Here is a 72089-nt window from a genome sequence, read left to right on the forward strand (position 1 = left end):
CACCCCCCCCCCCCCCAAATCAATTGTTCAAGCTCCGCCCCTGCTTCCTGAGACCCGAGGTAGACTGCTACGTTTATTATGTGAGCCTTTGCTGAGTACACTCCTAACTAGTAAGATCACTCGCCAACCTCCCCCTCTCCATGACATCATCTTATTTACTTAGAAAATCAACATTTGATATAGTCTGATGCTGATGAAATGGCTAACCTATATGGCTTGTTGACAAGCATATGCCAATCCTAGCATGGTTCATTCTCGAAAACATAGACAATTACAGTATAAAAAGAGCATATTTAAGTCCATTACAAATAAAAAACAACCATGGAAAACCCCAATTCTCAACATTGGTGCACTTGAGAAAATCCGAGCATTTAACTTTACATTGTATCATTATAAATAAAAAAATCCTTATCTACAAAATGACCTTTTAAACCGGACAAATTTACATTGTATCATCATAAATTGGTGTGTACACATATTTTTATCATATTAAAAAAAACAAAACATTTTATTTATTATCGTACAACGAATGAGAATGCAATCGGGAAACAAAACATTTTAGTTGTCATTATAAATTAAAAAAAAATGAACAATAAAAACATTTTAAAATAAATGGGATAAACTAACATTAACCCTGTGTAGAAAAGCAAAGATATATAGTATGTTAATACAGCCAACTCATTGAGTTTTACCCTCTTACACATTCAATCCTTTTTCATCAAGTCCAACATTTCACGATGTAGATCTAGCACCCAAGAGCTGGAAGTCACGTAAAGTTACCAACTTTACATTCATGCATGTGCTAAAGAGGCTCTGACTCTCAAGGAAAGATTAATAACGAATCTTAAGCATGAAAGAGGCCTAAAACTCAATAAAGTTTGCTACTTTAAGCCAAAAGAGGCCATCAAATGTCCAGATCTAAAGTGATAACTCCATGAAATGCTCAACCCCATGAACAATCCAAAAATGAGTCAAATATGACAATAAACTTCCAAGGAAGAAATCTAAGAAAATAGATGAGCAAGTTTTCGACTTTTTACCTCAAAAGAGTAGCTAAAGTCAAGGAGATTCTAGATCTATAGCTTTCCCTTTCAAGCTAGGCACCACCAACTTCAAGCTCTTTCAAAATGAGACCAAAAGAAGCAACTTTTAAGCTCACACACTCAAATTGGGGTAAGATGCATGAATTCTAGAGTTTCTGGACATAGGAGGCGATTAGGGAGGCCATCAATGGGACTTAAGGCTGTTAAATAGGGTGCAACACCCTAAAAATTAAGGTTTCATATTCAGCCACCAACTCATTAAGTTTTCCTCTCGAACCCATCGAGTTGGCCCAAAAAGATCCGCGACCCAAAAACTTTCAACACGTCGAGGTGAGGCCATCAACTCAACGAGTTCCAAGGTAAATTTGCTTTTTTAATAAAAATTCTCATACCTGGGAATCAGGTTGTTACAAATTCGGTGTAAAAATTAGTTTCTCAAGCTTGCTTTAGCTTATTAAATATGAATTTTGAATCCACAATATAAAGATATTGAGACTATTGTCTAGGTAGTGTTATCATTGGAGCTTCCTCGTTGTGAAGTATGATCATGTTAACAAAAGAGTGAAGTATTTTTATTTTCCTTTAGTTTATTCTAAATTCGTTTTAGGTCATCTACATCTTTCCATTTGTTTATAATGTTTAATTCTTTTTCTTACTTAAGGGCAAGTAAGGTTCAAGCTTAGGGAGATTTGATAGATGTCATTTTATGCATCTTTTAGGATAGTTTTTATTACCATTTAGCATCATAATTTGTATATTTTCATGTCATTTGTTTAAATATTGTTCATATCATGTATTTGATTAGAATTCCTGTATTGCTAACATTTTTTGTGTCAATTTCAGAATGTTTGAGTAGGGCAGTACTTTGGGAGCAACTGGATGCATTTTTGGAGCCTAAATGGAGTTGTAACTGAAGGAGGATGTTGAGGAATTCTTGGAAGAAGATTTGGTCAAGAAACATTCGATCGCATTGATCACACAAAGATAGATTCTACAATTTGAAGCTAAAGGATGTTGCTGGCAACTTTGAACCCCTGTCAGTATTTTAACCATATCTCATGAACCGTAACTCTGATTAACGAGATTCAAGATGTTCCGGAAACTAGACACAATTTCAGAAAACTTTCATGTTTGTGAAAAAGGCCAAATATGCGATTACATAGGCCAAAAACGCGATCGCAAGTGTGATTGCATGTTTTTCCTACGATCACATGTTTGCCACGAAGTTTCGCAGGGTCAGTTTAAGTCGTCTGGAAGTCATCTGAAGTAAAAAAACTTAAAATTTGTGATCTCATATACCTATACCTGCGATCGCATGTTTGTCCAAAAAGCCTAGCAAAAGCAATGTATGCCATTAAATCGGCCCAATACGTGTTTTTAAAAAACCTGCGATCGCATAGGACCAACTTGCGATCACATGTTATTATTTTCTTTCTCCAGAAGTTTCCTTTTCGCCTATAAATAGAATCCTCATTATCAGATGCGAAGAGGAGACGATTCCAGACGACGAAAATCACTTCTAAAGACGATTTATGATACCTTTCAACGATTTTTGAAGATCTGAAGCTACGAATCATCTCATACATTTAGTTTATCTAGATTATTCAGTAAATGTTTCTTTTTACTAGTTTACTTTCGTTTTTTGCTATGTCTGGCTAAATCTTAGTTTTCAGTTCTGCATAGACTAGTATTTTTTATGTGATTAGTTTTCAAATCTGGTTTTAGTTTCGTGTTTCTATCTAGATTTTTCTATTTTGAGCTTAAAGAACGTTTGATTTTTAATTCTTGTTAATTTGTTCACCTAGCTAGGATTTTGTCGTTCCAGTAAATCAGTTAATATAATCCGTAATTGTTCTTGTGAACCGGTAAAAGTAAGAAGTATCAGATTAGTTCCGTGTTTGGGATTTAACTCTAATATAAACTATAAAAATCATACATTTATACTTCCAAGCTTGTGAGAAGTATTGAGTATTGCTGAGAATTTTACACAGATCATAAAGCTGGTTTTCTGATTTAATTAAGAGCTTGTTTAATTGAACAGTAAAAAGTTAAGGTTAATTCAAAAAGTTTGTTTTGGTTAACTAAATAAGGTAAAAGAGATTATACAAGAGCTTATTAATTTTTCTCGGTGCCAACTTAGATAAAAATGCATCTCAAATAACCAGATCTGAACTAATTGCAAGATTAGGAAAGTCGTAGTAGAGCTAAAATCGTTTTCATTATTGATTTTTGTTTAATTTAATATGATTGCAAATTTTAGTTTTTAGTTAATTCAAAAACTCCTTTTTATATTTCTGTTTTGACTAGACTGTGCCGGATGCAAAAAAAACATTGAACATTAGGCTGTGTCCCTGAGGATTCGACCTTGCTTCCCTATGCTATATTTTTAGTGCAACCAACAGTGATAAATTTATTTGTTTAAATCGGGTGTGACAATTGGTTTAACAGATTGCTAATAACTACTATATCGATCTGTTTGAGAACTTACGTCACTATTGCCACTTACCTTAAGCTCATATTTGCCACCGAAAACTAAGCTCATATCTTTTGTTTTCCGCAAATACTTAAGAATGTTTTTCACTGCAGTCCAATGAGCTAAACTAGGATTACCTTTATATCTGCTAACCATGATCAAAACATAAGCCACATCAGGTTGAGTATATGTTATAACATACATGATTGATCATATAGAAGAAGCATATGAAACATGACTCATCGTATATATTTCTTTATCACTAATGGGACGTTGAGCCTTGCTCAATTTGATGCATGGGTAAGTCTTCTATTATAACCTTTCTAGGATCTTTTGGAGACATAAAAATATGTAAGCAAGTTAGTTTGTCCATGTTCTATGTAAACTTTTATGACTTTGTTCCGAGTAATATATTTTGAGAGATCACACATCATCATCATCGTTACTTAATGCTCGTAGTCCACAATCGAATCCTTCATTAGGAAAATGGAAGCGGTAATACATGATTTGAGTACCATCATACCCTAACTCTCCCATCATCAAGTCTAGTTCATGCATAGTGAATTCATTAATGTCGTGTAACACCGTAAATTTCAAAACAATTTTTCGCATTTTATAAAAACATAATTCATTCATTATTCATAAAAATATCATTGTTTAAAACTCAATTCATAACATATATCAATCCTAAGATCTCATAACATAAAAATCCCGTGTGTGTACTGATCAAGTCGACGCCTTCCCGCGATCCTCACTCGTACCTGAAACACATAACACAAAACACTGTAAGCACGAAGCTTAGTGAGTTCCCCAAAATACCATATATAACACATATTAGCCACTCGAGGCTATAACTCTGTGGGTCCGTACACCCAAACTCTGTGAACCCTTAGGTTCTATCTCTATGAACCCTCAGGTTTTAACTCTGTAAACATGCACAACATAAATCACATAGAATAATGTAGTGCAACACATAACACATATATAGCATACAAACACTGTATCACATAACTCTGATTACCTACTCAAGGTAAAGTATAGTGAGAAGACTCACCTCGGATATCTCAGTAAATCTCTAACTCGGTAAACTCTAGTCTAGCCCCTGCCTAATCACATGAAATAAATACTCTAATTAATACAACCCTCAGGGCTGGGCTAATCTCTCTCTCTATATACATCCTCTAGGAAGGGTAAAAGACTATCCTACCCTTCCGATGACTCTAAGCTCCAAACATTGACTAACCCTAATAGTCAACGAAGTCAACGGTCAACCTTGACCAAACTCGCCGAGTGCACAACTGTGACTTGGCGAGTCCCCACGTGTTTTTTCACTCTCCTAGTCCTCATTCGACTCACTGAGTCAACCTCAACTCTGCAAATCATCACTGATCACAATCTGTGAAATGCCCCGATCCAACTCGCCGAGTCCGGCTCCTGACTCGGCGAGTACCATCGTCCACTCTGTCCTCTAGATTCCCTCTGACTCACTGAGTCACTTCCCCAACTCAGTGAGTCACCAACTGTGTGATTATCGAGAAAACCCTCATCCTACTCATCGAGTCGGCTATTAGACTCGGCGAGTTCATGCCATGCTCGAGCTGAACTGACCTCCTGAGATCAGATCCGCTCCTCCAAACCATAGATTCAGCTTCCCAAAGCATTATAATCACGTAAAGCTAACATCTTGGTGCACATGCAAAGGCTCACAGGCCTTATTTGAAGATATGACCTCTAAAATGACATCCTAAGCTCATAACCCCCATTAACACCCATAAAGCTCAAGGGAAAAGGGTCTCTGGACCGCTTTAGGTCCAGATCTACAGCACCAACACGAGAAGGGACCAATTACTCCATATAACCATCCTCTAAAGGGGCTAAAAAGCTCTAACTCTAAGAATTACACCATAAACTAAAGAAGGGTCGAATGAATACCTCAAAATGAAGCCTCTGAGCCTTGGAATCACTAGATTAGCACCCTCTTCAGCCTCCTCTTGACTTTGTCCTCTTCTATTTGCAAAAACACTAACAAATGATCAAGAAATGACTCCTTTCCTCTCACAAACGCTGTAGCTCACTTAGGGGTTCTATCTGGGGTCTGGTAGCCGCAAATGACGGCCATAAGGCCCTTTAAATAGGCTCCAAACCCGAGGAATTAGGGTTTCATTAAACAGCGTGGACTTGCCGAGTCCTCGGGGCGACTCGCCGAGTCCAGCCATCCACCCGGATAATGATTCGCGTCACTACTCGGCGAGTCTACGCATCAACTCGCCGAGTTCTTCCACAAAACTTGAAATTCAATGAATAAATATAATACCTGAAATTCCGGATGTTACAATTCTCCCCCACTTGAATCAGACTTCGCCCTCGAAGTCTCATCCCTGAAATAGCTCCGGATGCTGCTCACGCATCTCCCGCTCTGGCTCCAAAGTCAACTCGGATCCTCTCCGATGTTGCCACTGAACCTGTACTAGAGGCACCTCCTTGTTCCTCAGGACCTTGATCTTCCGATCCACAATCGCAACTGGTCTCTCCACGTAGTTCAGGCTCGCATCCACCTGAATGTCCTCTAACGGCACTACCGCCGACTCGTCGGCTATACACTTCCTCAACTGAGACACGTGGAAGGTATTATGAATCTGCTGCAACTCCGCAGGTAGCTCCAAGCGATATGCTACCCTGCCCACCCTCGCGGTCACTCTGAACGGCCCAATATACCGGGGTCCTAGCTTGCCCCTCTTCCTGAATCGAATTACTCCTTTCCAAGGAGATACCTTCAGGAGAACATAATCACCGACCTGGAACTCAAGCTCGGATCGTCGCCTATCCGCATAACTGTTCTGGCGACACTGAGCGGTCAACAATCTCTGCCTGACCTGCTGTATCTGCTCTGTCGTCTGAAGCACAATCTCCGTGCTACCCATCACTCGTTGCCCTACCTCTCCCCAAAAAATGGGAGTCGGACACCTCCCCCCATACAACAGCTCAAAGGGCGGCATACCAATGCTTGAATGATGGCTGTTGTTATAGGAAAACTCTGCTAAGGGCAAATACGTGTCCCAACTTCCGCCAAAATCCAACACACATGCTCGGAGCATGTCCTCGAGCGTCTGAATCGTCCGCTCGCTCTGACCGTTAGTCTGTGGGTGGTATGCGGTACTAAAATGCAGCCTCGTACCCAACTCCTCATGGAATTTCTTCCAAAATCTGGAAGTGAAACGCACATCTCGATCTGACACAATCGAGATCGGCACCCCATGCCGCGATACCACCTCTCTCACATATATCTCTGCTAACTTCTCCGCAGAAGAACTCTCACTAATGGCGAGAAAGTGAGCGCTCTTTGTCAAGCGGTCTACTATCACCCAAATTGCATCGACACCCCTCGCCGTTCTCGGCAATTTGGTGATAAAATCCATGAATATCTGCTCCCATTTCCACTCTGGGACTTCCAGTGGCTGCAACTTACCATGCGGTCTCTGATGTTCAGCCTTAACCCTACGATAATTTAGGCACCTTTCAACAAACCACGCTACATCTCTCTTCATACAGGGCCACCAATACTCCCTTTTAAGATCCAGAAACATCTTAGTGGCCCCGGGATGGATTGAGAATCTCGATCTATGCGCCTCCTCCATCAAGATGGTACGCGTTCCTCCAACAAACGATACCCAAATCCGACCCTGGAAGGTCATAAGACCTCTGCTATCGGTCACGAACTCCGACACCTGTCTGATAACTCGCTCTCTCTTATGGTTCTCCGGTCTCACTGCCTTAGTTTGAGCCCCTCTGATGGTGTCCAACACAGGAGTCATCACCGTCAATCTCATACAAATATCCCGAATCGGGGCACTCTCTACCCTACGACTCATGGCGTCGGCTACCACATTAGCCTTGCCCGGGTGGTATAGGATCTCGCAATCATAATCCTTTACTACATCCAACCATCTCCTCTGACGCATTTTTAGGTTTGGCTGATCCATCAAATACTTCAAACTCTTGTGGTCCGTGTATATCGTACACCGAACCCCATACAGATAATGACGCCAAATCTTGAGGGCGAACACCACAGCCCCCAACTCTAGATCATGGGTGGGATACCTTGCCTCATGGGGCTTCAGTTGCCTCGATGCGTACGCGATCACATGCCCCATCTACATCAACACCATGCCCAACCCAGATATCGATGCATCACAATACACCACGAAGTCCTCCATCCCCTCTGGAAGAGCCAACATCAGGGCTTCGCACAATCTCTGGCGAAGAGTCTCAAATGAGGCCTACTGCTCTGGGCCCCAGTTGAACACCACACCCTTCCGGGTCAACCTGGTGAGAGGAACAGCAATCTTGGAGAAATCCTTGATGAACCTCCGATAATAGTTGGCCAACCCTAGAAAACTCCTGATCTCAGAAGGAGATTTCGGCACTTCCCAACTCATCACCGCCTCGATCTTGGCTGGATCAACCAAAATCCCCTTTTGGTTAATGAGGTGACCAAGGAACTGCACCTCTCATAACCAAAAATCACACTTTGAGAATTTGGCGTAAAGCCTCTCCGATCTCAGCATACTGAGGATTTCTCGCAAATGCTCCTCATGCTGCTCCCTTGATCTCGAATATACCAAAATGTCGTCAATGAACACAATCACTGATCGATCCAGCATCAGTCTGCATACCCTGTTCATGAGATCCATGAACGCTGCAGGCGCATTGGTGAGCTCGAATGGCATCACCACGAACTCGTAATGCCCATAACGAGTCCTGAATGCGGTCTTCTAGATATCCTCCTCACGCACCCTCATCTGATGATATCCAGATCTCAGATCAATCTTGGAAAACCAAGATGCTCCCTGCAGCTGATCGAACAAATCGTCGATCCTCGGCAAAGGATAACGGTTCTTGACCGTTAACTTATTCAGCTCTCGATAATCTATGCACATTCGGTGCGAACCATCCTTATTCTTCACAAAAAGGATCGGTGCTCCCCACGGTGAGCTGCTCGGCCGTATAAACCTCTTCCCCAGCAGCTCCTGAAGCTGCGAGGATAACTCCTACACATCTGGAGGTGCAAGGCGATAGGGTGCCTTGGCAATAGGTGCTGCCCCTGGAATCAAATCATTGCGAAACTTAATCTGCCTCTCGGGAGGCACACCCGGTAACTCCTCGGGAAAGACATCCGGGAATTCACACACTATCGGAACCCCCTCAACCGTACTCGGTCTCTCTGCATCAACTCTCGTATCCATCACATACGCTACAAAACCACTACAGCCCTGCTGTAGACTCTGCCTCGCTCTAGCAGCCGAACAAAACGCTGAATCGGGACGGGTACCCTCGCCGTACACCGTAAGAACTCCCCCACTTGGGTCTCGTATAGTCAATAACTGCCGCTCGCAATCGATAATTGCTCTAAATCTGCTCAACCAATCCATGCCTACGATGACACAGACGTCCCTCATCGCAATCGGGACCAAATCAATAGGAAACTCTACACCGAAAATCTCGAGTACACATCCTCGAATCGCCTCCGAGGAATACACTGCTCTCTCATCGGCGATGGAGACTCTCAGAGGTCGACTCAACGCCTCTCGACTAATACTGATGTGCTGACTAAAAGCCAACGATATAAAAGATCGACTCGCTCCCGAGTCAAATAACACCAAAGCAGGTACATAACTCACAAGAAAAAGTACCTACGCATATCATAATATAAACACAAAATCTCAAACATTAAAATAAATACATGAAAGAATACATACCAGCCACGACATCGGGCGCTGCACGGACCTCTTCCGCAGTCAACTGGAAGGCTCTCCCCCAAGCCTTCGGTGTCTCGGTCTTCACCGGCCGACTATCAGAAGCTCTAACAGCAGCAGGGGCAGACCCTTGACAAGCTCCCTGTGCTGACCCTCGCAGTAGCGGACACTCGACCTTCCGGTGTCCTGTCTGGTTGCAGTGAAAACACACTGCAAACCCCTTGGGGCAGTCCTTGGCCATATGCCCTTCCTTGCCACACTTGTAGCAAGATCCAGCTCTACAAACTCCATCATGACCCTTGCCGCACTTTCCACAAGTGCGGCCCTTCTGGCTCCCTGCTCTGGAATCAGCAGGCTTGACCTGCTTGGCTGCCGGCTGGGACTGTGCCGGCCGCCAATCCCTCCCTTGAGACTCAGCCTCCTCCCAAGCCTGAGTCTCTAGCTCGATCTCCTTCTTTCGGGCATTTGCCTGAAGCTCGACAAATGTCCGGTACGAGGAGTTCACCATGAACTCCCGAATATCTCTCCTCAAAATACTCAGATAACGGCTCATACGTGCCTGCTCAGTAGACACATGTTCAGGGCAGAACGTCGCCCTCTCATGAAACATCCTAGTAATAACCGTAACAGACTCCGTACCCTGCTTGAGGGTCAAAAACTCTTGTGCCAACCGATCCCGTTCCACCGAGGGAACGTACTCATCACAAAACAAGGTGGTGAACCTCTCCCAGGTCACCGCAGCAAGCTCTGCTGGAGAATAGTGTGCTGTCGCGAACTTCCACCAGTCCTTCGCCCCCAGGCGAAGCTGGTTCAGCGCAAACCGAACCCTCAAGTGCTCCGGGCACAAGCATGTATAAAAACACCCCTCAATGTCAGATACCCATCTCATCACTGCAATCGGATCCTGTGTCCCATCAAACTTTGGTGGCTTCGTGTTGCTGAACTCCCTGAACAACAACGAGTCACCCCCCTGCGACCTAGCAGCAGTAACGGCTGCAGTGGCCGCTGCAACAGTAGCCTCAGAAAGAGCGGCATAACGCTCGTCAAAAGTCTCAATCAGCGTGGCCTTAATAGACCCGAACATCTCTGGTATCTTTGCCCTGATGGCCGCAGCCACCTCCTCATGGATGATCCGGCGGATCTCCTCATCACTAGTCCCGCTGCTCTCCGGCGTATGACGTGTCCTCACCATGATCTACCTCTGAAATACAACATACAATATATTTGAACTTACTCGAGCATACTCGTACTCGATAAATCATCTCTCCTTGTTCCCTGGCATCCCGAAGATTCTTACTTGAACTGTACACCGACCCGGTGTTTTTAGTAGTACGGGCCCAATACTACCGTCCACACTGTATCAGTACACACCCCAAGTCCTCCACCTAGGATCCCAAGTCCCAAGTACTCTATTATGCATAATCCACTCTCTAACAGATCTCTCATAAGCTCATCACTGCTACCTACTCACTCTCAAGCATCTCATAGCAGCTCACCCTCCCCTAGGCTAAGGCATCACAAATCAGGCCACTCTAGTCCTAATAGGAATACTTAGCCCACTCTAGCATGAGAATACATCATATCAATCTCATAAACATATAACATAAGGGTATTTTGGGAAATCACCGTTCGGGCGCTGACTGATCGTACACACAACTCTGCTCTGTGTTTTCCAAAAATCTTTTACTCTTTTTAGGAAACTTGGTTCTCTTTTGAAAATATTTCTCAAATCCTCAGTTTCAGTTCAAATACGCCCGAAGGTGTACTCGAATCTCTCAAACCATGGCTCTGATACCAACTTGTAACACCGTAAATTTCAAAACAATTTTTCGCATTTTATAAAATCATAATTCATTCATTATTCATAAAAACATCATTGTTTAAAACTCAATTCATAACATATATCAATCCCAAGATCTCATAACATAAAAATCCTGTGTGTGTACTGATCAAGTCGACGCCTTCCCGCGATCCTCACTCGTACCTGAAACACATAACACAAAACACCGTAAGCACAAAGCTTAGTGAGTTCCCCAAAATACCATATATAACGCATATTAGCCACTCGAGGCTATAACTCTGTGGGTCCGTACACCCAAACTCTGTGAACCCTTAGGTTCTATCTCTATGAACCCTCAGGTTTTAACTCTGTAAACATGCACAACATAAATCACATAGAATAATGTAGTGCAACACATAACACATATATAGCATACAAACACTGTATCACATAACTCTGATTACCTACTCAAGGTAAAGTATAGTGAGAAGACTCACCTCGGATATCTCAGTAAATCTCTAACTCGGTAAACTCTAGTCTAGCCCCTGCCTAATCACATGAAATAAATACTCTAATTAATACAACCCTCAGGGCTAGGCTAATCTCTCTCTCTCTCTCTATACATCCTCTAGGAAGGGTAAACGACTATCCTACCCTTCCGATGACTCTAAGCTCCAAACATTGACTAACCCTAAAAGTCAATGAAGTCAACGGTCAACCTTAACCAAACTCGCCAAGTGCACAATTGTGGCTCGGCGAGTCCCCACGTGTTCTTCACTCTCCTAGTCCTCATTCGACTCACTGAGTCAACCTCAACTCTGTAAATCATCACTAATCACAATCTGTGAAATGTCCCGACCCAACTCGCCGAGTCCGGTTCCTGACTCGGCGAGTACCATCGTGCACTCTGTCCTCTAGATTCCCTTTGACTCACCGAGTCACTTCCCCAACTCAGTGAGTCACCAACTATGTGATTATCGAGAAAACCCTCATCCTACTCGTCGAGTCGGCTATTGGACTCGACGAGTTCATGCCATGCTCGAGCTGAACTGACCTCCTGAGATCAGATCCGCTCCTCCAAACCGTAGATCCAGCTTCCTAAAGCATTATAATCACGTAAAGCTAACATCTTGGTGCACATGCAAAGGCTCAAAGGCCTTATTTGAAGATATGACCTCTAAAATGACATCCTAAGCTCATAACCCCCATTAACACCCATAAAGCTCAAAGGGAAATGGGTCTTTGGACCTCTTTGGGTCCAGATCTACAACACCAACACGAGAAGGGACCAATTACTCCATATAACCATCCTCTAAAGGGGCTAAAAAGCTCTAACTCTAAGAATTACACCATAAACTGAAGAAGGGTCGAATGAATACCTCAAAATGAAGTCTCTGAGCCCTGGAATCACTGGATTAGCACCCTCTTCAGCCTCCTCTTGACTTGGTCCTCTTCTATTTGCAAAAACACTAACAAATGATCAAGAAATGACTCCTTTCCTCTCACAAACGCTCTAGATCACTTAGGGTTTCTCTCTGGGGTCTAGTAGCCGCAAATGACGACCATAAGGCCCTTTAAATAGACCCCAAACCCAAGGAATTAGGGTTTCATTAAACAGCGTGGACTCACCGAGTCCTCAGGGCGACTCGCCGAGTCCAGCCATCCACCCGGATAATGATTCGCGTCACTACTCGGCGAGTCTACGCATCAACTCGCCGAGTTCTTCCACAAAACTTGAAATTCAACGAATAAATATAATACCTGAAATTCCGGATGTTACATGTCGACCACATCAAAATACCTAACAACCCCATTAATGTACCTGGTATTTGGAGAACAGTTTGTGTATCCATCTTCAAGAGAGAAAGAAAAGAATGTTAGCATTTTTCAAACTTTAAAACTTAAACATCAAATATAGAGTATCTTACCATATAGTTCATAAGCGTCAAAATTTTCGTCAACAGCCCTGAGTCCCCACATTTTCAACAATATGGATGAAGTTCAAATTTCACATGGCTTGTGGTTGGTGTTTTTTTTTTTTGTGTCTAGAGTGGTGAAGGAGGTGTGAGAAAGATGAAAGAGTGAAATGCTATTTAGGAATCATTATTGTTAATACCATATAATTAATTCAAATGACGACAACGATAGACCAAAAATATGAAAATATTTTCACATGGAGGGAACATGATGGGCCAAACAACTCTAAATGGACAGGAAAATTCTTGGACATTCCAAGCAAGTTGGAAACTTTTTGGACCTTATCCACAATTTTAAATACACATTGTCCAATTTTGTAATTTTTTCATATTTAATTTCTATTTTTACAATTACGAACTTTAGTATCTCAAACACTCTTTACTAATCTCTAACATATACACTTTATACTTTTAAACTCTTTCTGATACCTTCCTAAGACCCGAGGTAGACTACTACGTTTATTGTGTGAGCCTTTGCTCACTACACTCCTAACTAGTAAGATCACTACCCAACCTCCCCCTCTCCATGGCATCATCTTATTTACTTAGAAAATCAAACATTTGATATAGTCTGATGCCAATGAAATGGCTAATCTATATGGCTCGTTGACAAGCATATGTCAATCCTAGCATGGTTCATTCTCGAAAACATAGAAAATTACGGTATAAAAAGAGCATCTAAACAGGTCCATTACAACAAAAAAACAACCATGGGAAAACCCCAATTTTCAACATTTGTGCACTTGAGAAAATCCGAGCAGATAAATTTACATTGTATCATTATAAATTAAAAAAATCCTAAGCTTCAAAATGACCTTTTAAACCGGACAAATTTAAATTGTATCATTCGAAATTTAAAAAAAAAACAACAATAAAAATATTTTAAAATAAATGGGCTAAACTAACATTAACCCTGTGCAGAAAAGCAAAGATTTATAGTATGTTAATACACGCAATTGATAAAGCTTTTGACAATCGATTCTGTTTCATTTGTCAACTGCTCTCAAGTAATTTGATGTGATCCATTACTGAAAAGAAGCTATACTAAAATGATCCAAATGCGTTTTCTATTAATTCACTATTGTACATATTTCTCAAATGTTACGATTTCAGAGAATCTTCATATTGCACGGTATGGCTGCCTTGGCCAAATTCACAATCCTTGCCAAGTATTCGATGGTTTACGGGAAAAAAACATCGTGTCTTGGAACTCCATGGTTGCATGCTATTTCCAAAACAACCAACCCAATAAAGCCCGGAACCTGTTCGACCAAATGCCTGAAAGAAGCACTGTTTCTTGGAACGGTTTGATTTCTGGGTATGTGAAGAACAGGATGGTAAAGGAAGCCCGAGAAGTGTTCGACAAAATGCCTCACAGAAACGTTATTTCCTGGACTGCAATGATTAGAGGATATATACAAGAAGGTTTAGTTTCTGAAGCAGAAACACTTTTCTTGAAGATGCCCGAAAGGAACGTCGTGTCTTAGACAGTGATGCTCGGTGGCCTTATTCAAGATAAGCAAATCGACAAAGCTCGTGAGCAGGCCAACTGTTCGATGAAATACCTAAGAAAAACGTATTCTCTTGGACCACAATGATTTCAGGGTATGTCCAAAACAGCCATGTAGATGTTGCTAGAAAACTCTTTGAAGTAATGCCCCACAAAAACAAGGTCTCATGGACTGCAATGCTAAATGGCTACACACAATGTGGAAGGATGAATGAAGCCATGGAGCTTTTCAATGCCATGCCTTACAAATCTGTAGTTTCATGTAACGCCATGATATTAGGGTTTAGCCAAAATGGTGATGTAGATAAAGCAAGAAACATATTCGATCAAACAATAGAATAGAAAAGGATAATGCAACATGGAGTACAATGATAAAGACTTATGAAAGACATGGGTTTGAATTAGAAGCATTAAGACTATTCACATCAATGCAAACCCAAGGAGTTAAACCGAATTTCCCTTCTTTGATTAGCATCCTTTCTGTTTGTTCAAATCTTGCGAATCTTGATCATGGTAGACAAATTCATTCTTAATTGGTTAAAAATTTGTGTGACACCGATGTATATGTTAACTCAGTATTGATCACAATGTATGTAAAATGTGGAAATCTTGTAAAGGCCAAGCTTGTATTCGATAAATCTCCCAACAAAGACATTGTGATGTGGAATTCAATGATTACAGGGTATTCACAACATGGATTAGGAGAAGAAAGTTTGAAACTTTTTGATAAATTATGTTCTTTAAGCATATCACCAGATGATGTTACTTTCATAGGAGTTCTTTCCTCTTGTAGCTACACAGGAAATATTAACAAAGGTGTTGAAATATTTAACTCCATGAAATTAAAATATGCAATCGACCCAAAAACCGAATACTATGCATGCATGGTGGATTTACTTGGAAGAAATGGTAGGTTAGATGAAGCAATGAGCTTAATCAAGAACATGCCTATGGATCCTGATGCTATCATTTGGGGTTCTTTAATGGGTTCTTGTCGAATTCATATGAATCTTGAAATGGCTGAAATTGCAGCTAAGAAAGTTATAGAGCTTGAGCCAACAAACTCGGGTCCTTATATCTTGTTATCAAACATATACGCTTCAAAGAAAAAATGGTGTGAAGTTGAGGATGTTAAAAAAAGGATGAGATTAGAGATGGTGAAGAAATCGCCTGGTTGTTCATGGATAGTTATAGGGAAAGAAGTTCATATGTTTAGAGGGGGTGAAAGTGAAAATAGTAGTCATGTTGAGTATGATTTGATTATAAAAATGTTGGAGTATTTAATGGGGTTGATAAGAGAAGTTGGATATTGTCCTGATGGGAGATTTGTATTGCATGATGTTGATGAAGAAGAGAAGGTGCATAGTTTAGGGTATCATAGTGAGAAACTTGTTGTTGCTTATGGGGTTTTGAAGGTGCCAAAAGGGATAGTGATTAGGGTTATGAAGAATCTTAGGGTTTGTGGAGATTGTCATTCTGCTATTAAGTTGATATCAAAAGTTGTGAGTAGGGAGATTGTGTTGAGAGATGCAAATAGGTTTCATCATTTCAAAGATGGGGTTTGTTCTTGTAGGGATTATTGGTGAATGAAAACTAAAGTGTATGTGTATGTGTTTGAATTAAGATAACAAACTAAGAAAATGAAATAATATTCATAAGTGATGGTCAATTCGTTGTGTATGTGTTTGAGTTAAGATACCAAACTAAAAAATGAAATAATATTCGTAAGTGATGATCTATTCGTTGTTATGTTCACCAAACTATCTAAGCATCGTGATTCGTGAGGAACATAATAAGTTTTAGAGTAAATCCTGTATACTTTTTTAGTCGACAAGATTCAATTTGTGCGCTCCATAATCCAAACCTTTGGTCTCTTTCCTTGACCATATGAGGGGTATTTTGGTCTTTTTCCACTCTTAAGCCACCATGCCATACGTTGATATGTGGAAGTTAATGTGTTAAAATTGAAGTTTAAAGTGTGAAGGGTTGGAATGCTAATAAAGAAACTTGAAGGACTGACATGGTATATAATTTTTTTTTCTTCTTCTAAATGGGCGTAGAGTCATAAAGTTCGAAGGGGTAGTGATTCAGGTGATCTCGTGAGATGATTTTTTCTTGATATATTTTAATCTTTTTCATTGTCTTATAACACAATTTGAGCGACACTTTTTTTATAATAGTAAATTTTATATATACACTAAAACCGAATTGATTCTTTTGAGTGTTTACATGAATTTATTAGCCTACCACAACAAACCACACTTTATCGCATACACCACTGAAGGAAATCAAAGAAGTTGTATGGGCGTGTGGTAGCGAGAAAGCCCCAGGGCCAGATGGGTTCTCATTTAGATTCTTTAAAAAATACTAGGACATGCTTCTCGGGGACATTGCTGCTGTGGTGAAACATTTTGAGAAATACAGGATAATTGATAATGCCTGTAACTCGTCATTTATCTCCTTAATTCCCAAAGTTAAAGACCCCATTGTGCTAAGCGACTTTCGTCCAATCAGTCTCATCGGCTCTATATACAAGATCATTGCGAAAATACTTTCACTTCGAATCAAGAGGGTATTAGGGTCTTGCATAGACGAGATACAATCTGCCTATGTGGAGGGAAGGAATATACTAGACGGTCCTTTAGTAGTTAACGAGATTTGTTCATGGGCAAAAACTATTAAAAAAAAGGTTTTACTATTCAAAGTCGACTTCAACAAAGCATTCGACTCTATAAACTGGGAATTTTTAGATTCAAACATGCAATCGATGGGGTTTGGAGTCAAGTGGCGGAAGTGGATCAATGGTTGTTTGACATCTGCCAAATCTTCGGTCCTCATCAATGGATGTCCAACTAAGGAATTTGGCATATCCAAAGGAGTAAGACAAGGCGATCCATTATCGCCATTCCTTTTTATAATAGCCATGGAGGGGTTAAGTGTGGCGATGAGAGCGGCCTGCGAAAGAGTGGTATTCCAGGGACTGAAAATACCTAATGGGGGCCAGGTTATCTCGCACCTACTATATGTTGATGATGCATTATTCCTTGGTGAGTGGTCTAAATATAATATCAAAAATCTAGCTAGGATTCTTCACTGCTTTCACGTCTCATCAGGCCTCAGGGTTAATTTCAACAAGTCTAGGGTATTTGGGGTGGGGGTAAGCTCGCACGAAGTTACAAGACAAGCCAGACCCTTAGGATGCGAACCAGCCAAACTACCATTCAATTATCTGGGGTCCCAGTTGGGGCAAACATGAAGCGCATTAAAAACTAGAAACCGGTAATTGAAAGATTCCAACATAAGCTCTCAAATTGAAAGTCTAAAACACTCTCATTTGGAGGGCGTTTAACCCTGGTACAATCGGTTCTCAGGAACCTGCCAACTTACTTTCTGTCACTATTTGTGGCACCTCAAGGGGTGATTGATAAACTAGAAAGTATCAAGAGGAAATTCTTATGGGGGAGTTCGGAGGGTAATAGAAAGATCCACTAGGCCTCCTGGGACATGGTCACTGCATCCAAAGAAGCTGGCGGGCTTGGAATAGGTACAATCAAATCCTTAAACGTGTCTCTTATAGTGAAGTGGTGGTGGAGGCTAAGAGCTGGTTCTCCAACAACTTGGGCAGCTACAATCACAGGTCTTCATGACCTTAATTCGAAACCGGATGATTACTACGCCAATAGTAAATTACCCGGAGTCTGGAAAAACATAGCAGGTGTAAGCAAAGAATTACTGAAGAAAGAAATTGTAACTGACCAGATATTGAAGAAAAAACCAGGAGGATCTGGAAACGAGTGGACCTGCAGTCTCACATCTGATGGGAATTTCGTGGTCAAAGCTCTTCGAAAAATTTGGGAATCTAGCCTTACTACCTCTATCGGGTATTTTGAACGGACTACTGATATCCCCATTAAGGTGGTGTGTTTTGTATGGAGAGCACGTATGGGTAAGATTCCTACAGCTTTGGCACTATCCAAGAGAGGGGTAAATCTGGAAAACACTCTCTACAACCTTTGTGAAGATGTACGGGAGTGTGTGGACCATGTTCTGGTTAGCTGCCAATATGCCAGAACTGTGTGGGACTGGACTTTCAAATGGTGTGGGATTTCACCTTCCATTCTCTTACGATGAGTGATGTGTTAGATTTATCAACCAAATGGTTTTACTGCCCAATAAGGAGGAAACTGCTACTCGGGATATGCTACAGATCCCTCTGGAATATTTGGATAGCACGAAACAACAAAGTTTTTAAAAAGCAGTGGCTGCCCCCCACCAAATGTGCAGATATCATACAGTCCACTACGTTTATGTGGATCAAAAATAGGAGGAAAAACTCAAACATGGAGTGGCAAAACTGGTGCAGGAATCCATTCCTTTGTCTATAGTGCTTGCTATGTTCCGGTTTCCTTGTAGTCGATCTGTTTTCGTTTTGTTTTTGTTTGTTTGTTATGTTGTTTTCCTCTGTAAACTCTCTTTGCTGCCTCTAGTCTCTTGCTAGAGGTTTGCCTTTTATATATCTATTTGCCGGTTCCAAAAAAAAAGCATCGCATGCACCATAAATCCTAAAATTTGGAGGGTATTTTCATCACAACCATGGTAGGATCAACCGGTGACAAAATCCACAATCAATGACAAAAGAGCTTGAGAGATATGCTATAAGTGTGACAAGATGTGGTTCAAAGGCCATCAGTGAAAGAAACATGTAAACATCATCTTAATTGAATATGAGGAGGTAGAAAAGAGTGAATAAGCCAATGTGGATAACTCGGAAGAGATTCATGATACTATCAAATTCCACATAAATAAGTGACTTGGCTGAACTTTTATTGAGCTATATAGCAGGACTATCATCGCCAAAACCAATGAAGATTAAGGGGACTATAATTGTTGGATTGAGTGTCTAAGTTAATAACTAAGTTAGTATAATTTTGAATTATTAGCAAAGTCTTTTAATGTTGTGTTCAAACCAAGTAATCTATCATTATCATTATCATTATATGTTTATAAATGAAACATTTTTTCTTTTACCGCATTCATTTGAAACTCTCATTCATTTTTTCTTTCGCCACATTCATTTGAAACTCCCATGAATTTTCAATGTCTGTATAATAATAATTATAAGTTGGTTAATAAGATTAAATAAGTATAAAACCTAAAGTGTAATCATATATAAACAAATTTTCAATATTAAAAGAATACATTTTCTTCTACTTATAAAGTTATGTTAGTTTTAACATATTATAATTAATTTATTAGGTCAAATATGTTGTTGTATATAATAATTATCATTTTAAAGCTACAACTTTTGAACAATTTGTATAAAATACTTAAATTGTTAATTTAAATATAACCTTATAGGATCAACTTAAATATAAATTTTAGTTCAACTTAAACAACCCAAAGAATATTTAGTAAATAGTTAAAAATGATAAATTGTAATGTCTTTCTAATAATGATTATAGTCTGGTTAATAAGGTTAAATATGTATCAAACTTAAAGTGTAATCATAAATAAACTAAAATTCAATATTAAAATAATATTTTTACTTCTACTTATAAAGTTATGTCTTTAAATTTTAACATATTATACTTAATTTATTAGATTTAATATATTGTTGTATATAAACCATTATCAGTTTAAAGCTATAACTTTTGAACAGTCTGGACAAAATACTTAAATTGTTAATTTAAATATAACATTATAGAGTCAACTTCAATATAAACTCCAGTTCCACTTAAAATATCCAAAGAATATTTTATGAATAGTTAAAAGTGATAAATTGTAGTGCTAAATGCAAAACTAAAATGTAGTATCATTTTAACTAAAATATTTCATAAATATATTTTTATAATCATTAAAAGTTTTCAAATAAGTAGCTTAAAATAACTTACAATAACAATAGTTAAAAATAACTCTATATAAATGATTATATTGTTACCTTTAAAACAAAAAAAATTGTTTGATGTTTTCAATAATTATATTGATAAAAATTAAAACGTTAAGCAAATAAATTTTAAAAAATTAATTAACAATAACAACAACTATAAATAACATTAAGTCATATATTATATTTAATTTTATTCATTTGTAACCCACGGGTAGAGGTCATTCAAAAGATTGAGATTACGCAGTTTTAGTAGATGTATATATATTATCATACAATTCAAAATAATTAATATATTATATCAACTTAGTATACGAATTATTATATCAAATTTAACAACAATATTATTGCTATATTTTAAAAAAAACATATATTTATAAAGATTTCAGCTATATAGATGCTTCTGCGCAACGCACGAACATTCACCTAGTATACTTATAAAGGAAACATTTTTCCTATCACCACATTCATTTGAAACTCCCATGTATTTTTCCTTTCACCACATTCATTTGAAACTCCCATGACTTTTCAATTTCTTTCTAATAATAATTATTAGTTGGTTAATAAGGTTAATTAAATAAATATCAAACTTAAAGTGTAATCATATATAAACTAAATTTCAATATTAAAATAATTTCTATACTTCTACTTATAAGTTATGTTTTTTAACTTTTAACATATTATACTTAGTTTATTAGTTTTAATATATTGTTGGAAGTAAACTATTATCATTTTAAAGATACAATTTTGGAATAATTTGCATAAATACTTAAATTATTAATTTAATTGTAACATTACAGAGTCAACTTAAATATAAATTTTAGCTTAACTTAAACAACCAAAAAATGTTTGTAAATAGTTAAAAGTGATAAATTATAGCGTCTTTCTAATAATGATTATAACTTGGTTAATAAGGTTAAATAAATATCAAACCTAAAGTGTAATCATAAATAAACTAAATTTCAATTTCAAAATAATATCTTTACTTCTACTTATAAAGCTATGTTTTTAACTTTTAACATATTATACTTAATTTATTAGATTTAAAATGTTGTTGTATATAAATCATTATCAGTTTAAAGCTACAACTTTTGAACAGTTTTGACAAAATACTTAAAATTTTAATTTAAATATAAGATTACAATGTCAACTTAAATATAAATTTAAGTTCCACTTAAAAATCAAGGAATATTTTGTAAATAATTAAAAGTGATAAATTGTAGTGATAAATGTAAAAATTAAATTGTAATCTCAATTTAAGTAAAATATTTTTGTAACATCCCAAATTTCGAGGCCAAAAATTTCACTTTAGAATTTAACATTTAATAAAGTGTAGTACCCAAAACATTGTCAAGGTTACATTAATTATAAAACATAAGGTCATGTCTTAAAATGATATCATCGGAAAAAAGAAAATCAGAGTACGATCCCAGAAAATCCGGTGCGGAAATCATGTGTGTGATTCGCCGCTACGCCACCGACTCTTTCCCCTTGGACGAAGAGGTACCTGAAACCACAATTAAAACTGTAAGCACGAAGCTTAGTGATTTCCCCCAACATACCACATACCATACAATAATATCGATATCTTTCAACCGGTAATCATCATCGGTATCTTTCAACCGGTAATCGTCATCAGTATCTTGCAACCAGTATTCATCATCGATATCTTTCAACCGGTAATCATCATCGGTATCTTTCAATCGGTAACTGGGGTCTATCCCCCTACTACTAGAATACAAAGACAAGGTATAAGCATATAATCAGGCATATCCGAGTACTGACCTACCCTTCGGTCCTAAAGACCACTGTCAGGGGAAAACTATCCCTATCATACATGTAATATATCATACAGATATATCTCATAACCAAACACGTATTCATACCAAGATAATTATCACAAAGACAATTGTAGCACTTGGTTGTAGGTCCAACTCGCCGAGTAGAGACGGGATCCGGAACACGTTTAAGTTGGCGACTCGGCGAGTCCATATTCTGGACTCGGCAAGTCCCCGCTGTCTGATGAAACCCTAAATTTCAAGGGTTTGCACCCTATTTAAACCCCCTTATCCGCCCCCAAGCTCGCTCCCCTTCACCCTCAAAGCTCTATACTTCGTTCAAGCCTTGTTCCTTGTGAGTTTGAAGCATTTTGGTGTGTTTTCTTGAAGATTTGGAGAGGGAAGGAGAGTAGATCAAGAAGAAGAGGAGGAGGTCAGGCATCTTTGAGCTATCTCAGTGTTTCCCTTAAGGTATAACTCGTTTCCCCTCTGTTTTCATGCTTTATAGACCCTTTTTGCTCCATGGAAGTCCTTCTTGAGTTTTTCCCCAAGCTTGATTGTGCCTTATGGTTTGTAATAAGTTGTTAGCCTCTAGATCTAAGTGTGTTCGAGCTCCAGGAGCTTAGATCTACTGCCTTTATGGAGCCATATTGCATGAAAGCCCTAGATCTACTCTTTTGGTGCATTTTGAGCCCTAAAACCTTTATTGGTGATTATCTACACGTAAATTTTAAAACTTTACGTGTTATTCATGCCCTAGAAACCCAGATCTATGAATAGCATGAGCTGGATTCAAGCAGAATCGCGTGTATAGTATTTGCATGTGGCCGACTTGGCGAGTCGTTCATCTGACTCGGCGAGTCGAGTTGCGAGTCCCCGATTTTTCCCCCTTTTTTTGTTTGCGGGGTGGAGTGGTGAGTCGTGGGATAGGACTTAGTGGGTCGGAAGCTAGACTCACTCGTGAAGTAACTCGGCAAGTCAATGTCATGACTCGGCGAGTTCAAGGCAATCTTCTTGTCTCAAGAACAACTCGGCGAGTTGTTCAAACAACTCGGCGAGTCACAGCTTAGAATGTTCTTCGGATGAAGATGAACTCGGCAAGTTGTTCATACAACTCGGCGAGTGGGATGAAGGACTAGTGGCCTTTAGTTAGAAGGAGAACTCGTCGAGACAATGCTTAACTCGACGAGTAGAGACGGGTTTATGGTCGGACAAAGGGATAGGGACTCGGCGAGTTGACAAGTCAACTCGGCGAGTCAGGCCAACTGACAGTTGACTTTGACTTGACTCTTGATTGGTAAAGGGTAAATGGTCATTTTACCCTGAAGTCGGTTAGCAGCATTTGACTAAGGGTTTTGTGGGAATTATAGCCGGAGGATTTCCGGAGCGGAAGCAGCAGCAGACAATCAGTTCCCACACAGATCAGCAGCTACTTTGAGGTGAGTTTCCTTCCAGTAGTAACGGGTCTAAGGCACCAAGGCCGGGCCGTATGGATGAGATGTTAGTGTTAGAGTGTGGGCCGAGCCCGTATCTCCTGGTTGAGCTGATTATGATATATGTCAGTATGATAGAATTGTCTTTACTCGTTGTCTGTGTGATACTTGTATATTATGGGTTAGCAGCTGAGTGTGGGCGAGGCTCGTATCTCTCTGAGAGTGGAGTGTGGGTGAGGCCCGTATCTCCCAAATAGAGGAGTGTGGGCGAGGCCCGTATCTCCCGGTTAGCGGAGTGTGGGCGAGGCCCGTATCTCCTAGCTGTTCATTGTACGTGTGTATGGTATGAGTTATTATGGGGGAACTCACTAAGCTTCGTGCTTACAGTTTTCAGTTTTGGTTTCAGGTACCTCTTTTTCGAAGGGGAAGGAGCTGGCGCGGTAGTGGTACATCACACACATGCTTTATATTCCACATTATGATATCACCTGGGAATTTGTACTCTAACACTTTTATGTTTTGTAAAAATGTTTTCCAGACATGCAATATCTTTTATGAAATGATATGATCGATGAACGTTTTATTCCTAATGTTTTGCTAAGCACACGTTTTAAAAATGAAATTTTTGGCTCGTATTTTTGGGATGTTACAAGTTGGTATCAGAGCCCTGGTTTGAGGGATTCGGACACACCTTTGGGGTTGACTGAACTCAAATCGAGGGATTAAAAGATTTTAAAGAAGAAAATATTTTCTAAAAGCTAAGTAAAGAGTTTTAAGAAGGAACGAAGTGTGTGATGTGCTCAACCGACCGAGCTCAAGTAAGTATTCCCCAAAGTACCCATATGAGCTTATGTTATGTTTATCAGTTTCAGTAAAACAGCATGCTAGAATAGGACTAAGGATCTAGGAGTGATGCCTTATGTGCCTGCTTATGTGCTTCAGTATATGAAAAGTTGCATGCTAGAACTGACTAGATAGCAGTAGGATAGCCTTTTTAGGTTATGCCCGATAGTACGAGTTTAGCATTGTATGTTAGTTTAGTTTTTCTCTTCGAGGATAGAGTTGCTTGAGATTGTTTCCTTTTGTCCAAATGTTGTTTGCTTTGTGCTATGTGGGATTTCAGTGATGGGAGTTAGCTGTTAGGTGAATACGTTAAGGTCACATGTGATCAGGGTTGAATAATCTCAAAGTGTTGGATTTGACCCTATTGCATAGCTCTTGTTTGAGTCCTAACCGTTGTAGGGATGAGTCCCTTACTCGAAGGATTATCCGAGCCTCGTCACATGTGATTGTATTCAGGTAATAGCTAATTGGCATCACCAAGAGACCTTCAGCAGCTGAGGACTGGGTTGGGTGGAGTCATAGGTTTCCTAGGGTAAGCCTAGGATAGGAGTAGCAGAGATCAGCGGTAGTGAAAGGGACTTGGTGGAGTCAAGTCAGTCCTTGGAGAAGGTACGGATAGATGTGGAAGGTAGTATGGGCCCGTACTACTGAAAGCAGAGGATCCGTACCCGAATCAAGGAAGGCCAAGATAAGACCAGGGAACTTGTAGTAGGTGTGATCCCTCCAGAGGTATCAGTATCGCTAACGATTGTTATTTATTTATGTATTGTAGAATGGTGGTACTACGTTCGAGGCCAGCAGTTGGCAGTACAGGAGAGGGATCGGGTTTGGGATCAGGATCCGAGCCAGTAGATGAGGGGCTACGCGAGTTCATCGCGTCAAAGATCACCAAAGGCATCCTTGAGTCGACCCCCATTATTTTCGGGTCTATCAAGGAAGGGATATTGGAGTTGATAGAGGATCGCCTCCGGGCATTCAGGTGCGACATGGCATCCGGTCAGTCGGGATCTTGCACACTGTCCTTCAAGGACTTCCGGGGCAGTGGTGCGCCGGATTTTCACGGGGCGAAGGACCCCATAGATGCCAGACGATGGATTGCAGACATTAAGTCTGCACAGATGATTAGCTTATGCCCTGAGGGGTCGAAGGTGAGGTTCGCAGCAGGATGTTTACGAGATCGAGCTAGGGATTGGTGGGAGTCCGTGGGGGACTCATTGGGAGCCTCGGTTGTCGAGGCTATGACTTGGTCGGACTTCGCGACCAGGTTCAAGGCAGAGTTCGCGCTGGCTGTTGAGCTTCAGCAGCTGGCCAGGGAGTTCTTGGACATGCGACAGACGACGGAGATTGTGGTGGAGATCACCGCCAAGTTCCGGGAGAGGGCATTGTTGGTGCCCCAGTATGCGGGAGATGAGGATATGAGGAGGACCCGTTATCATGACATACTACGGGCTGATATCCAGGAGCATGTTAGCTTTTCAGCTTGCCCTACCATGGAGTCAATGATTTCCAGGGCGAGGGAAAGGGAGATTGATTTAGAGCACATTCGGAAGAGAAAGGCAGAGGCGGGGCAGGTGGTTGGGGATTCGTGGAAGAAGCCCAAAGGATCAGATGGGAGGCCGAAAGGCCAAGGGGAGCCGGGTCGCTGCGGGAAATGTAGCAGGTCGCATGAGGGAGCATGTAGGTTGGGATCATCAGGCTACTACAAGTGCGGCAAGATGGGGCACTTTAGCAGGGATTGTACTGCTCCTGTCTCGATTGTTCAGACATCTAAGTTGCTGTGTTTCCACTGCAATGTAACGACCCGTCTCCGGTATGACGATTCCATAGTATTTAATTAGAAGTTTTCAAGAGGGACTCGGCGAGTTCATAGCCCGACTCGCTGAGTAGGGACGGGATTTCGAGCACGTGTTAGTCGGCGACTCGGCGAGTCCATATTCGGGACTCAGCGAGTCTGCCTGCCTGGAAGAAACCCTAAATCCCCGGGTTACTCACTATTTAAACCACCTTATAGCCCCCAATCTCGCCTCCTTCACCCTCAGAGAGCTGTGAGAAAACCCTAATCCATCCCTTATTGTTTTAAGTGCTTTTGTGTGTGGATTTTGAAGGCTTGAAGAAGAAGAAGAAGAAAGGAGCAAAGAGAAGAGGTGTAGAGCAAAGATCCAAGGGCAAAATCAGAGTTCATTGAGGTATTTCCCTGGATTCCTTCTGTTTTATGCTTTATACCTCCATAAGAACTCTTCTAGAACTAGTTTGATGCTTTTCTCAAACCTTATGATTGTATGGATGCTCTAATAGGCCGAGATACCCTTAGATCTATTCATTTAGGAGTTGTAGAGCCCGGATCTATTGCCTTTGTGAAGATACTTTGCATGAAAACCCTAGATCTAGCCTTTATTATGCATTTTGAGCCATTTTATCTTCATGGATGTATATGGGCACGTAAAGATAGAATCTTTACGTGCTAATCGAGTTAAGGGAGCCCAGATCTATAAGTTTTATAGACTGGATTCAAGCAGAATCGAGTTTAGAGTTGCTGCATGCAAGAGACTCGGCGAGTCGGAAGAACGACTCGGCGAGTCGAGTCGCGAGTCCCCGATTTTCCCTTTTTGAGTGATGCCGAGTGGGGACCAGTGAGTGGTAGAGTGGACTCAGCGAGTTGGAGGTCAGACTCAGTAATGGAGGGACTCGGCGAGTTGTTCATACAACTCGGCGAGTCCAAGGTAATCTTCTTAGATCGAAGAACAACTCATCGAGTTGTTCATACGACTCGGCGAGTCAGATGCAGATTGCCTGAGTTTTAGATTCGAAAGGGAACTCGTCGAGTTGATGCCATACTCGACGAGTAGCAGTGAGTAGGGTTGAGAAGTGAGAATAGGGACTCGGCGAGTTGGCGGCCCAACTCGGCGAGTCAGGTCAACTGTAGGTTGACTTTGACCAAGAGAGTTGACTTTGACCAGGGGTAAAAGAGTTATTTTACCCCAATGCAGTGATTACTGTTTGATTGAGTGTGTTTATGGAATTATAGTCGGGGAGATACCGGAGCAGCAGCAGATAGTTTCCAGAGCCATACACACAGCAGCCAGTTCACGAGGTGAGTTTCCTTCCAGTAGGAACGGGTCTACGGCCACAATGCCGGCCCGTTTAGTTAGTAGCAGTTCCGGACTTCAGTCCGAAGCAGTAGTTCAGTATGCTTGATGTCTATGTGATTCAAGCATGTTTGTGTGTTATATGTTCCGGATTACGGTCCGATGCAGTATGCAGTATATGTGTTTATGTTAGCTGATATGTGTTATGTTGTGCTATGATCAATAGTTTCGGACTTCGGTCCAAGGCAGTTAGTTCCGGACTTCGGTCCAATGCAGTCAGTTCCGGACTTCGGTCCGATGCAGTCAGTTCTGGACTTCGGTCCGATGCAGCTAGTTCCGGACTTCGGTCTGATGCAGTGGGCAAGGCCCAGTATGTGCTTATATGTATTGTATGGTATGTGGTAGTTTGGGGGAGCTCACTAAGCTTCGTGCTTACAGTTTCAGTTTTTGGTTTCAGGTACTTCCGCAAGCAAAGGGAAGAGCTCGGGATGATGGCATTACACACACCACAGTTTCAGTTTTTGTCCTGGGAGTTGACACAGTTTCCTTAGATATGTTTTGAGACAGTTGTGATACATCATTTTCACAGTATTTTATTATGGTTTTTATTATGTGATATTCAGATTTATGGTTTTTGGTTATATTAAAAATGAAATTTTCGGGTCGTATTTTTGGATCGTTTCAAGTTGGTATCAGAGCCTTGGTTTGAGGGATTCGGATACACTTCCGGGTGTATCTGAACTCAAACTAAGGGGAAAATAAAAAGGTTTTTAAAAAAGGAAAATGTTTTCTAAAGAATTTTGAAAGCACTTAGAAAGAAAGGAATTTTTAAACGAGATAAGGGTGTGGTGCATGCGATCAGCCGAGCTCAAGTAAGTACTCTCAAATTACCCATACAAGTTTATTAGTTCAGTTTCAGTTTTAGTCCCAGTTTCAGTTTCAGTTTCAGTAGAACAGCATGCTAGTATAGGACTAAGGATCTAGGAGGATGTCTTATGTGCCTGCTATATGTGTTTCAGCTTTATGAGTATTGCATGCTAGTATTGAGTAGACAGCAATAGGATAGCCTGTTTAGGTTATGCCTGATAGTATGAGTTTAGCATTGTATGCTAGTACAGTTTCCTCGTTATGGGGATAGGATTGCTTGAGTAGTTTCTTGTGTCCGAATGCTGCTTGCTTTGTGCTTTGTGGGACTCCGAGTGATGGGAGTTAGCCATCAGGTGAATACGTCACGTCACATGTGATCAGGGTTGAATAATCTCAGAGTGTTGGATTTGGCCCTATTGTGCAGCTCTTGTTTGAGTCCAACCGTTGTAGGGACGAGCTTTTTACTCGAAGGATTATCTGAGCCTCATCACATGTGATGGTATCCAGGTGATGGCTAATTAGCATTATAAGGAGGCCTTCAGCAGCTGAGGACTGGTTGAGTGGAGTCAGAGATTTCCCTAGGGCAAGCCTAGGATGAGAGTAGCAGAGATCAGTAGTAGTAGAAGTGACTTGGTGGAATCAAGGCAGTTCTTGAGGAAAGTACGGATAGATGTGGAAGGTAGTATGGGCCCGTACTACTGAAAACAGAGGATCCGTGCTCGAATCAAGGAAGGCCGAGACAAGACCAGGAAGCTAGTTGTAGTATCAATGATCCCTCGAGATATTTCAGTTTTCTGACGTCGTTGTGATGTGTTTCAGAATGGTGGTTTTGCGTTCGAGACCAGCAGCCGGCAGTGGAGGTGCCGAGGAGGGATCAGGTTCAGGCTCGGGGGACGAGCGCATGGATGAGCAGACCAGAGAGTTTCTTTCTTCAGAGATTACTCGTATCATTGTAGAGCAGACTCCTGTGATCTTCAGTTCGATCAAGGAGGGTATCCTAGAGCTGATGGATGAGAGGCTGGGCACCTTCCGTGCCGAGGTGGTGGCCATGATGGGGTCGCGCACACTTACGTTCAGGGAGTTCTGGGCATGTGGAGCTCCAGACTATCACGGGGCACGGGACCCCATAGCAAGTACTAGATGGTTGGAGGATGTGGCCAATGCGTTCCGCACTAGTAGGTGTCCCGAGGGGGACAAGGTCAGATTGGTGTCCTGTATTCTGAAGGACAGGGCACGGGATTGGTGGGAGGAGGTCGGGCATACCATTGGAGATGATGCAGCATTGGATGCCATGACCTGGGCTGACTTCTCTACCAGGTTCAGGGCGGAGTTTGCACCGGTTATTGAGGTGCAGCAGTTAGCTAGAGAGTTTCAGGACCTCACCCAGACTACAGAGACTGTGGCGGAGATCACCGCCAAGTTCAGGGAGAGGGCTCTTCTCGTTCCTCAGTACGCATCCGATGAGGAGATGAAGAAGGCCCGTTATCATGAGATGTTGCGGAGCGATATCCGCCAGTTTGAGAGCCGGTCCAGCTGTAAAACGCTGGATGACATGATTGCTAGGGCTCGGGAGAGGGAGATTGATCTCGAGATGGAGAGGAAGAGGAAACCGGAGGCGGTTTCGGGTACTGGTAGTTCGGGCAAAAAGCCCAAGGTTTCAGATCACAGATCCAGGAGTCAGTAGAGCCACGGTCGATGTGGCAAGTGTGGGAGATTGCACGAGGGGGCGTGCAAGGCAGGGAGTTCCGGCTGCTACAAGTGCGGTCGGATTGGGCATTTGAGCAAGGATTGTACGGCCCCTGCTACTGCCGTTGTAGGATCAGATCTGATTTGCTTTCAGTGCAATCAGAGGGGACATAAAAAGTCCCAGTGTCCAAGTTTAGCCGCAGCAGGGAAGGTGGCTGCACCTGCCCCTGCTACCTTGAGGATTACAGATGGCTGACAGGGTCGAGCTGAGGCGCCAGTGGTGAAGAGTAGGGCATTTCAGATGACAGCAAAGGAGGTGCGAGCGACTCCTGATGTGGTGACGGGTATGTATTTTCCCTTCATCTCTATTTTTACTGATTGATTGTTGCTTATGATTATATGTTTTGTATAGGGTCGTTCTCTGTGAAGGGCATTCCTGTTATGGTATTATTCGATTCGGGGGCTACCCGATCATTCGTATCACTTGCGCTTAGCAAGAGATTTAGTAGAGCTCCAGGGGAGCTGGATTGTCCACTAAAGGTTGAGATAGCAGATGACAGGACCGTGAGGGTCGCTATAGTGTATAGAGGGTGTTCGCTTCAGTTGTTTGACGAGCAGTTTCCGGTGGACCTGATTCCTATTCCCCTGCGAGGGAATAAGGTTATAGTAGGCATGGATTGGCTGAGCCCCAATGGGGCGGTGATTGATTGTGAGCAGCAGTTAGTGAGGGTTCGCACTCCCAGTGGGGGAGAGTTAGTGATTCACGGCGAGAGGCCACAGCACGGACCGACCTTTTATTCCGCCGCGAGAGCGAGACGTTATTTCCAGTAGGGTTGCGCTGGATATATAGCTTATGTAGTAGATGCCTGGGAGAAGGGTAAGGTGGCAGTAGATGATGTTTCGGTAGTGCGAGACTACCCGGATGTATTTCCCGAGGATTTACCGGGAATACCTCCTAAGAGGCAGGTTGAGTTCAGGATCGACCTGATTCCTGGTGCGGCTCCGATAGTCAAGGCACCGTATCGTCTAGCTCCCCCAGAGATGCAGGAGTTGTCTATGCAGCTGCAAGAGCTGCTAGACAAGGGTTTCATTCGGCCGAGTAGTTCGCCTTGGGGAGTGTCGATCCTGTTTATGAGGAAGAAGGATGGGTCGCATCGTATGTGTATAGATTACCGGGAGTTGAATAAGGTAACGGTGAAGAACCGTTACCCACTTCTGAGGATAGATGATTTGTTTGACCAGCTTCAGGGAGCGTCTTGGTTCTCCAAGATCGATCTACGCTCCGGTTATCATCAGATGCGGGTTAGAGATGAGGATGTGCAGAAGACTGCTTTCAGGACCAGGTATGGTCATTATGAGTTTGTGGTGATGCCATTTGGGCTCACCAATGCTCCAGCCGCGTTCATGGATCTCATGAATCGCGTGTGCAGGCCGATGCTGGATCGGTCAGTGATAGTATTCATAGATGATATCTTGGTGTATTCCAAGACACAGGAGCAGCACGAGGAGCACCTGAGGGAGGTGCTGGAAGTTTTGAGGAGGGAGAGACTTTTCGCAAAGTTCTCCAAGTGTGAGTTCTGGTTGCGCGAGGTGCAGTTCCTTGGTCACCTCGTCAATCAGAAGGGTATTTTGGTGGATCCGGCCAAGATAGAGGCCGTGATGCAGTGGGAGGTCCCGAAGTCTCCATCCGAGATTTGGAGCTTCCTAGGGTTGGCAGGGTATTACCGGAGATTCATTCAGGATTTCTCCAAGATAGCAGTGCCGCTCACCCGACTGACCAAGAAGTCGGTGGTATTTCGTTGGGGGCCTGAGCAGCAGGCAGCATTCGAGACCCTCAGACAGAGACTGTGCGAGGCTCCGATCCTTACCTTGCCAGAGGGAGTAGAGGACTTCGTATTCTACTGTGATGCCTCGATCACAGGTATGGGAGCAGTGTTGATGCAGCGAGGCCATGTGATAGCTTACGCCTCGAGACAGTTGAAGCCTCACGAGGCTAATTATCCTACCCATGATTTAGAGCTGGGGGCGGTTGTGTTTGCCCTCAAGATTTGGAGACATTATCTTTATGGGGTCCGTTGTACTATCTACATGGATCACAAGAGTTTGAGGTACCTTATGGATCAGCCGAGTCTGAACATGAGGCAGAGGAGATGGTTGGATGTGCTGAAGGATTATGACTGTGAGATCCTTTACCATCCAGGGAAGGCCAACGTGGTGGCCGACGCCCTAAGCCATAAAGTGTCGGCAGCCCCTATCAGAGATTTGTGTTTGAGGATGACAATGATCACTCCATTGTTGGAGCGGATCAAGGAGGCTCAGGTTGAGGGCCTCAAGGAGGAGAGGCAAAAGTGTGAGAGGATAGTGGGCTGAGTAGCTTCATTTGATTATGACAGTCGGGGATTGCTGACGCTTCACGGGAGAGTGTGGGTACCGTACTGGGGTGGAGTACGACAGGTGTTGATGGACGAGGCTCATAAGTCTCGATTTTCTATCCACCCAGGGGCGACGAAGATGTATAGAGATTTTCGACCCGATTATTGGTGGCCCTGCATGAAGCGGGACGTCGCTTGGTATGTTGAGAGATGCCTGACCTGCAGGAAGGTCAATGCGGAGCACCAGAGGCCTCACGGCAAGATGCAGCCATTAGACATTCCCGTGTGGAAATGGGAGGACATCACCATGGATTTTATCACCAAGCTTCCCAGGACCGCACGAGGAGTAGATTCGATATGGGTAGTAGTGGATCGGTTGACGAAGAGTGCTCATTTTATCCTGATCCAGGAGAGTATATCGGCAGAAAAGTTAGCCGATATCTATGTGCGTGAGATCGTGGCACGTCACGGAGTGCCGGTATCAGTGGTGTCAGACCGAGATGTCCGTTTTACCTCCAGATTCTGGAAGCGGTTTCACGACAAGATGGGTACTCGCCTCCATTTCAGCACCGCTTTCCACCCTCAGACGGACGGGTAGAGCGAGATGACGATTCAGACTCTCAAGGACATGCTCAGGGCATGTGTTCTGGATTTCGGTGGCAGTTGGGATATGTATCTTCCGTTAGCGGAATTTTCGTATAACAACAGTTATCATGCGAGCATTGATCGACCTCCCTTTGAGATGATTTATGGGAGGAAGTGTAGGACCCCGATTTGTTGGAGCGAGGTCGGTCAGCGAGTCATTGGGAGCACAGAGGTGGTGCTCAAGACAACCGAGTTCATCCAGCAGGTCCGTAGTAGACTGCAGACCGCGCAGAGTCGGCAGAAGAGCTACGCCGACAGGAGGCGTTCAGACTTAGAGTTCCGGGTGGGTGATATGGTTCTTCTGAAGGTCTCACCTTGGAAGGGTGTCATCAGGTTCCGGAAGAGGGGCAAGCTGGGTCCCAGGTTTATTGGTCCTTTCAGGGTTTTGGCCCGGGTGGGTCGGGTTGCTTATCGGTTGGATCTTCCTGAAGAGCTTAGCCAGATCCACAACACTTTTCATGTGTCTCAGTTGAGGAAGTGTTTGGTGGATGAGTCACTAGTTGTTCCCCTAGAGGATATTCAGGTTCATAGTAGCCTGAATTATATTGAGAGGCCGGTCGCGATTGTGGATCGGAAAACAAAGACCTTGAGGAACAAGGAGATTCAGTTAGTGAAGGTGCAGTGGCAGCATCGGAAGGGGTCTGAGTGGACGTGGGAGGCTGAGGAGGAGATGAGGGTACACTACCCGGAGTTATTTGCAGATTCAGCCGTAGCAGACTTCGAGGACGAAGTCTAAGACAAGTGGGGGAGAATTGTAATGACCCGTCTCCGGTATGACGATTCCATAGTATTTAATTAGAAGTTTTCAAGAGGGACTCGGCGAGTTCATAGCCCGACTCGCCGAGTAGGGACGGGATTTCGAGCACGTGTTAGTCGGCGACTCGGCGAGTCCATATTCGGGACTCGGCGAGTCTGCCTGCCTGGAAGAAACCCTAAATCCCCGGGTTGCTCACTATTTAAACCACCTTATAGCCCCCAATCTCGCCTCCTTCACCCTCAGAGAGCTGTGAGAAAACCCTAATCCATCCCTTATTGTTTTAAGTGCTTTTGTGTGTGGATTTTGAAGGCTTGAAGAAGAAGAAGAAGAAAGGAGCAAAGAGAAGAGGTGTAGAGCAAAGATCCAAGGGCAAAATCAGAGTTCATTGAGGTATTTCCCTGGATTCCTTCTGTTTTATGCTTTATACCTCCATAAGAACTCTTCTAGGACTAGTTTGATGCATTTCTCAAACCTTATGATTGTATGGATGCTCTAATAGGTCGAGATACCCTTAGATCTGGTCATTTAGGAGTTATAGAGCCCAGATCTATTGCCTTTGTGAAGATACTTTGCATGAAAACCCTAGATCTAGCCTTTATTATGCTTTTTGAGCCATTTTATCTTCATGGATGTATATGGGCACGTAAAGATAGAATCTTCACGTGCTAATCGAGTTAAGGGAGCCCAGATCTATAAGTTTTGTACACTGGATTCAAGCAGAATCGAGTTTAGAGTTGCTGCATGCAAGCGACTCGGCGAGTCGGAAGAACGACTCGGCGAGTCGAGTCGCGAGTCCCCGATTTTCCCTTTTTGAGTGATGCCGAGTGGGGACCAGTGAGTGGTAGAGTGGACTCAGCGAGTTGGAGGTCAGACTCAGTAATGGAGGGACTCGGCGAGTTGTTCATACAACTCGGCGAGTCCAAGGTAATCTTCTTAGATCGAAGAACAACTCATCGAGTTGTTCATACGACTCGGCGAGTCAGATGCAGATTGCCTGAGTTTTAGATTCGAAAGGGAACTCGTCGAGTTGATGCCATACTCGACGAGTAGCAGCGAGTAGGGTTGAGAAGTGAGAATAGGGACTCGGCGAGTTGGCGGCCCAACTCGGCGAGTCAGGTCAACTGTAGGTTGACTTTGACCGGGAGAGTTGACTTTGACCAGGGGTAAAAGAGTTATTTTACCCCAATGCAGTGATTAGTGTTTGATTGAGTGTGTTTGTGGAATCGTAGCCGGGGAGATATCGGAGCAGCAGCAGACAGTTTCCAGAGCCATACACACAGCAGCCAGTTCACGAGGTGAGTTTCCTTCCAGTAGGAACGGGTCTACGGCCACAATGCCGGCCCGTTTAGTTAGTAGCAGTTCCGGACTTCAGTCCGAAGCAGTAGTTCAGTATGCTTGATGTCTATGTGATTCAAGCATGTTTGTGTGTTATATGTTCCGGATTACGGTCCGATGCAGTATGCAATATATGTGTTTATGTTAGCTGATATGTGTTATGTCGTGCTATGATCAGTAGTTCCGGACTTCGGTCCGATGCAGTCAGTTCCGGACTTCGGTCCGATGCAGTCAGTTCCGGACTTCGTTCCGATGCAGCTAGTTCCGGACTTCGGTCTGATGCAGTGGGCAAGGCCCAGTATGTGCTTATATGTATTGTATGGTATGTGGTAGTTTGGGGGAGCTCACTAAGCTTCGTGCTGACAGTTTCAGTTTTTGGTTTCAGGTACTTCCGCAAGCAAAGGGAAGAGCTCGGGATGATGGCATTGCACACACCACAGTTTCAGTTTTTGTCCTGGGAGTTGACACAGTTTTCTTAGATATGTTTTGAGACAGTTGTGATACATCTTTTTCACAGTATTTTATTATGGTTTTTACTATGTGATATTCAGATTTATGGTTTTTGGTTATATTAAAAATCAAATTTTCGGGTCATTTCATGCAACCAGAGGGGCCACAAGAGGGCCAATTGCCCCCAGTTGACAGCATCAGCGCCAGTTAAGGTGCCAGCTCTAGCTACCCTGCAGATTACAGATGGCCGACAGGGCAAGGCAGAGGCTCCAGTGGTGTGGAGCCGGGAGTTTCAGCTGACGGCAGAGGAGGCACGCGCGGCACCCGATGTAGTGACGGGTATGATTCTTTCCCTCTACTTTTTTTTATGATGTTATGATATTGATATGTGCTCTGTGTATATGCATTAGGATGTTCCATGTGAACGGTATTCCAGTTCAGGTGTTGTTTGACTCGGGTGCCACTCGATCATTTGTTTCCCTTGCGCTTAGCAAGAGGTTCACTGAGTCCTCGGGCACATTGGATTGCCCTTTAGAGGTACAGATTGCCGATGATCGATCGGTACGAGCATCAGCAGTGTTCAGGGATTGTGTTATGAGGATATTTGAGGAGCGTTATTTGGTGGATTTGGTTCCCATCTCGTTGCGGGGGAACAAGGTGATTATAGGCATGGATTGGTTGAGCCCTAATGGGGCGGTGATAGATTGCGCATAGCAGCTAGTGCGGATCACGACCCCGAGTGGGGGAGAGTTGGTGATTCATGGCGAGAGGCCACATTGTGGACCTGCAGTATGTTCAGCAGCGAGAGCTAGGCGCTACCTTTAGCAGGGTTGTGAGGGATTTGTCGTGTATGTTATGGATACCCGGGACACGGGAAAAGCGACGGTGAGCGAGGTTCCAGTGGTGCGAGACTACGTTGATGTGTTCCCGTAGGAGCTTCCTGGAATACCTCCGGAGCGTCAGGTGGAGTTCAGAATTGACCTAGTTCCTGGTGCGGCTCCAATAGCCAAGGCACCCTATCGGTTGGCTCCTCCCGAAATGCAGGAGTTGTCTACGCAGATGCAGGAGCTGCTAGACAAGGGATTTATTTGGCCGAGCAGTTCACCCTGGGGAGCCCCGATCCTGTTTGTGAAGAAGAAGGACGGGTCACATCGGATGTGTATAGATTACCGGGAGCTGAATAAGGTAACGGTGAAGAACCGTTACCCACTCCCGAGGATTGATGACCTCTTTGATCAGCTGTAGGGAGCATCTTGGTTCTCCAAGATCGACTTGCATTCAGGTTATCATCAGATGAGGGTCAGAGAAGAGGATGTACAGAAGACCGCGTTTCTGACGCGCTATGGCCATTATGAGTTCGTGGTGATGCCGTTCGGGCTCACCAATGCTCCTTCCGCGTTCATGGACCTCATGAATCGTGTGTGTAGACCGATGTTGGATCGGTCTGTGATAGTTTTCATTGATGACATCTTGGTTTATTCTAAGACGCAGGAGGAGCATGAGGAGCATCTGAGAGAGGTTTTGGAGACCTTGAGGAGGGAGAGCTTGTACGCCAAGTTCTCCAAATGTGAGTTTTGGTTGCGCGAGGTGCAGTTTCTTGGGCACCTCGTCAACCAGAACGAGATTTCAGTAGACTCGGCCAATGTGGAGGCCGTGATGAGGTGGGAGGTTCCGAAGTCTCCATCCGAGATTTGGAGTTTCCTAGGATTGGCAGGCTACTATTGGAGGTTCATTCGGGATTTCTCCAAGATAGTCGTACCCCTGACACGGTTGACTAGGAAAGTCGTGGTCTTTCGATGGGGGCCTGAGCAGCAGGCAGCGTTCGAGATTCTGAGGCAGAGATTGTGCGAGGCGCCGATCTAAGCCCTGCCCGAGGGCGTGGAGGATTTTGTGGTACATTGTGATGCGTCGATCTCAGGCTTAGGCGCAGTGTTGATGCAGAAGGGGCATGTCATTGCTTACGCCTCGACGTAGCTGAAGCCTCACGAGGCGAACTACTCCATGCATGATTTGTATTTGGGGGCGGTGGTTTTCGCCCTCAAGATTTAGCGGCATTACCTCTACGGGGTTTGATGTACCATTTACATGGACCACAAGAGTTTGAGGTACCTCATGGATCAGCCGAATCTGAACATGAGGCGGCGTCGGTGGTTGGACGTGGTGAAGGATTATGATTGCGATGTCCTTTACCACCCGGGGAAGGCCAATGTGGTGGCTGATGCGCTTAGCCGCAAGGTGGCGCCGATCAGGGATGTTTGCATGAGGATGACTGTGGTGACTCCCCTTTTGGAGCAGATTCGGGTGGCTCAACAGGAGGCTATGAAGGAGGAGCATCGGAAGAGTGAGCGAATAGTGGGTCAAGTCACCTCCTTCGATTATGATAGCCGGGGGTCATTGACACTACACCGTAGGGTGTAGGTGCCGTATCATGGAGGCGTGCGCCAGATCTTGATGGAGGAGGCGCACAAATCTCGATTCTCTATTCATCCAGGGGCGACGAAGATGTATAGGGATCTTCGTCTAGACTATTGGTGGCCCTGCATGAAGCGGGATGTGGCGTGGTACGTCGAGCGGTGTTTGACCTGCAGGAAGGTCAAGGCCGAGCATCAGAGACCGCACGGCAAGATGCAGCCATTGGACATCCCGTTGTGGAAATGGGAGGATATTACGATGGATTTTATCACAAAGCTTCCCCAGACGGCGCGAGGAGTGGATTCGATTTGGGTCATCGTGGATCGATTGACCAAGAGTGCCCATTTTATTCTGATTCAGGAAAGTATCTCGGCCAAAAAGTTGGCCGATATCTACATCCGGGAGATAGTGGCACGGCACGGGGTGCCAGTGTCGGTGATATCACATCGAGATGTGCGGTTCACTTCCAGGTTTTGGAAGAAGTTTCATGATGAGTTGGGCACTCGTCTGCACTTTAGCACCGCTTTTCACCCGCAGACGGATGGTCAGAGTGAGCGGACCATCAAGACTTTGGAGGATATGTTGCGGGCATGCGTGCTAGACTTCGGTGGTAGCTGGGATATCTATCTTACCTTGGCTGAGTTCTCGTACAACAACAGCTACCATGCGAGTATTGACCGTCCTCCATTCGAGATGTTGTATGGTCGGAGGTGCAGGACCCCGATATGTTGGGGTGAAGCTAGCCAGAGGGTCATGGGGAGCACCGAGGTGGTGCTCAAGACGACCGAGAGAATCCAGCAGGTTCAGAGCAGGCTTCAGACTGCACAGAGTCGATAGAAAAGTTATGCCGACAAGCTTCGATCAGACTTGGAGTTCCAGGTCGAGGATATGGTTCTCCTGAAAGTGTCGCCTTGGAAAGGTGTCATTCGATTCAGGAAGCGGGGCAAGTTGGGCCCGAGGTACATTGGACCGTTCAGGGTTATAGCCCGGGTCGGCAAGGTGGCATATAGGTTGGATCTGCCAGCCAAGCTCAGCCAGGTCCACAACACCTTCCATGTCTCCCAGTTGCGGAAGTGTCTCGTGGATGATTCAGCGGTGGTGCCATTAGAGGATATACAGGTTGATGACAGCCTGAACTACATTGAGCGCCCAGTCGCGATCCTCGACCAGAAGTCGAAGGATCTAAGGAACAAGAGAGTGGAATTAGTGAAGGTGCAATGGCAGCACCGAAAGGGTTAGGAATGGACTTGGGAGCCGGTGGAAGAAATGATGGAGCATTACCCCGAGCTGTTTCAGGACCGAGCGGCAGACTTCGAGGACGAAGTCTAAAATAAGTGGGGGAGATTTGTAGCACCTGGTTCCTGGTACGTAAAATTTATCTTAGCGTTTTTCATTTTTAGCCTTGGACTCGGCAAGTTGTAGGTCCAACTCGCCGAGTAGAGACGGGATCCGGAACACGTTTAAGTTGGCGACTTGGCCAGTCCATATTCTAGACTCGGCGAGTCCCCGCTGTCTGATGAAACCCTAAATTTCAAGGGTTTGCATCCTATTTAAACCCCCTTATCCGCCCCCAGGCTCGCCCCCCCCCCCCTTCACCCTTAGAGCTCTATACTTCGTTCAAGCCTTGTTCCTTGTGAGTTTGAAGCATTTTGGTGTGTTTTCTTGAAGACTTGGAGATGGAAGGAGAGTAGATCAAGAAGAAGAGGAGGAGGCCAGGCATCTTTGAGCTATCTCAGTGTTTCCCTTAAGGTATAACTCGTTTCCCCTCTGTTTTCATGCTTATAGTCCCTTTTTGCTCCATGGAAGTCCTTCTTGAGTTTTTCCCCAAGCTTGATTGTGCCTTATGGTTTGTAATAAGTTGTTAGCCTCTAGATCTAACTGTGTTCGAGCTCCATGAGCTTAGATCTACTGCCTTTATGGACCCATATTGCATGAAAGCCCTAGATCTACTCTTTTGGTGCATTTTGAGCCCTAAAACCTTTATTGGTGATTATCTACACGTAAAGTTGGAAACTTTACGTGTTATTCATGCCCTAGAAACCCAGATCTATGAATAGCATGAGCTGGATTCAAGCAGAATCGCGTGTATAGTATTTGCATGTGGCCGACTTGGCGAGTCGTTCATCTGACTCGGCGAGTCGAGTTGCGAGTCCCCGAGTTTTCCCCCTTTTTTGTTTGCGGGGTGGAGTGGTGAGTCGTGGGATAGGACTTAGTGGGTCGGAAGCTAGACTCACTCGTGAAGTAACTCGGCGAGTCAACGTCATGACTCGGCGAGTTCAAGGCAATCTTCTTGTCTCAAGAACAACTCGGCGAGTTGTTCATACAACTCGGCGAGTCACAGCTTAGAATGTTCTTCGGATGAAGATGAACTCGGCGAGTTGTTCATACAACTCGGCGAGTGGGATGAAGGACTAGTGGCCTTTAGTTAGAAGGAGAACTCGTCGAGACAATGCTTAACTCGACGAGTAGAGACGGGTTTATGGTCGGACAAAGGGATAGGGACTCGGCGAGTTGACAAGTCAACTCGGCGAGTCAGGCCAACTGACAGTTGACTTTGACTTGACTCTTGATTGGTAAAGGGTAAATGGTCATTTTACCCTGAAGTCGGTTAGCAGCATTTGACTAAGGGTTTTGTGGGAATTATAGCCGGAGGATTTCCGGAGCGGCAGCAGCAGCAGACAGTCAGTTCCCACATAGATCAGCAGCTACTTTGAGGTGAGTTTCCTTCCTGTAGTAACGGGTCTAAGGCACCAAGTTCGGCCCGTATGGATGAGATGTTAGTGTTAGAGTGTGGGCCGAGCCCGTATCTCCTGGTTGAGCTGATTATGATATATGTCAGTATGATACAATTGTCTTTACTTGATGTCTGTGTGATACTTGTATATTATGGGTTAGCAGCTGAGTGTGGGCGAGGCCCGTATCTCTCTGAGAGTGGAGTGTGGGCGAGGCCCGTATCTCCCAGTTAGCGGAGTGTGGGCGAGGCTCGTATCTCCTAGCTGTTCATTGTATGTGTGTATGGTATGAGGTATTATGGGGGAACTTACTAAGCTTCATGCTTACAGTTTTCAGTTTTGGTTTCAGGTACCTCTTCTTCGAAGGGAAAGGAGCTGGCGCGGTAGCGGTACATCACACACATGCTTTATATTCCGCATTATGATATCACCTGGGAGTTTGTACTCTGACACTTTTATGTTTTGTAAAAATGTTTTCCAGACATGCAATATCTTTTGTGAAATGATATGATCGATGAACGTTTTATTCCTATTGTTTTGCTAAGCACACATTTTAAAAATGAAATTTTTGGCTCGTATTTTTGGGATGTTACAACAATCATCTTCTAAATACTCCTACTAGGTGGGCCGGCATTGTGGCCTTAGACCCACCCTTATTGGAAGGTAACACACCTCAAAAGCTGACTGCTGAAAAGCTGATCTGCAAATGTCTAACAGCTGCTCCGGTGGTCCCCCGACTGTATTCCCATAAAACACTTAATCAGACACCGATATTAATCCCAGGGTAAAATGACTATTTTACCCCTGATCGATTCCAAACCAAACTCAAGTCAAAGTCAACTTCCAGTTGACCCGACTCGCCGAGTTGGCTTGCCAACTCGTCGAGTCCATATCCAGTCGATTTTCCTTACTCTCGTCTCTACTCGTCGAGTTAAGCATAGACTCGACGAGTTCACTTCCTAACTGAATACTCAATGGTCCTTCATACGACTCGCCGAGTTGTATGAACAACTCGTCGAGTTTGTCTTCATCCGAAGAACACTCTAGCCTGTGACTCGCCGAGTTGTATGAACAACTCGTCGAGTCCGTTCTTGAGGTAAGAAGATTGCCTTGGACTCGCCGAGTCAGGGCATTGACTCGCCGAGTCCCTCCATAGATGAGTCTGGCTTCCGACTCACTGAGTCCACCCATGGCTCACAACTCCGCTCAGAAAACATGAAAAAGGGGAAAACTCAGGGACTCGCGGCTCGACTCGCCGAGTCCGATGAACAACTCGCCGAGTCATTTAAATGCAATTACTACACACTCGATCTTGCTTGAATCCAGCTCATGCCATACATAGATCCGAGTTCTTAGGGTAGGCTTTACACGTAAAGTTTCCAACTTTACATGTATACATGCATAGAATGGGGATTTAGGGCCAAATAAAGGCTAAAATGGTAGATCTAGGATATTCAAGTGATTTACTCCCATAAAAGCCATGGATCTGAGCTTCTGGAGCTCAAACAAGTCTAAATCTAGAGGTTAATCAACTCATTACCAACCCTAATCCATAATCAAGCTTGGAAAATGGCTCAAGAAGGACTTTAATGGTGTTCTAAGGGACTTTAAGCATAAAACAGAAGGAACTGAGTTATACCTCAATGAATCACTAAAATATCACCAAGATATTCGGCCTCCTTCTCCTCCTCTTGATCTACTCTTCTTCTTCTCTCAAAATCTTCAAGAAATCACACCAAAATACTTCAATCTCACAAGAAAGCGGGGTTAGGACGACATAGGGAGCTCTGAGGGGGTAGGAGTCGGGCTTGGGGCGCATAAGGTTAGTTTAAATAGGGTGCAAACCCTTGAAATTAGGGTTTCATCCTGACAGTGGGGACTCGCCGAGTCCAGAATGTGGACTCGTCGAGTCGCCAACTTAAACGTGATCAATGTCCCGACACTACTCAGCGAGTCGGGCCTACAACTCGCCGAGTCCAAGGCTAAAAACATAAAACACTTAGATAGATTATACGTACTAGGAACCAGGTACTACAAATCTCCCCCACTTATTTTAGACTTTGTCCTCGAAGTCTGCTGCTCGATCCTGAAACAACTCGAGGTAACGTTCCATCATTTCTTCCACCGGCTCCCATGTCCACTACGAACCCTTCCGGTGCTGCCATTGCACCTTTACCAATTCCACCCTCTTGTTCCTCAGATCCTTCGACTTTCGGTCGAGGATTAGGACTGGGCGCTCAATGAAATTCAGACTGTCATCAACCTGAATATCTTCTAACGTCACCACCGTTGAGTCATCCACTAGGCACTTCCGCAGCTGGGAGACATGGAAGGTGTTGTGGATCTGACTGAGTTCGGCTGGCAGATCCAGCCTATATGCTACCTTGCCCACCTGGGCTACCACCCTAAACGGTCCAATGTATCTCGGGCCCAACTTGCCCCACTTCCTGAATCGAATGACACCCTTCCAAGGCGACACTTTCAGGAGAACCATATCCCCGACCTGGAACTCCAGGTCTGATCGGCGCTTGTCGGCGTAACTTTTTTGCCGACTCTGTGCAGTCTGAAGCCTGCTCCGAACCTGCTGAATCCTCTCGGTCGTCTTGAGCACCACCTCTGTGCTCCCTATGACCCTCTAGCCAACTTCACCCCAACATATCGGGGTCCTGCACCTCCGTCCGTACAACATCTCAAATGGAGGACGGTTAATACTCGTGTGGTAGCTGTTGTTGTACGAGAACTCAGCCAAGGGAAGATAGGTATCCCAGCTACCACCGAAGTCTAGCACGCACGGCCGCAACATATCCTCCAGATTCTGGATGGTCCGCTCGCTCTGACCATCCGTCTGCGGGTGAAAGGCGGTGCTAAAATGCAGACGAGTGCCCAACTCATCATGAAACTTCTTCCAAAACCTGGAAGTGAACCCCACATCTCGGTCTGATATCACTGACACCGGCACCCCGTGCCACGCCACAATCTCCCTGATATAGATATCGGCCAACATTTCGGCCGAGATACTCTCCTGGATCGGAATAAAATGGGCACTCTTGGTCAATCGATCCACGATGACCCATATCAAATCTACTCCTCGCACAGTCCTGGGAAGCTTTGTGATAAAATCCATCGTAATATCTTCCCATTTCCACAACGGGATATCCAACGGCTGCATCTTGTCGTGTGGTCTATGATGCTCGGCCTTGACCTTCCTGCAGGTCAAGCACCACTCAACGTACCAAGCCACATCCCGCTTCATGCAGGGCCACCAATAGTCTAGACAAAGATCCCTATACATCTTCGTCTCCCTGGATGAATAGAGAATCGGGATTTGTGCGCCTCCTCCATCAAGATCTGGCGCACGCCTCCGCGATACGGCACCCACACCCTACGGTGTAGTGTCAATAATCCTCGGCTATCAAAATTGAAGGAGGTGACTTGGCCCACTATCCGCTCGCTCTTACGATGCTCCTCCTTCATAGCCTCCTGCTGAGCTTCCCAAATCTGCTCTAACAGGGGAGTCACCACCGTCATCCTCATACACACATCCCTAATCGGCGCTGCCTTACGGCTAAGCGCATCAGCCACCACATTGGCCTTCCCCAGATGGTAGAGGATCTCACAATCAAAATCCTTTACCACGTCGAGCCATCGACGCTGCCTCATGTTTAGATTCGGCTAGTCTATGAGATACCTCAGGCTCTTGTGGTCCGTGTAAATGGTACAACGAACCCCATAGAGATAATGATGCCAAATCTTGAGGGCGAACACAACAGCCCCCAACTCCAAGTCATGCGTCGGGTGGTTCGCCTCGTGAAGTTTCAGCTGCCTCGAAGCGTAAGCAATAACGTGCCCTCTCTGCATCAACACTGCGCCCAAACCCGAGATGGATGCATCACAGTACACAACAAAATCCTCCATGCCCTCTGGCAGGGCTAAGATTGGTGCTTCGCACAATCTCTGTCTCAACGTCTTGAATGCGGCCGGCTGCTCGGGCCCCCAACGAAAAACCACGGCTTTCCTCGTTAGCCTGGTCAGAGGTACGACTATCTTGGAGAAGTCCTGAATAAATCTCCGATAGTAGCCCGCCAATCCTAGGAAGCTCCGAATCTCAGATGGAGACCTCGGGACCTCCCATCTCATCACGGCCTCCACCTTGGCCGGATCCACTGATATCCCGTCCTGGTTGACAAGGTGCCCCAGAAACTGCACCTCGCGTAACCAGAACTCACACTTAGAGAACTTAGCATATAAGCTCTCCCTCCTCAAGGTACTCAGAACCTCACGCAAGTGCTCCTCATGCTGCTCTCGGGTCTTGGAATAAACCAAGATGTCGTCAATGAAAACAATCACGGACCGATCCAACATCGGCTGACACACCCGATTCATGAGATCCATGAACGTGGCAGGAGCATTGGTGAGCCCGAAAGGCATCACCACAAACTCGTAATGACCATAGCGTGTACGAAAAGCAGTCTTCTGCACATCCTCCTCTTTGCTCCTCATCTGATGATACCCTGATCGCAAATCAATCTTGGAGAACCAAGATGCTCCCTGAAGTTGGTCGAAGAGGTTGTCGATCCTCGGAAGTGGGTAACGGTTCTTCACTGTTACCTTGTTCAGCTCCCAGTAATCTATACACATCCGATGCAACCCGTCCTTCTTCTTCACAAACAGGATCGTGGCTCCCCAAGGTGAACTACTTGGTCTAATGAATCCCTTGTCTGACAGCTCCTGCAGCTGCGTAGACAACTTCTGCATCTCAAGAGGAGCCAACCGGTACGGTGCCTTGGCTATCGCAGCCGTACCAAGGACTAGGTCGATCCTGAACTCTACCTGTCGTTCCGGAGGTATTCCAGGAAGCTCCTCCGGGAACACATCAGCGTAGTCTCGCACCACAGGAACCTCGCTCACCGTCGCCTTACCCACCTCCCGGTTGTCCATAATGTACGCGACATATCCTGCGCAACCCTGCTGAAGGTAGCGCCTAGCCGTTGCTGCTGAACATACTGTGGGTCCGCATTGTGGCCTCTAGCCGTGGATCACCAAATCTCCCCCACCTGGGGTCCTGATCCGCACTAGCTGCTGTGTGCAATCTATCACCGCCCCATTAGGGCTCAACCAATCCATGCCTATAATCACTTTGTTCCCACGCAACGGAATGGGAACCAAATCCACCAAGTAGCATTCCTCGAATAACCTCAGGACACAATCTCTGAACACCGCTGATGCCCGCACCGATCGATCATCGGAAATCTCTACCTCCAAAGGGCAATCCAACATGCCTGAAGACTCAGTAAACTTCTTGCTAAGCACAAGAGAAACAAACGATCAGGTGGCACCCGAGTCAAACAACACTTGAATAGGAATACCGTTCACATGGAACGATCCTAACGCATATACACAGAGCACATATCAATAACGTAACGTCATATAAATATAATACAGGGAAATATTCATACCCGTCACCACATCGGGTGCGGCGCGTGCCTCCTCGGTAGTTAGCTGAAATGCCTGGCTCCTCACCACTGGAGCCTCTGCCTTGCCCTATCGGCCATCAGTGATCCGCTGGGTTGCTGGAGCTGGTGCCTTCACAGGCGCTGATGCTGTCAACTGGGGGCAATTGGCCTTCTTGTGGCCCCTCTGGTTGTAGTGGAAACACAGCAACTCAGACGTCTGTATCACAGGTGCAGGGGCAGTACAATCCATGCTGAAGTGCCCCGTCTTGCCGCACTTATAGCAGCCCGGCGATCCCAGTCTACATGCCCCCTCATGAGGCCTGCCGCACTTCCTGCAGCGGCTCGGTCCTGACTGGCCTTTCGGCCTACCATTTGATCCTTGGGCTTCTTCCCCGAAGCCCCTCCTGCCTGTCCCTCATCTGTCTTCCTCTTCCGGATGTGCTCCAAATCTATCTCCCTCTCCCTCACCCTGGCAATCATAGAGTCCAAGGTGGGGCAAGCTGAAAAACTGACATGCTCTCGAATATCAGCTCGGAGCATGTCATGGTAGCGGGTCCTCCTCATATCCTCATCACCCGCATATTGGGGCACCAACAATGCCCTCTCCCGGAACTTGGCGGTGATCTCCGCCACAGTCTCTGTCGTTTGCCTCATATCTAAGAACTCCCTGGCCAGCTGCTGAAGCTCGACAACTGGCGCAAACTCTGCCCTGAACCTGGTCACGAAGTCCGACCAGGTGATAGCCTCGACAGCCGAGGCTCCCAACGAGTCACCAATGGACTCCCACCAATCTCTAGCTCGATGTCGTAAACACCCTGCTGCAAACCTCACCTTCGACCCCTCAGGGCAGAAGCTAGTCAACTGCTTAGACTCAATATCTGCAACCCATCGCCTGGCAGCTATAGGGTCCTTCGCCCCATGAAAATCCGACGCACCACTGCCCCTGAAGTCCTTAAAGGACAGTGTGCGAGATCCCGACTGGCCAGATGCCATGTCGCTCCTGAACGCCCTGAGGCGATCCTCCAACAACTCAACCTTCCCTTCCTTGATCGACCCGAAGATGATGGGGTTCGACTCAAGTATGCCTCTGGTGATCTCAGACACGATGAACTCGCGTAACCCATCATCCACATGCTCGGGTCCTGGTCCCGAACCAGGTCCTGATCCCCCTGCTCCATGACGTGTGCCCACCATTCTGCAAATAACAATACAATTGTCAGGATCACATATACCCCCGAAGGGTCTCACACACTCTCCAAGTTTCCAGGTTCCATCTCAGCCTTCCTTGAATCGAGTACGGATCCTCTGCTTTCAGTAGTACGGGCCCATACTACTTTCCACATCTATCTGTACTTTCCCCAAGGATTGCCTCGACTTCACCCGGTCCCTTTCATCGATGCTCTTTCCACTAATCACATCCTAGACTTCCCTAGGGCACTCCCAGACCTACTCCCCGCCTTTAGCTGCACTAGGAGTCCTCACCGCGTCCCCCTAACTAGCTTGCGGACACCGTTACATATTCGTTCACTAGTTAGTCGAAGCTGGCCAGAACCCCCCATAGCGCAAAGCAAGCAGCATTCGTGCGCTGAGTACCCAAACCAGGCATAATCTACACAGGCCATCCTACTGACTAAACAGTCCTAGCATATAGCTCATACAACAGGAACACAAGGCATCCTCCTAGATCCTTAGTATTATTCTAGCATGCATATTCTAAATCAAAACCATACAACATAACATGACAAGTGTGGGTATCTTGGGGAAAAACTTACTTGAGCCCGGCCGGTCGCACGCATCACACACTTTGTCTTTCTTAAAACTTCCCATTTTAGATTTTATAAAACCATTTTCCTTAAAAATCTTTTAGTCCCTCGGTTTGAGTCCAGACACCCCCGAGGGTGTGTCCGAATCCCTCAAACCAGGGCTCTGATACCAACTTGTAACATCCCAAATTTCGAGGCCAAATATTTCACTTTTAGAATTTAACATGTAATAAAGTGTAGTACCCAAAACATTGTCAAGGTTACATTAATTATAAAACATAAGGTCATGTCTTAAAATGATATCATCGAAAACAAGAAAATCAGAGTATGATCCCAGAAAATCCGGTGCGGAAATCATGTGTGTGATGCGCCGCTACGCCGCCGGCTCTTTCCCCTTGGACGAAGAGGTACCTGAAACCACAATTAAAACTGTAAGCACGAAGCTTAGTGAGTTCCCCCAACATACCACATACCATACAATAACATCGATATCTTTCAATCGGTAATCATCATCGGTATCTTTCAACCGGTAATCGTCATCAGTATCTTACAACCGGTATTCATCATCAATATCTTTCAACCGGTAATCATCATCGGTATCTTTCAACCGATAACCGGGGTCTATCCCCCCTACTACTAGCATACAAAGACAAGGTATAAGCATACAATCAGGCATATCTGAGTACTGACCTACCCTTCGGTCCTAAAGACCACTGTTAGGGGAAAACTATCCCTATCATACACGTAACATATCATACAGATATATCTCATAACCAAACACGTATTCATACCAAGATAATTATCACAAAGACAATCATCTTCTAAATACTCCTACTAGGTGGGCCAGCATTGTGGCCTTAGACCCACCCTTACTGGAAGGTAACTCACCTCAAAAGGCTAGCTGCTGAAAATCTGATCTGCAAATATCTAACAGCTGCTCCGGTGGTCCTCCGGTTGTATTCCCATAAAACACTTAATCAGACACTGATATTAATCCCAGGGTAAAATGACTATTTTACCCCTGACCGATTCCAAACCATAGTCAAGTCAAACTCAACTTCCAGTTGACCCGACTCACCGAGTTGGCTTGCCAACTCGTCGAGTCCATATCCAATCGATTGTCCTTACTCCCGTCTCTACTCGTCGAGTTAAGCATAGACTCGACGAGTTCACTTCCTAACTGAATACTCAATGGTCCTTCATCCGACTCGCCGAGTTGTATGAACAACTCGTCGAGTTCGTCTTCATCCGAAAAACACTCTAGCCTGTGACTCGCCGAGTTGTATGAACAACTTGTCGAGTCCGTTTTGAGGTAAGAAGATTGCCTTGGACTCGCCGAGTTAGGGCATTGACTCACCGAGTCCCTCCATAGATGATTCTGGCTTCCGACTCACTGAGTCCACCCATAGCTCACAACTCCACTCAGAAAACACGAAAAAGGGGAAAACTCGTGGACTCGCGGCACGACTCGCCGAGTCCGATGAACGACTCGTCGAGTCATTCAAATGCAATTACTACACACTCGATTTTGCTTGAATCCAGCTCATGCCATATATAGATCTGAGTTCTTAGGGTAGGCTTTACACGTAAAGTTTCCAACTTTACGTGTATACATGCATAGAATAGGGATTTAGGGCCAAATAAAGGCTAAAATGGCAGATCTAGGATATTCAAGCGATTTACTCCCATAAAGGCCATGGATCTGAGCTTCTGGAGCTCAAACAAGTCTAGATCTAGAGGTTAATCAACTCATTACCAACCCTAATCCATAATCAAGCTTGGAAAATGGCTCAAGAAGGACTTTAATGGTGTTCTAAGGGACTTTAAGCATAAAACAGAAGGAACTGAGTTATACCTCAATGAATCACTGAAATATCACCAAGATATTCGGCCTCCTTCTCCTCCTCTTGAACTACTCTTCTTCTTCTCTCAAAATCTTCAAGAAATCACACCAAAATACTTCAATCTCACAAGAAAGAGGGGTTAGGACGACATAGGGAGCTCTGAGGGGGAAGGAGTCGTGCTTGGGGCGCATAAGGTTAGTTTAAATAGGGTGCAAACCCTTGAAATTAGGGTTTCATCCAGACAGCGGGGACTCGTCGAGTCCAGAAAGTAGACTCGCCGAGTCACAAACTTAAACGTGATCAATGTCTCGACACTACTCGGCGAGTCGGGCCTACAACTCGCCGAGTCCAAGGCTAAAAACTTAAAACACTTAGATAGATTATACATACCATGAACCATGTGCTACAATTTTCTAAAGATATTTATATAATCGTTAAAAGTTTTCAAATAAGTAGCTTAAAATAACTTACAATAACAATAATTAAAAATAACTTTATATAAATGATTATATTGTTACCTTTAAAATTAAAAAACAATGTTTGATTTTTAAATAATCATAATAATAGAAATTAAAACATTAAGCAAATAAATTTTAAAAAACTAATTAACAATAACAACAACTATAAATAACACTAAACCATATATTATAGTTAATTTTACTCATGTGTAACTCGCGGGTAGAAGTCATTCAAACGAATGAGATTATGCTGTTATAATAGATGTATATATTATCATATAATTCAAAATAATCAATATATTATATCAATTTAGTATACAAATTTAACAACAACGTTATTGTTATATTAAAAAAAACATATATTTGTAAAGACTTCAACTATATAGTGTTTCTGCGCAACGTGCGGACATTCGCCTAGTTGAATATATGAGAGAGAGAGGGGGGTCCCACTTGCATTAATTATATTATAAAATAAGATATAAGCAATAAATAAATTAAAAATAAATAAATCTCTATTCTAATAAAAGAGTATCTTTTATGCCATGTGTTACCCTTATAAATCAAGACTTTGCCCCGTGTAATTTTCTTATGCATTTGTATTTCATTTTCCCACTCAAGTTTAATTCAATGTTAGACTAAAATGTCCCGGTAAATCAGGCAATAAACCAGGGTTAAATATCTTCTCAATAATATCTATTTTCTACTTTCTCTTTATATTCCACTGTTTTTGTAAACAAGCAATAAAGTTTAGCAATAAATTCATCAATGAAATCACAAGAAATCAGGAACCCGAAATTTGAATAGGAGGTAAATAAAAAACACCTTAAAAAAAGGAGAAATTATGGTAAACAATGAATTTCTTTGAGAAAGTTGAAAGATAAGGAACAGATGTTCCACCGTTTTCCATCCCTTCCCAAATCTCAATACACTAAGGTTTCTCTGGTAAGCATCGGTGAGATTTCAATTTTTATGGGTTTCGATTTTGATTGTTCTTGATGTTCCTGTTTTTTCTACACGACTTATACACGAAGCTTCATAGCAAGACTCTTTTCTCTACCTCTTTGGTCTCTTATTTTTTGGCGGATTCAGTCCTTCCCTACTTGGAGTTTTTATTTTATTTTTCTGTTTCATACAAAATTATTGCTGCAGATTGATCTTTTTAAGGTTAACATTTTATGTTTTCAGGTTTGATGCTTATTTCAATTTTACAATCAATTGTGCTCTCCTTTTTGTTTATATTATATCTAACATGTTCGGTTATTACATCTTGAGTTTAAATCAAGAAATGAAAAATAACAAAAATCCTCTATTGAAGTGTCATGAGGATGAACGGGAGCCACAAATGAAAATTTCCAATCCTAACTACGTTTGGTGTAAGTTTATGTTTTTATGTAATTCTTCCTCTGGCTGTCAGTTATGCATTTGTATTTGGCTTCTTTGGAAGGAATAAGATGCAGGGAAATTGATTGAAAAATCATATAAAGTTAATAATAGGACTATAGGAGACAAGTCCTCCTTGGGGTTTCACTTTCACTATCTGTAGCATCGGTTTATTATCGTTGTTCACCACATGTTGACATTATGGAGTGACTTTTGTGCTTATACTTTAGGTTTCACAAAGTTGAACAGAAAAATATTATTGAAAATGGCAATGAACCTCCTGATCTAGAGGTATTTATACAAACATTCTACTTTCATTTGTAATACAAAAATAACACATCACTTTCATTCTTAAGGCAAAAATAGCATGTTATTCTGATTTTTCAGACAAAAATAACATTCTATTTTAGTTTTAAGACAAAAATAACATGCTACTTTTGATGCCAAAAATAACATCCTATATTTGACGGGAAAAAAAATCAACATTCTCTTCTTTTATTGCTTTCTATAGAAAATCAAAATTCTTTTCTTTTTATTGGTTTTTATAGAATCCTACTTTGGGTTTTTATGATGTTTTAGCACATTGTTTTATAGCATCTTGCTTTGGTATTTTCCTTTTACTCTATTTTGTCATAATTTCATAATTGGTGAATCTTATATTTTTTTTATTGGCAAGTGTAACCTTAGTGAGTGTAGAATTATTCTCTATTATTCACGAGTAAGCCAGAAGTTGCACCTCAATTTTACTAGGTTGATCTAAAAAGATGATAAATATTTAACATAATATTTGTTTGCAACTAATAGTTTATAGTTATGTATTTTTCTGAAAAAAAAATCAATGAGTCCTTATAGTATTCAAAACCATATACTTGAAAAATATATTATTATCTTACTAATAACAACTTATGAACTATATATATATATATATATATATCCATATTACATATAAATTATTTTGTTCGTATTTTCAAAAATAATTCTTATGTTAAGAGGTACAATCTATCTATAACACTAAGTTAAAGTTATAAAAAAATGGTCATCCAACAAAATCAGAAACTCCCCAAGGCAACTCCAAAGTAATTTCCAAAAATTCAAATATTTTGTATTTTAAAAATTAGAAACTCCCGAACGTCCTCCGTTATTGTGTTTTCTAGAGCTTTATTTCACGTTACAATATCAAACAATCATCATCAAACATTTGAGATAAGAAAAAACAAATGAAGATTTTAACAGTATTTATGATAGATAAATGAAATCTTTACTCTATTAGTACTATACAAAATTTTAAAAAAAATGTCCCAAACAAGTGAAAAAAAAAACAGTATATTTTTATTTTTAAACAAAAATATCAAATAAACTTTTAGTTTTAATTCAAAATAGCAATATTTAGAACAAGACACACACAAACACACACACACACAATATCTCTCTTTCTCTCATATACTATCTATTTAAATGTCGAACGAAACCTTAACTCTCAACCTCATTGAATATACATTATATTAGATTGAAGGGAGTATGAGTTAACATTGATAAAAAGGAGTTATGATGAGGAGAATGCATATTCTAATTTTAAAGCCTATTTTTGAAAGATATATGTTGGATTGAAGGATATAAAAGATGGTTGGATTGAGTAATACAAATTTTTACTTGGTATATAAATCAAATAGGAATATTCAGATGAGTGTGTTCTATATAACTGACAAAATATCTTACTTTTTAAAAATTAAATGTTTGCAAATCAATTATTAATTATTATTATGCCTATTAAAATGTTATTTTACTTTGCAGATTCCGTGTAGTACACGAGTTATAACCTAGTAAATGTAATAGTCTTTTTTAATTTAGTGGTATATGAATTGTCATTTAAACTGAAAACGATATAAATAATATAAAACCCAACTAGCATTGCAAGTTTGCAACTAAACTTTGAACAATTGAAAGAAATTGGGTTAATTTTATTGACATGCGATCTCCATGTGATTTGCAAGAACAATTGTTCTAATAGTTTAATCAAATGTCAATTATTGAAAGATCTCTCGATCTACTCCTTTCTTAAATCCTATGAACAAATTACGTGGCAATGATTGCTGAGTAAGTCAATTAAACCCAAAAATATATCAAATATCGTCATCGTACCATTCATCTGCTTTAAGAAGAGTGATCGTAAATTCGGCATCAGGAACATGCTGGAGCAAGTAATCTTTCACACATTTAAACGCCGATTCCTTACATGAGTCGTCACATACGTCAAGCGCTCGACCACAATGAACCGGAAATTCCATCTTCACGTTCTTCAACACCCGAAAGGGTGAACTACGCTTCATCAACTCATCAGGATAGAAATTTAGAAGAAGAGCAATAGGCGAGTAAAGCGTTAACGATTTGACATTATGAAGACCAGAGAAGAAAAACAGCAGATCTTCTAAGACTCGCTTCTCCTGACGCTTGTAAATATGTTTACGGTTGTAAAAACCCCAATAACCAATCACCAGGGTCTCAAGAACACTAAGACCCTCATGTTTTGGGAAATCATACCCTCGATACTTCAAGAATCTGAGTCTTGGAGTCTCAAGTTTCATGCAGCTCATTCCCGTAGAGATTATCAAATGCCAAAGTCGAAGATTGTGTATCCTAAGAGTTTTATTGCTATTACAAAGACCACAACTAAGCAATGTCAAACTCTCCAACATCGGAAACCCTGAGAATGGTTCAACATCCGTTATGAGTGCACCTTTGAGGTATATAACAGTGAGATTCTTGAATGATGTAGATCCTTGTAGAAACGGGCACTTGATCCGATCAGACCATGATACCAGTTTTAAACTCCTCAAGGAGTCACATACAGAAAGTGGCCATGCAATGTTTCCACCAAAGACAATGGATGCTTCCAACTGCTTGACACCATGCGAAAACGCGTAATCAAAAACACTCTTTAAAATCTGAGTACTTGTTTTGTGGGCGATGAACTTCAACGTGTCCAACTTGGCTAAATGATCACGGCGACATAAAACCTTGTTGACGAATGTATTGAACACATCGAGTTTATTGAAAGAAAGGCGTCTGAATTCAAGAACTGGGATCTTAGTCCACAAAGAAACCCAAGTTCTTGACAACATCGATGTTTGAACAGCTTGTTTCGCGTCAAGACAAGAGAGGATACGAAGTTGCAAGGCTTCGGGTATATCACTGAGCATGTCGATGTCGTCCTCCATTTTTGCTGCCCTTTTCTTCTCAACTTATTATTTTTTCTTTTCACATGTTTTACTTTTGGCCTCCACAATGGTTGAAGGTATGGATATGGTAGAAGGATGAAGAAGGCGTTGATATGTTATATAAGGATCCTGATGATGCATCGGGATATGGGTGTTTTCATAGCTTTCATATTGACCAAGTATATCGTCATGTTTGTTGCTATTAATTTATCCTTTCATTTATGATAAGTTCTAATTAAGAATGTTTTATGTTACAACATCTTTTTGCAATCGACATTGAATTTAATAAGCAAGAATATATGTATATAAATATGAGAAAATGACTTTATTTTGTCATTTTGTTCACATTTAATCAACTTTTTTTTTTTATATATTTAACCATTTAATTTTTTTTATATGTGTTTATATATTACCATTGTCACCGGCTATCTCAGGTAACAATGATAACATGTAAACACATTTAACAAGTTAAATGGTCAAATGTGTAAAAAAACAAAATTTTTTTAAATATGAACAAAACGAAAAGTTCATTATCCTAATAAGTCATTTACCCCACTTTTAATAGTGATTTTATTTTTCTTATTTGTTTGTATTATTTTTTTTTCTCAAACGTTATTTTTAAAATATTCATAATGTTGTAAATATAATTAAATATTGATATTTCTAAACTTTTTTTTAATTAATAAATATCCTTTTGTTTTGTAAATATTGATATTTCTAAACTTTTTTTTAATTAATAAATAAATAAATATATATATATATATATATATATATATATATATATATATATATATATATATATATATATATATATATATATTTGCTTTTAAACATATACAATATTTTTAAATTAACAGTATCTAACAATAAAAATAAATTAATTAAATATGTAACAATAAGTATGGATGGTCTTTTAAAAAGATAAAAAGAAAATATTACATAGCAAATTTAAAAACAAAAAAAATCTATATAATATAAATGTTTTAAAAGTATTACAACATTTTAATACTTTTTAATTAGAAAATTATAAACTTTTATTTTTTTTAATACATCGTTTTAAACTAGTATTTAACGAAAGTATTTTAAAATATTATAAAAAAATATTAAAATGTTATATAAAATTTGTTAAACACTTTAAACATGTTGTAAAAAAGTTTAGAATGAATTGTATGAAAGTTATAAAAAAATTATATGAAATGTAAAAAAAAATAATAAATAAAAAGAAAGAAAGAATACAAGAAAAAAAAAGTTAAAATCTTGTAAGAAAAATTAATAACATTTAGAAAATATTTGTTTTAAAAGCATTTGTACTAAATTTTATGAAAGTATAGAAAAAAGTTATAAAAAAATATAAGAACAAATTAAAATATTGTATTAGAAAAACCTTATAGGAAAAAATATCATAAAAATATTATAAGAAATTATAAAAAGTCTTAAGAAATTTATAAAAAGAAAAAAAGAAATTGTTCATATTTAGGCAATTTTTTTTAAATACATTAACCATTTAACTTGTTAAATTGTTCATATATTACCATTTTTAGTTGTTATAGTAGGTGACAATGGTAATATGTGAACAGATTTAACAAGTTAAAATTGTCAAATTTTTAAAAAAAAAGGTTGTATAAACATGAACAAAACGAAAAAATAATTACCATGACAAGTCATTTTCCCTATAAAATTTGATATTAGTGAAAAACTTTTTTGAAACAACTATTTTTTTTCTTGTATCATATGAAAAATGTTTAAAAAATCCAAATAAACCATACCCTCTTGATGGCATTCATTCGTCACATAAAAAATATATCATAGGTATTTCTTATTACTTTATCAGCATGTTAAAATAAAATTTGGGATTGGATTCTATTATATATTATTGAAAGTTATTAGGGTGATAAATTGACAAGTTATATCGTGTTTTTACCTCACACGACATGATAATTTTTTATATAATACGAACATGACAATATATGACACATCGTTTTTTGAGTAATAACACAAAAACGATTCAATTATAATACGATATAAACGACCAACAAAACAAAAAAAAAGATAAAGATAAAATGAAATAAACTTTTAGTTTATTTAATTCATAACTAATCATAAAAACCACGACAAACAAATGTTAACATCATATCGACTTTTTGAACACGAATATGACATTATGTTTTTTAAAAGTTGACAGGAACACAAATTTAAAATTGAATTTCATCCTATTTTTGTTTCATGTTTTATATTTTGATAGTGTATATGTTATGAATTGTCACCCTTCAAGTTTTTCTTTAATAGCTCCAAAGAAAACTATCAAAAACTCATTGCCAAACATGCCCAAAATATTTTTAAAATATCATTTATCTTATCAAACCATATTATCACATCACGTACAAGAATTGTCATGCATATAATCATAGCTATAAACTTGCAATTATATTTAATAAGCTAAAAGGGAACAACTTTATATAATCATAAATTTTAAAACTTAGACAACTCATCTCAAAAATTCAAAATACTTCAATTCTCCATATTCAACTATAAAAAAAAAAAAAAAAACAGACACAGCCTCATATTTTGATATTTATTCACATATAAGCATTATCCTATTATAACTAAAAAAACTAGTATGCAATCTAGAGTTATGTAAAAAGGTCTCACATGTCAATTTTTCGACCCCAAAACCTGTTGCTTAATTTCTTCGATCTTTGATGCCAATTCATCTCTGTTTTTCTGCAAAATAAATAAAAATAGGATGCTGCAAATTGTAATAAACAAAATAAATGAAAATATGTTGCTATTTATTGCCTATATAATATACCTTAAAGAGCAAGTAGCGTGTGCTAAACCAGATAGTGTAGCCAAGGCCTACAACTTCCATCAATTTTGGGAACTGATAAACACAAAAAATGAGATTAATTTTTATAAGATATATTATGATTTTATATTAGCAAATATAAAAAGTAAATAACATACCAAAGGTATATTATCAATGGCTCCAACTATTGATGCAGTTAACCATAAGGCTGTAACACCACCTACACCTAGTAAAGAAATTGAAAAGGTGTCCTCAAAATCCAACTACAAAACAAGTAAAAGTATGTAGTCAATTCATAGATCAAAAAGAAAAGATTGATAAAGTTGTTGTAAGATTATATCTATGAGTAAAAGCATTAAGCAATAGCATACCTCCATATTGAGTTTGTTTAGAAAATCAAACTGAGGGAATTGATCATCTGATGTGGCATCATCATCATCTTTGAATAGACTAAATCCTCCAAATCCACTTTTCTCATCAGATTGAGCTTCTGTCACTCCACTATCAGGTTCTTCATTGACATATTGATTTGCTCCATTTGATGATTCATCAGGATTAGGTGATTCTTCTACTGGTGAGTAGTTGAGTACTTTTGGTTCTTCTTTGACATACTGATTTGCTCCACTTGATGTTTCATCAGACGCTGATGCTTTTATAGAAGAGTAGTTGTAATGGCGTGACCCTATAAAGCAAAGTATATGAGATAATGAGAAATTGAGAATCAGTTCGTTTTCCATGAAACCAATCTCCTCTAGGTCATTGTTGATTTTCAATTTTCATGTTGCACATCCTTGGGATGAATAAGTATGTGTTGATGAACTTAATGTGGGGGAGAAATATATATTACTTATCAACACAAAAAATTTTACAGATTTTGTCCTGAAATTCATCATTTTGGCCACAATTGACGCAATCGTACAGAGCAATTAATACTGTAAGTTTAGGGTTAACAAGGAGCAAACCAGAATACAGCGTTTTTATGTACTAGAATCATCAAATTACATATTTCCTTGAAAGCAGTATATTCAAAGAGATCTGAGCCCTATACTCGCAGGTAGAAGCCAAAATGATCCAGAAACTAATTATATCTAACAATATTCGATTTATGAAGTGTATTTAAAGATCACGAATCGAAAATTGAACGAAAAAAGCAGATGAGTAAAACAGTTACGAGTGAGAGAATGTGCACCTTGATTGTTGCGCGAAATCGAGTTTGGTTTCAAAGGGACAGAGAATTTCCATTGCAAGCAAGTTCTGTAAGGGGTAAAGGATGTAAGATTTGGTAGACGATTTGGGATGCAACGAGTAGAAGTGCAGAGCTCCATTGTTGTAAAAAGCGTTTGGGGTTTTAGCTGGTTCTAGTAGGGTTCTATGTTTTGCAAGGGAGCTTCGTCTATATTCAAAATAAAGAATAAAAACAAAGTTTGCCGATAAAACGTGGCTCTCACTTTTTCGCCAAACTCTTTTAAAAAAGAAAAAAAAGAGGTCCTACCGGGAGTCGAACCCAGGTCGCTGGATTCAAAGTCCAGAGTGCTAACCACTACACCATAGAACCTTATATATAAAATAATAAAAACATAAAAACCAGATATTTTAACTTTGTTTTATATTTAAGAGATATCTAAAAAATCTCATATTTTTTGAAAAAAAAATTCAATAAAGTTTTAAAAGTTTTTTTTTAAACAGAAAAGTTCAAATTATTTAATATTTTCCTCAAATTAACGAAAAAAAATCATTTTTTATATTGGAATTGCAAATGACAAATTATATGATTTTCTCAAAATAATGAGATATTTCTGTTATAAAAAAAAATTAGGACTTTTTTAAAACTTTTCCAAAAGTTTGGGATTTTTTTTTTGTAGATTTCCTTATATTAAAACAATAATAATATAGAAATCTGAAGTAAATTCATATTAGTTTATATAAATAAATCTCAAATTAAAATTTGTTTATAAAAAATCATGAATTATCCATACAAGTGACTATTTGATCATTTTTTTCCTGGAATACTTGTTTTATTATTTATCTGGAATGAGCCGGAGAAATCTTCATTATCTCATTATTTTACCAGAATTTATAAATAAGTTTCAAACTAAAATTTATTAACGAAAAACTATGAATTACCGGTAAAAATAATGATTTTTCTCTTTTTATCCTTATAACACACATTTTACCGGTTTTATTACTGACATGGACACATAGTCATTAAATAAGCTAATGAGATGGATATGATGAGTTATATAATGTTACGTCTACCGTAAAACTTGATATCCGGTTACATTGTATATTTTTTGGAACATGAAATGCATCCAACGAGGACTAAAATAATTACATAAACTAGCAACTACTTCATCACTTTTTAAGTTTATAAGAAATCTGAAATTGTCTTCTTTAATTTTATGTAACTTATCATATCCATCTCATCAACTTATTTCCTGCCTTTTTTCCCGATAACACATATTTTATCGGTTTTACTGTTGATATAGACGCCTAATCATTAAATGAGATGATGAGATAAATATCAAGATTTACATTAAACGTAACATTATATAACCCATTATATTAATCTCATTAGCTCATTTAATGACTAGAGTCTAGGTCAACAATGAAACCGGTAAAATGTGTGTTATAGGGAGAAAATGGTCAAATCAACACTTTTACCGGTAATTCATGATTTTTCGTAAACAATTATTCAGTTTGGGACTTATTCGTAAATTAGGGTAAAATAATAAGTTTTAATAGAGATTTTTCTAGCGCATTTAATGACCATGTGTGTTAGCAATGAAACCGGTAAACCGGGGAAAAAAGGCCAAATCGTCACTTTTTACCGGTAATTTATGTTCTTTCATAAACAAATTTTAATTTGGGGCTTTTTCGTAAATTAGGGTACAATAAAAAGACTTTAATACAGATTTCACATAATAATAAAAATAATAATAATACTACTACTAATAATAATAATCCAATAAATTTTTGTTTGTTTGCTTGATGTTAGTTGATTTTCGATTTGGTGTTTGGTACAAACAATCTGTAACATCCCAAAAATACAGTCTGAAAATTTCGTTTTAAAAATAGTAATAAAACCATATTCATCAATCGTCATATAAGAATTATAAAGAATGTATCTCAAAATATCTTAACAATTGTCAAATATATCAGAGTATAAACATCCCAAGCTGAACAAATGGTGTGTGCACTGCAATCTTTCCGAGCTCCTCCTTTGAAAAACTGAGTACCTGAAACAAAACTGAAAACCATAAGCACGAAGCTTAGTGAGCTCCCCCAAACTACCACATACCATGCAATAACATATAAACCACATACTGGGCCCTGCCCACTGCATCGGACCGAAGTCCGGGCTAACTAAGGCCTTGCCCCCTCCATCGAACCGAAGTTCGAAGCTGACTGACTGGGACCTTGTCCCCTACATCGGACCGAAGTCCGAAGCTGACTGATTGGGACCTTGTCCCCTACATCGGACCGAAGTCTGAAGCTGACTGAATGAACACAGCATAGCATAACATATCAACTAGCATAAACACATAAATCCTGTCTGAGCCACGGAGGCGTCAAACATACTAACTACTGCATTGGACCGAAGTCCTGAAACCACTGCTAACTGAACGGGCCGACATTGTGCCCTTAGACCCGTTCCTACTGGAAGGAAACTCACCTCACAATGCTGAAGTCCCGTAGACACAATCCCACACTGCTGAAGTCCCGCAGACTCCACCCCAGCTGCTGGTTGACAGATTCCCGAACTGTCAACACCAAATAACACCCAATTAATAATTGGGTTCTAACACATAACTATAAATACATGCTTTGGATAATTACTACATTACCCCTAGCTTGGCTTACCCAAGCCCAAGGCCCAATCCATAGGCCCAAAGTCAACTAGGGATCAAAGGCCAACATATGGCCCAATTTTCCAAATTGGGCCCAAACCTCTACATGGACTTCCCTTAAGGCCCAAATGTTCAGTCTAGTCCAACATGTCCCATTTTAAGGGCCCAATATCATACAATCCTCTCGGCCCTAACTATAGCCCATCCATGGCCCAATTTTCCAAATTGGGCCCAATCCTTCATATGGGCCTTACCCTAAAGCCCAACTAATTACTCTAGTCCATTTGATTATTCTCGGATGGCCCAACACAAAGCCCAAGTGAAATTAGGGTTTCACATCAAATGATAACTAGGGTTAAGTGTTTCTCACTTAACCCATTAAGGGCTTAATCCACTAAGGACTTAATCCATTGAGTCCATTATTGCTTAGGTTAATTTCTGCCAATGATTATTATTTAATGTTTCACTTATTAAATAATTCTCGTGTGTGTGTGTCCCCATAACTTCTCAAGTTTAGGGTTTCCTCACTTAACCCATTAAGGACTTAATCAATTAATTCATTTACTCTATTAGATAAATAGCATGGAATAATTTGGGCTTAATTCACAATCCAATCCCAATGGCCCATAAGTGGGCCCAATAAGTCTAAGGCCCAATTACTCACAATTAGGGTTTTCTAAACCCTAATTAGGGTTTTCACTCAAACATGGCCCAATAAGCCCAAAATTAATCTCTAGGCCCATTAGGGTTTTTGCTTGTGGGGCACCACCCACTACCACCTCAGGTAGTGGTGGTCAATGGCGGTTCGAGGCGGCGGCCACCACCTTACGGTGGTGGTTTATTTCATTTTCATTATTCCAAATTCAAATTACATTTTACAATGCTAAATCTCAATACCCACACACACACACACACACTAAAATAATCTAAACACACACAAACTAATCACACCCACACACCATGGCGGCAGCCACCATGGCTGGCGGCCATGGTGGGTTCTTCCTCCATTTTCCGGTCATCAAACAGCGGCACAGCGACGGCAGCCACCACTTCCAACGGTGGCGGCGGTGGTTCCTGCCCAAAATCACGCATACTACAACATAATTAATAAGCACACACACACACACACAGCCACCTCCTACGGTGGCTAGTGGCGGCAAATGGGGCAGAAAACGATGGCAACCACCATCATGAGGTGGTGGCGATGGGTTTCTAGGTCTGAGCTTACACATACAACCTGTGGCAGCAACACATACTTGAAACGACTCGAGATCAAGCCCCCAACAGCCGACTAGGAGGCTGTTATCATCGAAAAGTCGCACACATCGGCCCCATAACCACCGACGTCGACAATGACGCTTCCGGCGTCTTACCCACAGTAAACAACGAAAGAGGGAGAAGAGGGTGGTTTGCAGAGGACTAACCAAGAGTTTCTGGTGGCTCACGACCCACCTACGACGAGTAACGGGTTTGTCTCTGGTTCTCGACGGTTCTCTAGCGGCCCCCGACATTTCCGGCAGCAGACGTCGCAAGGCGACCTTCATCGGCAGTGTAGCAGTCGGCGATCGGACCTGAGATGCAAGCGGCGGTCGATTAACACTTGCCGATCAATAAACGAGAGAGAAGCGGGAGAGGCGGCCGACGGCTGGAACATTTTTTGTAGGATTAGGGTTTCATGTCTCCAAAATAACGGGAGGATCAATGTGACGGGTTCATCCCGTATCCATTTCAAACTTGTGCGCTATAATCCCATTATGGTCCCTCCCCATTAATTCTTTTCAAATTAGATCCAAAATTTATCCTTTTTGCCCCTGATTCCATAATTCCCTTTCATAATAAGTCCCGTTAATTACCAAACATACCCCCGCATCTTATATTCTTCTCAAATCAACTCTGTAATTTACTAAACAGCCCCCACTATCAAAACTCTTCACAAATTAGTCCGGGAATTATATTTATTAATTTATTTAAATAAACGGGGCGTTACAACTCTCCCCCACTTAAATTAGATTTCGTCCTTGAAATCATTCCTTTCACTTCAAACCACTCTAGTAACCTGGTCACCATCCTGGGCACACCCTAGCTTCTCAGGGTAGCTATGACCAATCATCACAAAGCCCTAATATCTGCAGGCGAACTAATCCCTCGCAACAAGCTCTCATGTACTCTGTCTGACGTTTGCTATCTCTTGATGATCTGAATCCCTAACAGACCACTCATACTGAATCATTATAGCGGAACCCCGCAGTGGGTGACTGAGAATTACTCAGCAATCTCTTACGCTTATCATACATGAGATCCTCAAATACCATCACTGATGGAGACCCAAAACTGTCTGAATCCCTGATCTGCCTGAAACACTGAACTGTCTGAAACTATATGCTGCCACATGGCTGCTTCCCAACATCTACCGAGACCTACTTGGTCTCAATTTTCTGCCAATCATCTTAAATACCGGGTTCCAGCCCGGCTGCGGAGCCAAAGGACCCCTACTTAGCCGCCTCGCACGACTTCTGGATGAAATTCTTCTATGGATCTAGCTGCTACTACTTATCCTGACACTGTGGCCCTAACGGCCTTCTGCTCTAACTAATTCGTTCCATGCGTCGAATCCTGACGTCACCAAAACCCAAAGCTAAACGCGATTGCTACATGATCAATGGTAGCCTTATGTCATAAATGACCTCAAGCAGTCCACTGCTTCTCTGCTCTCTTCTCTGTAGTGGCGCTTCTACAGTCTTATCACTGGCTTAACCAGGTCTAATCCATTTGGGAAATTCCGAAATCCAATCCATGGATTTCCATATCCTTACTGCTATACCTGAAATGGTGAGTACTACTGATCTTTCTGCGTCCTAACAACGCACTCACGCTATCTACCAACCTAGTGAAGGCTGCGGCTACACCCACAGACTCACATCACTCTAGTACTATCTGCTAATCTTGTGAATGCTACGGCTACACCCGCAGACTTACAACACTCTAATACTATCTGACTGCTAGTGAATGCTACAGCTACACCCGCAGGCTTACAACACTCTGATGCTATCTAACTACTAGTGAATGCTACGGCTACACCCGCAGGCTTACAACACTCTGATGCTATCTGACTACTAGTGAATGCTACGGCTACACCCGCAGGCTTACAACACTCTGATGCTATCTGACTACTAGTGAATGCTACACCCGCAGGCTTACAACACTCTGATGCTATCTGACTACTAGTGAATGCTACGGCTACACCCGCAGGCTTACAACACTCTGATGCTATATGACTACTAGTGAATGCTACGGCTACACCCGCAGGCTTACAACACTCTGATGCTATCTGACTACTAGTGAATGCTACGGCTACACCCGCAGGCTTACAACACTCTGATACTGGATCGAACACGCGCTTGCCCCGCACTCAACTGAACTCATGTCCTGAATGGAATCCCAAACCTGATTCCCTAAGGCTTATAGTAACATCACGAGAACGCGATCTCTTTATTGGCACGCTTTTCCGAACTTCCATCTCACACTATCCTCAAACCATACAACCACTTGGGCTATCTTCCTTCCCAATAAGGATGCGAATCTTATCCTAGTCTCAAAACTGCCTCGCTTCTGAATCCTTGGATGATTCTCCCCCACTTTGATTCAGCTAATGCCCTACATCACACAACACTGGAAGAATTCCCAATCCTTCTCGCCACCCATGACCAATCTGCTAGAAACCACACTTACCATTGCTAGTGTTTTAACACTAGCTAATCCAAAAGATCACACAACTCTAAAAATTCGAATAAATCTCCGGTAATAACCCGCTAAACCCAGGAAGCTCCGAATCTCAATTGGAGACCTCGGAATCTCCCACTGCATCATGGCCTCTAACTTAGCCGGATCGACTAGAATATCCTTCTGATTGACAAGGTGCCCAAGAAATTGCACCCCGCGCAACCAGAACTCATAATTAGAGAAGCTTGCAAAATTTCTCTCCCTCCTCAAAGTCTCTAGCACGTCCCTCAGGTGCTTCTCGTGCTACTCCTCAGTCTTGGAATAAACCAAGATGACGTTGTACTCCCTACTCCCGCAAGTGCTACACCGAATTTGGTCCTACTGGTCTCTCGGAAGCTAATCCGAAATCTTGGGTCTCCTCTCGAGACCCTTCAATATGAGTAACTAATCTGGTTCCCTCTTACCAATGTGCTCCAAGTCCATATCCCGCTCTCAAGATATGGAAGTCATATCATTTAGGGTCTTGCACCCCGAGATACTCACAATCTCCCTGCTATAATTCTACAGTATGTTATGATAACTTACCTTCTTTATTTCCTCATCTGCTGCATACTATGGTACCATATAAGCTCTTTCCCGAGACTTGGCAGTGATCTCTGCCACAGTCTTAGTCTTCTGGTGGAGATCTGACAACTCTTGCGCCAACTGTTGCGCCTCAATCACCTGGGCACACTCTGCCCATAATCTGGTCTGGTCATCTCATGACATAACATCAACCACGTCACAACTCAACTCACTACCAACCTCTTCCTATCAATCTCGTGCTCTATCCCTCAGGAGATAGGAAGTAAGTCAAATCTTGTCTCCTTTCGAGACAACATCTGGTACAAAATGTGTTGGCAACATCTGCCAACCATTTGCCGCTAACAATGGGGTCCCTAACCCCCTGACAATCTGAAGCCTCACAAATTGTGAATTCCCGAAACATCAACGTACGGGTCTCTATCATGACTGCTATCTCAGTGCAGAATGCACTCGGCCTCTCATCACAAATCTCCATAATGCCCTCCTTGATCACACTGAGGATCACAGGAGTCTGGTCAGTGATACTGCGCAAAATTCTCAAATGAAATGAACTCTCTCATCTGATCATCAATCTGCCCGACTCCAGAGTCCGAGCCTGATCCCCTGTCATCACCAGAACTACCATCTGGTCTACCATGTAGCGTCACTATACTCGGTAACTTGCCATCACTAACACCACAATACTCATCCAAACTCGAGGGATCTCACACACTGCTGTTGAGGGATCTCTCAAACCCTCTACTAGTTCCCTGGTTTTGCCTTGGCCCCTCTTGAATCGAGTACGGATCCTCTGCTTTCAGTAGTACGGGCCCATACTACCTTCCACATCTATCCATACCTTCCTCAAGAGTTACCTCAACTCCACCAAGTCCCCCTTTTTCTCTACTACTGATCTCTGCTACTCTCATCCCAGGCTTGCCCTAGGGAACCTCTGACTCTACCCAAACAGTCCTCAGCTGCTGAAGGCCTCCTTGTAATGCCAATTAACCACCACCTGAATACCATCACATGTGACGAGGCTCAGATAATCCTTCAAGTAAAAGACTCGTCCCTACAACGGTTGGACTCAAACAAGATCTGCGCAATAGGGCCAAATCCAGCACTCTGAGATTATTCAACCCTGATCTCATGTGGTGTGACGTATTCACCTAATGGCTAACTCCCATCACTCAGAGTCCCACAAAGCACAAAGCAAGCAGCATTCGGATAAAGGAAACATACTCAGGCAAAACTATTCTCATAACGAGAAACTGTACTAGCATACAATGCTAAGCTCATACTATCAGGCATAACCTACACAGGCTATCCTACTACTGTCTACTCATTACTAGCATGAAATTCTTATCAAGCTGAAACACATAAAGCAAGCACATAAGGCATCATCCTAGATCCTTAGTCCTATTCTAGCATGCTGTTCTACTGAAACTGAAGCTGAAACTGAAACTGAAACCGGAACTGATAATCATAACATAACTTGTATGGGTAATTTGGGAGTACTTACTTGAGCTCGGCTGATTGCATAAACCACACCCTTTTCTCTTTTCAAAACTCTTTTTGCTTTTTCTAAAACTCTTTTCTTTATACTTTTCTAAAATTGTTTTCTTTTCTCAAAATCCTTTTGTAACCATGGTTTTTCTTTTGAAAACTCTATACCACTTCCTTAGTTTGAGTCCAGACACACTCTCAAGTATGTCTGAATCCCTCAAACCAAGGCTCTGACACCAACTTGTAACATCCCAAGAATACAGTCTGAAAATTTCGTTTTAAAAATAGTAATAAAACCATATTCATCAATCGTCATATAAGAATCATAAAGAATGTATCTCAAAATATCTTAACAACTGTCAAATATATCAGAGTATAAACATCCCAGGCTGAACAAATGGTGTGTGCACTGCAATCTTTCCGAGCTCCTCCTTTGAAAAACTGAGTACCTGAAACAAAACTGAAAACCGTAAGCACGAAGCTTAGTGAGCTCCCCAAACTACCACATACCATGCAATAACATATAAAGCACATACTAGGCCCTGCCCACTGTGACAATCCGATATTTCAAGACGATATGATGGAACGCAAGTCAAGTTTAGGTCGAAATTTAACTTTCCTAAAATCTTATTTGGGTTAAATAAAGTAGTAGGAATCGTATCAAGGTTTCCAAGCATATAAAGAACCCTAAAATCCGAGTTATAACGAAGAAGTTATGACCAACCGAAGATTCTCGGCAAAACCGACATCAGCGATTAAACGAAAAACGCGAAATTTTGATGCAATAGTTTTTAGCCTTAAGTATCTAAATGAAAGTTATAGACAACCTCAATCTATGATCGTACATAAAAAGAACGTCCAAATCTGACTTCGGATGTGAAAGTTATGAATTTTTGAAGAAATTCCTTAATCACGTCATTTTATTAAATAAATAATAAAAATAATTTCGGAATTTGCCAACGGATTCTAAACGAAAGTTGTAGATCTTGGTCTCACCTTCGCGTGGATATAAAGAACGTCAAAAACGGAGTTCGTATGAGGGAGATATGAATTTTAGAAGTTTATTTAAAATAAATATAAATTTAATTATAAACTCCCGGTATTATCCGAAGAGGAGTCATCGGATAGGACCGAAGTACGCCCTGCGTACCTTCGTACGCCCTGCGTACTCAGATCAAGGGCCTCAGATCGTCCACGTCGCCTATGCGAAGCTTCCAACCCGCCCGTCCGACCCGCCGTCCCATTCGAAATGCGTAAGCGATGACGTCGCGTACGCGCTGCGTACGAGCGTACGCCCCGCGTACCGAGGCGGTTCAGCCTCCCTATAAATAAGATGCGAGGGTCTCCGGGAAATTTGCTCAATTCTCCTCTTTTCTCTTGCGTTTTGCCTCGTTTTCCGTGCCCATTCAAACCCGAAGCTCTGGCCTTTTTGCTCAAGTCCCGAGGGTCGATTTTACTCCCGAGATTCCCGAGAATCCCGAGAAAAATCCGTTTCCCGAGACGAAACTCTGCCCGGTTTTCCATCTCGCTATCTTCAAACTTTCAGGTGAGTTCATACCCCTACAACCACACTTTAAATGCTTTTTAAATGCTTTTGAAACACTTTTAAGGGGGGGGGGGGGGAATACAAGTAAACACACAACTGAAATCGTGTGAAACATCGATCTTTTTATATACTTTTCATACTGTTGTTTTAAACTATCTTATGAAGTTATTATCATGCAAAACACCTCACAACACAACTTTACCCTCTTGGGATACAATATGTTTCATAAATAGAAATAGGTTTTATTTATACGTTTGCATACTACATCATATCAAGAGTAACCATTTCAAATATAACATGATGCTTTTACAAGAAAACTCAACTCATCATCACGTTTTTGTAACACGGTAGAAAACGAAATCATTTCATACGAACGATTTTCATCATATTACTCGTGAACTTGTTGTTAGCAATCATGTGATGGCATATGGCTTTGTTTGTACCAAACGAAAGTCCTCACCTATAACCAGAGTCTCCTGGAGGGAGAGCGTGACAAGTGTGTATAGATCTATACGGGGCTGACAACTCCGCACCCTGACTGTTAGCTACAGTCCGTCATTTGGGGTGACAAACGTCAACATTAGGTACTGCGTCTAGTATGGTTATGAGGAACTCACAACACGCGGAAACAATGACTCATGCACATAGTAATACTTAACTCAATCATGCTCGAGGGGTAATAACTATATTCTAGGGTATTATCGGCATGATCAAAACTCAGGTTAAAACACTTCCACAACTAGTTTTACTTAACAATAAGACTGCACCTCACTTTTAGGAAAATAAGGGATTTTCCTGGTTCAAATACATTCATTTTGTACAATAACGATTTACAACATCATTCTTTTGAGCATGTCATAGTTTCTTATAACTTACAGTGTAACAGCCCAAAATATCAAGTATTGTTAAGTTGCATTTTGGGGGTGTTTTAAAGGGGAGACTCGACGAGTTGGATCCAGACTCGCCGAGTAGGGTCGCAGGTTTGGTCGCGGGTTCACGACTGGACTCGACGAGTCCAGATATGGACTCGGCGAGTCGACGCTGTTCAGCGGAAACCCTAGCCGTTCAGTATTGGGTCGTATATAAGGGTTATTATGCCGTCATTTCACGACTTTGGATCGATTGGGAAGAACCCTAGGCGACTGGGGCAGCTAGAGCAAGCTTGAAGGCCATTGGTGACCTTGAAGGAATTGTTGTGCAAGGAGGAGAAGGGTTTTAGCTAAAGGAACTGCAGGGAGTTCGAGTTCTGAAGTTTGGGGACATGGAAGGTACATCATTCAGGTAATAATTCGGATTACTTTCTCCTGTGATTGATGTGTATATAGATTTAGGGTTTATGGAACCCATTTGGAGTTTAGATGGATTGTTGTGTTGTTATTCAACGTTTATAACCTTGTATTAGGACCCTTAGAGGTCCAGAAGGTCCCATGTTGGTATATTCGAGAATATATGTATCTCAGGAAGCAGTTCGATCGACTGCATGGCGTAGACTCGCCGAGTCGGATGATCAGACTCGGTGAGTAGCTTGAAGATTTACTGGGACTCGCCGAGTTGTTCTTCAGGCTCGGCGAGTAGAGTCGGGGTGGCCCCGCGATTCTTCCACGAGGACCTCATCGAGTCAAGAGGGATACTCGACGAGTAGAAAGGGATCATGCAGGAGTTGGTGAGGACGACTAGACTCGCCGAGTCGCCAGGGTACTCGCCGAGTCCAGTCGAGATGGCCGTTGACCAGAGTTGACCTGTGTGTAACGTTTTAGGGTCAGTTAACGTGGAAGATAGAAGTATTAAAAAGAGATATATGATGAGACAGGGAGCTTGTAGCTCGGAGGATCAAGTGCAAGAGATTTCAGGAGTTGCTATCTTCCAGTGGCCGTGAGGTGAGTCTTCTCACTATACTGTACCCGGAAGGGTTTGACTGTGTGACCGGAAGGTCGGATATGTTAAGTGATATGTATGCTATATGTGGTAAGTTAATTGTTATATGTGCTATGTATGATATGTGGGCCGGAAGGCAATATGTTATGGGCCGGAAGGCAATTATGTTATGGGCCGGAAGGCGTTGTAATGAGGACCGGAAGGTCAGGGCCTGGAAAGGCGTATGTGCGTAAGTGTATATTGGGGAACTCACTAAGCTTCGTGCTTACAGTATTTATGTTATGTTGTTTCAGGTTCTTTCAGTAACGCGGAATGGCATCGGCTCGATTGTACACACTGAGGAAAGAGTTGTATTTTGGAGGATCCTGGTTGTCTATTCAAATGAAAATGGAACTGTGTTTTGTAATTCGAAAATGAACAAGATTTTAAACAAGTGTTCTAATATTAAATTGATTATTTAAATGAAAAAAGTTTGCTTTGAAAACCACGGTGTTACAATTGGTATCAGAGCCTTGGTTTGAGGGATTCGGACGCGCCTACGGGTGAGTCTGGACTCAAACTGAGGGATTAAGAAAAGGTTTTCAAATAAATAGTTTTCTAAAAGTGAATAAGAGTTCAAAGAGAAAGCAAGAAAGAGCAGTGTGTACAATCAGCCAGAGCCAAACGGTGATTTCCCAAAATACCCTTACTTTTGTAATATGAAATATCTATTATGAACTTTATGAGATATTATTGCATGATAGAGACAGGCTAGGTATTTCATATCTTAGGACTAGAGTGGCCTGATTTGTGATGCCTTAGTCTAGGGTTTGCTGTTATATGTGCGTTATGCTTTTGTGTGTATGTGATGAATGAGAGTATCTAGTTAGCACGCACAAGGGGTAAAGCTACGGGGTACAGAGGTACTTCCGAGGATGAGCTGAGAAGGTGGAGCTACCACAGATGGGGAGTCCTATGTATGCTTCAATGCTCGAATGCTGCTTGCTTTGTGCTTTGTGGAGTTATCGATGATGGGAGTCAGCTACTAAGTGAGTATGACGATACTCAGGAGGTAGAGGGCTGGCATCATTAGGAACTCTTCAGCAGCTGATAGCAAAGAAGTGGGAGGACAGCGGAAGGGACTAGGGAGTAAACCTAGCCAGATGAGTGCGCTGGTAGAGTAGAGGATTTCGCTGGAAAGCGAGCACGCGCGATGAGATGGGTGAAAGAGCAGGTTTATCAGCTACTTAGGAACTCTGGGATGGTCCGTGTGGAAAGTATGGGTAGATGTGGCAGGTAGTATGGGCCCGTACTACT

The 72089-nt window shown here is 42.0% G+C and overlaps 2 protein-coding genes, 1 non-coding gene and 1 pseudogene across 3 annotated transcripts; 1 reads left to right on the forward strand and 3 right to left on the reverse strand.

The window, feature by feature from the left end:
• The first annotated feature begins 14083 nt into the window (after nucleotides 1-14083).
• LOC111883449 (pentatricopeptide repeat-containing protein At1g56690, mitochondrial-like) lies at nucleotides 14084-16121 on the forward strand (annotated as a pseudogene).
• A 37712-nt stretch (nucleotides 16122-53833) lies between these two features.
• LOC111886582 (putative F-box/LRR-repeat protein At5g02930) lies at nucleotides 53834-54928 on the reverse strand. Its single transcript, XM_023882829.1, has one exon. It carries the CDS (start codon nucleotides 54926-54928, stop codon nucleotides 53834-53836), a length of 1095 nt encoding a protein of 364 aa, XP_023738597.1.
• A 2405-nt stretch (nucleotides 54929-57333) lies between these two features.
• On the reverse strand, nucleotides 57334-59165 carry LOC111883448 (protein CURVATURE THYLAKOID 1D, chloroplastic). Its single transcript, XM_023879783.3, has 5 exons — nucleotides 58924-59165; nucleotides 58106-58416; nucleotides 57893-57997; nucleotides 57738-57809; nucleotides 57334-57649 (listed from the first exon to the last, which is right to left on the reverse strand). The coding sequence occupies exons 1-5, from the start codon at nucleotides 59057-59059 to the stop codon at nucleotides 57581-57583; spliced, it is 693 nt and encodes a 230-aa protein (XP_023735551.1). The 5' UTR covers nucleotides 59060-59165; the 3' UTR covers nucleotides 57334-57580.
• Nucleotides 59166-59217: 52 nt separating this feature from the next.
• On the reverse strand, nucleotides 59218-59289 carry TRNAQ-UUG (transfer RNA glutamine (anticodon UUG)). The gene has a single exon. It is a non-coding gene; the product is annotated as a tRNA-Gln (tRNA).
• Between the last annotated feature and the right edge of the window lie 12800 nt (nucleotides 59290-72089).

This window comes from Lactuca sativa, chromosome 2, assembly GCF_002870075.4.
Source record: "Lactuca sativa cultivar Salinas chromosome 2, Lsat_Salinas_v11, whole genome shotgun sequence".
NCBI lineage: Eukaryota > Viridiplantae > Streptophyta > Magnoliopsida > Asterales > Asteraceae > Lactuca > Lactuca sativa.

What these genes read in the sequence shown, in the direction of transcription:
- LOC111883448 (XM_023879783.3), bottom strand. Translation starts at nt 59,059, where the DNA reads ATGGAGCTCTGCACTTCTACTCGTTGCATCCCAAATCGTCTACCAAAT. An exon ending in GATTTCGCGCAACAATCAAG is followed by an intron (nt 58,417 to 58,923) that starts GTGCACATTCTC and finishes TTTGCTTTATAG; the next exon opens with GGTCACGCCATTACAACTAC. An exon ending in CACGCTACTTGCTCTTTAAG is followed by an intron (nt 57,650 to 57,737) that starts GTATATTATATA and finishes TTTATTTTGCAG; the next exon opens with AAAAACAGAGATGAATTGGC.
- LOC111886582 (XM_023882829.1), bottom strand. Translation starts at nt 54,928, where the DNA reads ATGGAGGACGACATCGACATGCTCAGTGATATACCCGAAGCCTTGCAA.